The 72,089-nt window shown below is 34.6% G+C and overlaps 2 protein-coding genes and 1 long non-coding RNA gene across 3 annotated transcripts; all 3 read left to right on the top strand.

The window, feature by feature from the left end:
* Positions 1-38,762: 38,762 nt before the first annotated feature.
* On the top strand, positions 38,763-39,522 carry LOC7468821 (transcriptional regulator TAC1). The gene has a single exon (XM_002323483.3). The coding sequence runs from the start codon at positions 38,923-38,925 to the stop codon at positions 39,406-39,408; it is 486 nt and encodes a 161-aa protein (XP_002323519.1). The 5' UTR covers positions 38,763-38,922; the 3' UTR covers positions 39,409-39,522.
* Positions 39,523-41,379: 1,857 nt separating this feature from the next.
* Positions 41,380-45,080, top strand: LOC112324510 (uncharacterized). Its single transcript, XR_002978397.2, has 2 exons — positions 41,380-41,544; positions 43,083-45,080. It is a non-coding gene; the product is annotated as an uncharacterized LOC112324510 (long non-coding RNA).
* A 20,778-nt stretch (positions 45,081-65,858) lies between these two features.
* On the top strand, positions 65,859-68,663 carry LOC7468819 (uncharacterized). The gene is made up of 3 exons (XM_002323481.3): positions 65,859-66,961; positions 67,200-67,745; positions 68,376-68,663. Exons 1-3 carry the CDS (start codon positions 66,107-66,109, stop codon positions 68,484-68,486), a joined length of 1,512 nt encoding a protein of 503 aa, XP_002323517.1. The 5' UTR covers positions 65,859-66,106; the 3' UTR covers positions 68,487-68,663.
* The last annotated feature ends 3,426 nt before the right edge of the window (positions 68,664-72,089 follow it).

The raw sequence follows: 72,089 nt of genomic DNA, 5'->3' as shown, positions 1-72,089 counted from the left end.
GCAAATGATTATATAATATGCATTTAAGTATTGCAAATCATGCATTTATATAATATTGCAAATGATTATATAATATGCCTTTACTTGATCACAGAGAGAATATTATCACGTCATGGTTTTTAGCCACTAACTACGCTTCTTTTGTTTCTTCTTTTGTTTGTGCATAATCCATAATTAGTTATGCATCTTTTCGTTAGCATAAGCCATATGCCAAAATAATTATAGAGTAAAATAATTAAATTAGTAAAAACAACCACCATCAAAACCCTAGCTAACCCTAGGTTTGTGTTCAAAGTGGAAAACCAAGCAAGATCAAGAATCACAATAAAGGATTAGCTAGTGGGCGTTTTGTTTTTCTTCTTTTTTTACAGAAATATCTAGGGAAATCCATAGAACCTCCCTTTGACTTTAAGGACATTTCAGAGGAAACTGAGAGGTCAGAGGTATCATAAAGGAGGAATTCAAGTCATACATACCCAACTAATATTTTCCTCAGAAGGCATAGAAATGAAGAGACGCTTTAATGATTCGAGGTCTGTTTTCATGTGCGTTTTGGTTTCATATGACGCATGTCATGTCATAATAGTTGCAGTAGTTCCCTATAGAGAATGGGGCTGTAGAGTAGAAAGAGTGATTGTATGCCTAGGTCTCAACGACGTGCTACTTGTGTGAAAGAGGGCTTGTAGTTAATTTGTTGGAGTTCGTCTGCATTAAGGTTATGAGTTGGATAGGTTTATTTTGGTAGCAACTAGCGAGGTCTTAAGAAGTGCGCACAGAGAGAGGTCTCAAAGGAGTCAAGTTGGAAGTGGCAGGAAGTGCACATGGGCATGATATGTCTTTTTTCTGTTTCTTTAAAGAGTTATCATAGGATTAAGTGAGGGAATGAGAAGTTATTCTCAGCTTGCGTGGGTTTCTCTGTCAAGGGCATTTTGCAATTCCAAATTATTGTTCAAAGAATGAGAATTTTTTATAATAATACCTTGTTTATAATCTTTTTTTCTTTTTTTTTTGGTAGAAAGCAGTTGTTTATTTGTTTATAATTGTTTTGACAACTAAGGGTATATTTGCATGGGAGGAAGTTCCCCTCTCACAGTCACGAGCTCACTTCACACTGGCGACATACTGTTCAGCTACTGCAGTTTGTATATTCAATGTTTTACTCAATTCAGTATCATCGTGGAATCAACCAAGGATTGAATATTAATGCGTTTCCTTGTCTTTAAGGGTAATTCGTCTCTAAGACTTGAAGCCATTTCATTTCAGAGATTTCATGTTCTACCTCTGCTCTCTCTCTCTATAAAAGCCTGGCCATTTTGCAGACACATCACCAAGGAAGCAAAATAACTTGTTACTTTCTGCTTTCTTTAAACCTGACTTCTACTCCAAAATACCATTCTTGTCATTCAGTAGATTCACACCAGAGATAAGGAAAAATTTGATCAAGATCATTGGACGAGTAATAAATATCCAGCACGATTGAATTGGAGAATCATATATTTCTAAAATTGTAAGGAGGTTTTGAAACAAATCCAAGCCAAATATAGGTGATTTCTTGTGACTGTACATATAACATGATAAATCAAAATCCCTCTCTTCTGACTTTGAGCTTCGGTCCAGGTAACGGGCGGTGAAATGAGACCTGGATGAAGCATTAAACAAGTTCACTGTATCTTGAGGAAATTCTGCTCCACAGAACGATTTCATATATAATCTATTTTCTCAATAAAAAATATTTCAAATACTAATAAAAAGAACTTTTAAACAAAAAAGAAATTAAGAATACAGGAACGTACGGCATCATTAGTTAAACACATTGAATTTATAATACATGCCTTCAAACTATGGATTATTGAGAATATTTACTTCGAATTATTATACGAGACATGGTCCACCAATAAAGGCATGGACGAGACATGGTTCACCAATAAAGGCATGGACCAAACCCAACAAAACATGAAAATACAAGTGAATCCACGTCATCAACCCTAGAAAACCCAAGCCATGGTTATCTAAAAGAAAAAGGAGAGACGCTTTTTACTAAATAAACTATTATAATACCATTAAGTAATGGCCATGCGGTATCATTTAATTTTCATATTGTAATTGTCTTTTCAAAACAAGATCCTTATGTTACATTCCTAGGACTCCTCGATAAGAAAAAAAAAAAAACGAGGCAGATGTCGGTCGTCAAGCGTCAAACTTGTAGCAGTGTATAGGCAGCAAGTCGGGGGCGACCAAAACAGAAGCCTTTTGAGGTTCAGATGACTCTTTTTTTTTTTTTTTCCCTTTTGGAGGTGTAAAGGGTATCATATGGTTTGTTTGAAATTATCATACTGGTTATAATTTAAATTTTTTTTATTTAAAAATATATTAAAATAATGTTTTTTATTTTTTTAAATTATTTTTTTTAATTGTACTTTTTTAATATTGAACTGGTTAAAAATTCTGTTTTGTAATTTTTTTCTTTAAAATATTGTGGATTGCTACGATGTTTTTCCCACATGGTTTTTCTATTTGATTTTTTTATTTTTTTAAATTATATTTGCCGATTTTTTTTTTAATATTGAGCTGATTGAGAATTTAGTTTTGTAATATTTTTTTCCAAAATTATCTTTGTCAATTTTATTTTTTTAATATTGAGCTGATTAGAATGTAATTTTGTAATAAAACTTAATCATGTGGGGAAAACACTGTAGCTTTACTCACAAAATATTGTGGATTGCTACAGTGTCTCTCTACATGGTTTTTTTTTCTTATGATTTTTTCAAAATTATCTTTGTCAATTTTATTTTTTAATATTGAGCTGGTTGAGAATTACAATTATAAATCATTACAAATAAGGCTGAATCATGTGGGGAAGCACTGTAGCTTTCATCACAGAACACTGTGAATTGATACAGTGTTTCCAACATGAGTTTTTTTCCCTATTTTTTGTGTGTTTTTTTTTGTTATATTTTTTTTCTAAAATTATCTCTGTCGATTTTATTTTTTTAATATTGAGAATTTAGCTTTGTAATTTTTTTCTTTAAAACACTGTGAATTACTGCAGTGTTTTCCCACATGATTTTTTAAGATTTTTTCCAAAATTATCTTTGTCGATTTTTTTTTTAATATTGAGTTGGTTAAGAATTATAATTACAATAAAACTAAATCATATGGGGAAAGCATTGTTGTTTTCCTCACAAAACATCATGGATTGCTACAGTATTTCTCTAAATGGTTTTTTTTATGATTTTTTCTAAAATTATCTTTGTCGATTTTATTGAGGAAAACACTGTAGTTTTCCTCACAAAACATTGTCAATTGCTACAACGTTTTTCCTCATGGGGTTTTTTCCTTCCAAAATTATCTTTGTTATTTTTTTTTAATATTAAGTTGGTAGAGAATTTAGCTTTGTAATTTTTTTTTTAACTTTTTATTAATAGAAAAGCTAAATAATGTGGTAAAAGCACTGTATCTTTCCTCACAAAACACTATGGATTGCTACAAATCATTTTGTTCAGTCTCTAACTTTTTGATCACCAACACAACTTTTTTTTCCATCGTGAAATATTGGCTCCATCATACTTTTAGTTTCTATTACTTATCTAGTGCTAGTTCACAATTATAACAATATCAAGTACATTTGTTTTATAAACCCGCGGCAGTGCGCATCCATGCCATCTCGTATTCTTTATAAAAGGCCAAACTCTCAGCCAGCATGAGTACGAAAATTTCAATACAAAAATTGAATTTCTAATCTCTCTTTCTAAACCTAAAACCATCCAAGTGCTACAAAATATTGAACCATGATGTAACTAAGCTGTACTGGAAAAGCAATCGAGGCAGCATAAAGCTTAATTTGTTCACATAAAAAGCCAACTGAGTGAGATTAAAGACAATGTAAAACAACAATCAAAATGGAGTGATTTAAAATTCGAAGAGCTGAATAGAAAGCTAGACAAACTTTTACATAAGAAAGGACCTCGAATGATGGAGTTTGGTACATGATTTAATCCTAATGACCCAAGGAACTTACCCTTAACAAAAGCTAGAGGGTTTGTGTGGGAATCAAGTTACTTTTGTCGTACCAAACATTGTGGTGACTTGCCCTCTTTCTTTAAATCTTAGGAAAGGAGTTCTTTTTTATATTTTAAGAGGGCGAAAGGTCTAATCTTTGTAAATGAGTTTTTACCTAGTATTATGGTCAGTAGAAATCCTAATTGATCAGCAAAGATCTATGATAAGAAACTGGTTTTGCTAAAGGGAAGATACTATCACCCTAAAACATCCTACATGAGATAAGTTGCATTGATAGTTTTTTTTTAAATTGGTAATAATCTGTTATTCCTGTTCTACCAAAGATCTATCTACAAGGTGATAATGGATTTACTACGGTTGGTTAAACCTTTATTAGTGGTTCAAACATCATAGTCGTCGTAAGGAAGGTACATGGAAAGAGCCTTATTAAGGTTTATTTTTCTTATGGTACTTTAATGCCCTTGATTTTAGCATTCATGAATATTTAACTGAAAATAATATCTTTAATTCTGACATTAGTGAATATTGTACTGAAAAGGCTTAATATCCCTGACTTTGTCATCAATGAATATTAGATTAGAAATAATACTCCTAATTTTGGCTTTGGTGAGTATTATGTATAGAAAATATGATATTCTTGACAATAGCGTCTATGAACATTGATTTGAAAGATAATATCTCCAATTATAGTATTGTGAATATTACATAGTAAAACTTTAATACTCCTAACTTCGGTATTAGTGAATATTAAACTAAAAAAATTATTATATAAAAAATTTGAGGAATATGCTACTCCTTTAATACCTAAGGCAACATTTAATTGTGAGTCCATCTACCTTAAATATTAAAAGTAAATAGCAAAAAAAAAATTTAATTGGATTTTGGGAAAACCAAGTTGATTTTTTTAAAAGGTTTTGGGTATGTCGGTATAATGGGCCTTTCAATATAAGTCATGTTCCAATGAATTTTATAAACTTGTTATTAAGTCCACAAATACCTGCAACAAATTTGGAAAAAAAATTTCATACCAAAATATTTGGTTTTTTGTAAATTACCGACACATGTGAAAAAATGCCATCTTTTTGTTTTCTTTAATGTATTTTTAATATGGTAAACTTGGCCATTATAAAATTAAAAGAGAATGGAAAGAGATTTTTATTTTTTTGTAATGACTATGGTAAGACAATAATCATACTAAGTTACATAAAATATCATGCATGTAAAGATCATAATAATTTTAAATGACCTAGAGTTCACTGTCTTCCCCCTGAAAAACAAAACACTACTCTCATATCAAGCTTCTTTCCATCACACCACTATATTTAAAAAATAAAAAAAACCCCTTCCTCATCTCACTGCCCTAGCTCATGCATGTTAGCACAAATGAAAGCTAAAAAATTGTGGTTGCTATATGTGCTCAGATGACAAAGGGATAGATATTTGGTTTAGAAAATAAAGCAAACATCTCGGTTGACTTTATAACCACATTTCATGTTATTAGAAAGAGAAGAAAGAGTTTTATCTAAAAGAATAACTCAAGTTACTTTCGAAATTAAAAAGGTATAAAAGCTCCTTTCTTGTATCTACGAGTTCCCACCACACCTTACACCTAACACCTAGCTTTCATAGGTTCTACAACTCATGCCACCAAGAAAATCTAAAATTAGCCTTCTATATCTTTAACCTATGACTAGTAAACTATGCTAATAAACCTAGAAAGCTAAAACATGGAACCGTGATTTTAGAAGAAAGAAAAACTCGAACACTGAATAAGAGAAGGAAATAAATTGCTTCTATTTCTCCTCTCATACAAACCAAAGCAACATCCCTAAGACAAGACTTAAAACCATTAGATATGAGATCTACTAGACACAATTACCTATTTACACACCATGTTCACGAAAAAAAAAAAGGAATTATATCACATGTTGAAACAAAAGAAAAAAAAAGACATAAACCTCATGCATAGAATAAAATAGGGTTATTAGAGTGATACTTGTGGTTGTGGTAGTATAGGATTTATTTTGTACTCACAAAGGTACTAGGTATTCTTTTTTATTTCTATGAAAGATGAGGACCTGTAACAACTTACAACCTTGCTATCATCAAAATCATTGTATTTAGAGCCTAATTTTGAAAGTTATAATGTAATTTCTCTCCCATTCCCTAAATAATCCCTTGATCTCTCCTTTTTTCCTTTCTTTTTTCTTTTTGCTTACTCTTATTTTTTCAATTTTTTTTCTTCTCCCTTCCTTTTCTCTATTTGTAATTGCCATGCTGCCTTACTATTTTTTTCTTTCACCCTTCTTTTTCTTCCTTGTTATAGTTACCTCCTTTTTCTCTTATTGTTTATGACCTTTTTCTTCCCTTTTCTTTTTCTCTGTCTTTACTTTTTTCTTTCTCTTCCAAACCTCGTTGTATGATCTCCTCTCTATTTCTCTCTTGTTTCTTCTTTTCTCCTTTTCTTCATATTTTTTTTCTATTGATTACCCCCTGTAAAGAATGTCTTAAGGATCCTTTTTATAGGCCATGAAGAAGGATTTTAGAGTCATTATATTGGCAAGGTCAACACCTTTATCTTTGGAAAGATATCTCAGACCTTTATCTCTCTTAAACTTGTCTTATTTTCTATTACAAGGCTAGCTTGACAATATAGTAGGTTTTCTTCCCACTTTACAGGTTTGGTTACAGCCTTGATATTATTCTTCAACTGGCTTCATAAGGTATTTATAAGTTTAAAAAGGCTACAAGGAAGAGGTATGAGGTCAGTTTATGGGAAAATGTATGTTGTCATTTAAGAAAAAAAAGGTCAAAGGAAAATGGGTTGGCATACATGAAAAAAATGCATGTCTTTTAAAAGTGATGAGTTGGCTTAAATGAAGCATCGTTCTTAGGGTTTTAATAAGATTTAAAGGTTATGTCATCTTATAGGAATTAGGTTATGGTCAGACAACATGTCATTTGTAATTAAGATTTATGAGCTGGGTAACAGGTCATCTATATTTCCTGTAATTAGAGTTTTCTGATGTAATTGAATGACATGCCATTTGATAGGCTAAATGACATGTCGTCTAAGAAAGGTACATTTTACGGTTCCACCCAAATGGTCCCTAAACTATTACCTCTTGTTGTAGTTGACATCGTGGTGACTCATCCTCTTTTCTCAAAACTATTAGAAATAAGTCTTTTCTATATGTTTGAGAAAGATGAAATGTCTAATCTTAGTAAAGCAATCACTACCTAATATTATGATCACTAAAAACTCTAACTAGTTTTTAGAGATCTATAATAAGAGACTGATTATGCTAAAAAAAAAAACTATCACCCCTAAACATTCTACCTAATATAGGCTACATTGGTTGTCTTGTCCTAAATTGTTAAGGTCTTGTTATGTTTAAACTTCCATTGTTCCATCTATAAGGTGCATGTAGATTTATTGTGATAAATTAAACCTTAGTAAAAAACTCAAGACCTATCCATTTTAAAAATCTACTTAGTTTTTACGACTCCTAGTTGTTTTAGTGAGTTAACAACTATAATGTGGTGATCACATATCACAACTCAAGTTATGTCCATAAATGTACTAATATGGCTATGTTAGGTCTATAGACCCAACCTAAATACTAGAGAAAGCCCATGGAAGAAACCTTGATGAAGTTCACTTGTCCTATGACATTTGAGTTTCATTCCCAATGTTTGTTGAATGATATTTTTGTACCTTAGTCCTAAAATATCTAAGTAGCACTTATTTTAGGTGATCTACTTGGAAGTAGGATCTAGTGATATTGATGTTAATACTCTTGATTTTTTTATTAATGAATATTAGATTTTTTTTAATCATCGAGAGTATATTGAAAAGGCTATAAAACTAATAGCCAAAGCAAAATACAGGGACTTGGCAAAAAAGAAAGAAAAAAGGAACAGACTTAGAGAAACAGAAAAAAAAAACTAATATGCTACAACAGAAACAAAGAGACTACCTAAGATTTCTTATTACACCATAATTTGATGCTATCAGAAGATCTTAAGAGGTCATTTTTTGTATAAGTGAAGTTTGAATCCAGAGTATGCAGCCAAATAGCAACCTGATGAAGGATGGTGGAAAAATAATCAAACAAGCTTATAGTTCCCTTCTCAAAAACAATATAGTTTCTCAACAATCAAATACCCCAAATAGTACTACTAGAGATTAGTCTCCAAGCTAACCTTTAGAATTTGCCTTGCACCATTCCGGACCACTGTAGAAGCAACGAGTCTAATGTGCTAGGTAAACAACATTGGATACCCTACCAATCCAAAACTTTAATCCAAACACTCCTAGAAAAGTTATAGTGTATCAAAAGGTGCTTTGAAATTTCCAAATCTGAGCTGCAAAAGATACAAGAAGCTTGAGTGGCGGGCAAAACATTCTAGTGATGGAGAAAAGCTCTTGTACTAACTTAGTCCAGAACTGCCAACAAAAAGAACACTTGAACTTTTAAAGGGGCCTTTTTAATCCAGATGTTGGCTCTAAAAACTCTATCATTAGTAGAAGATGTAATATCAATTAGGGTGCAACATGACTTAATTGAGAAGCTTCCATCACAATTATACGACCATATGATTTTGTCATCTTTTCCGTACTGAATTATCATTCGCTCCAGCATTGAAAGCAATTGATGATATTGATGCTCTTCATAAGATAAGAGATTCCTACGCTAAACCAAATTCCATCGCCAATGATCATTCACCCATTGACTCATCTCATGAACCAAACCATTCTGAATAGCAGAAACTTTGTAAAGCCTGGGGAAAATGCTACGCAAATCATTTGATCATATCCACACATCAGACCAAAAGAGAATGAAGGACCCATCACCATTCATGAATTTAATGTTTTTGACGCAATACTGAGCCGATAACACAGTTTTGATCCAAGATTGACAAAATATCTTTCCAAAATAGGGAAATATTACCATGTAATTTTAGGGTTCCATTCTTGAAAGTTGGGGAGTAAAAATGGGATGTTACTTGTTTTCATAAGGTATGGCCTGACGAGTTTAGCCTTCATATCCATTTGAAAAGCATGGATATATTTTTAGACATTAAAGAACCCAACCCAAGGTCTCCTCTTTTTCTAGCTTTCACCACAATACACAACTGCACCTTACAAATTTTCTTCTATTTCACCACCCTAGGCCACAAGAATCTTCACCAAATAGAGGTCAAGATATTACAGACACCCTTCAACATAAGAAAAGAGGACATATAATAGATTGGCAATAAGCTTAGGACATTTTTTATTAGGCAAATACGCCCTGCCATACTAAGCATACAACCTCTCCACATGCTCATTTTTCTTCTAAAATTCTCAATAATAGGTTTCTATGTAAACAACCTTTTATGATTGGATCCCAAAGGCGTGGCCAAGTAAGAGGAAGGCAAGGAACCAAATCTGTAAAAGACTGAAGATGCCATACTTGCACAACTATCTTCCCCAACATTTATGCCAATTAAAGAGCTTCTGTGGAAGTTAATGTGCAAACCTGAACAAATAGTGAACTACAACAGAATTCTTTTAACTATTTTGATCATGTGAAGATTACTAGGCATGAAAATCAAAGTGTCATCTACACATTGCAGATGAGTGACATCTACACATTGCAGATGAGTAAGGTAAAAGCTATCTCCAAAAGGGATACGTTTGAAAAGATCAGTTGTAGATGCTCTTTAAAACAAAACAGATAACCCCTCTACTACAATTAGAAAAAGGAACGAAGAAATAGAGTAACCTTGGTGAATCCCACGACCCATTAAGAATTCCTTAGAAGGAGATCCATTAATCAACATAGAAAATTTAACGCTCCTAATTTCATTATTAGTGAATATTAGACTTCAAATTTTATTCTTTGAAAAAAAAATCAAAAGGATATATTAATCCCCATCAATCTTCAAAATAAAATCTCGTTATGAGTCTATTATATCAAATATTACAAGTTACTAGCAAGATTTTTAGTTTTATTTTTAATGGATAATATTTTTTAAGGATTTTAAAATGGGCGTTAGGTCCATGTGGATGGCAAAAAATGAGCTTTGACCTACTTTATTTAACATGTCCTGAAAGGTGTCATTTGTGTTCAATGGATACAAGGTCATGTTGACCTGACCCAGATCCTCTCATAACAAAAGAAATAATAGTAACCATCTAGGTGGTGGCTCAGTGGTAAGAGCTTGGGACCAAGAGGTTTGCTCCCTCTGTGGTCTCAGGTTCGAGCCCTGTGGTTGCTCATATGATGGCCACTAGAGGCTTACATGGTCGTTAACTTCAGGGCCCGTGGGATTAGTCGAGGTGCGCGCAAGCTGGTCCGGACACCCACGTTAAACTAAAAAAAAAAGAAATAATAGTATAATGCACAAAAAAATCAGGAAAACACAAATAAAGACAATGAAAAAAGAATGTGACATTTTTTTATTCATAGTTGTTTTATGTTTTTGGTGGATTTTTTATATGTGAAAATATTTCTACCATACACACATAAAATTTAAAAATGTCTAACATTAAAATTGACAATTTTAAAACTACATAAACACATTAAAATTCACAATCAACAAATTAAAATTCATAATTATAAAAAACATCAATGCATAAATTTCACAATTCAAAGACAACATCAATGCACATCAAATTTCACAAATTGCAAACACACATTAAAAATTCACACCTTCATAAATTACAAACATCAACACACATTAAAAATTCACACTAAAATTCACACCCAGATACACCTGTTGCTACCCATCCTCCCATCCTCATCGTATGGTATTGATTTTCATCATTATTTCACCATAAAAATAAATTCATCAGTAGCATCATACTCTTGAGGTTATCACGTAACAGGCACGAACCCACAACACTTCAAATATCGCTATCAAACTCATAAAATTTCCAATGTTGCAATACAAATACATATTTGAGAAAACATAAAAATTACCATAAATATTTGCAATCATGTTATAAATCAACAAAAAAATCATTTCAGTTTAGGAATTGACCTTCTAAAGTTGTTAGAATTGTCCAAGCGTTGCCAGAGTGTTTAGGAGAGCACTAGATCTTTTTTGGGATAGTGGTGATGGCATTACGTGTCACCGCTACTGCCAGCACATGTAACAACATGCTACCACTTTTAAGGGACATCACCTGGTGGATCAAAATTTCTTTTATCTCTCTAGGAAAGGGACTCATCCATCTTGGCAAGCTTCATGGCTCACATAAAATCAAATTCATCATCATGGAGTTGATTCCCTTGTGTTCGCTGGTAGCTTATTGTGTTTGATCTTCTCTCGGTTTTCTTTTTCCCTTGTCTTGGCTTTCAAGTTCTCTCTCGGTTTCCCCTTCTTTCTCCGTTTCCCGCCCGTTCTTCATGTCAAATGGCCAGAAATAAAAGAAAGGCTCCTTCTACAGTACCACGTAGACAAGACAACCTGCATGCCCCTGTTGCTACTCCCGATGCCGAATCTGGGGTTGTTCCTCGGGTGTCAACCTCATATATTTCTTCCTCTATATCAATCCCCCATAAAGGTGTTTGTCCCAACATTGTTGGTCTAGTTGCAGATCCGCTGATTGCTACAAGATCTTAACCTCACGAAGCTGTCGTTGTCGACGATGTCTTTGAAGATGTAGATCTAAAAGAGGAACAACTGGATTTCACCTTCTCTGAGGATGAAGGTGATGTACCTCCTAACCCTTCCCCTCCGCCTTCCACCTTCCGCCACACATATGTCTCATGTCCGTACTCCAGGTGGAGGTATGTATCCAAGTAACTCTATACCAGAGAGTACCCCTCCTCCTCTGTATGATGGCAAGTGGAGGGATCTTTTCTCTTCTAATAGAAACTCTGACGCTTGTACTAAGCTTAGTAACTTCTCCCTTTTTCACACTACCAAATCTTGTTCTATCTCCTCTGAAGATTTTCACCCTAACTTTGATGTTTAGAAGTGGTGTGTCGTGGGTTACGTCTCTGGTAAATACCCTGGCTTTAAGGCTTTGAACAACCTTATTTCCACTGTTTGGAAATGTGAAGCCACCCTCTCTACCCATGAATCGGGTTGGCTGGTGTACAGATTCAATAGTGAGGATAAGCTTGCAGTTCTACAAGGGGGCCCTTATCTTGTTTATAGACGACCACTTATTCTAAGGCCAATGATGCAATTCTTTGATTTCTCTAGTGAAGAGATGACCAGAGTCCCCGCCTAGGTTAAGCTTCCAAATCTTCCTCTATTATGTTGCTCATCGATATGCTTATCCAAGATTGCTAGTATTCTTGGCAAGCCAATCTAATGCGATAAGTTGACTTCTAATCTTGTAAGACTCTCTTATGCCCGTGTTCTAGTTGAAATTGATTTGCTAGAGGAATTGCTTCATTATATAGATGTTCTTTTACCAAATGGCTCTACTCTTCATCAAAAGGCTATCTATAAAACCCTACCGAAATTTTGTAAGCACTGTCATGTTCTTGGCCATTCCAATCTCCTTTGTCCTAAGGTAGCTGCTGTTGCAAACAAAGAGAATGGCAATGCTGCAAAGGGTAATTTGCCTATGGAGAGTCAAGCTACTGCTCATGAGAAGAACCCTACTCAGGGGAATGTCTTTAGCCGCCCGGGCCCATAATTCAACAAGAGTCTTCCCCTTCAAGAGAAGTCTTCGCCTGAGGTTCATAATTAATCTCCAGTCCAGAATGTTTTTAGAGTGATTTTTGATGGTTGGGTAACTGTTAAGCCAAGAAAGAATGCCAACAAGTAACCCCATCCATGAAGCACAACAACGGTTGTCGGAAAACCTTCTACTTCTTCTAATTGTAAGGAGGTTGTTTAGCCTATTGAACTGGGTCAGGCTAATATTGGTAATGTCTCTGTTGCAAGATAGATCACCAGGAGGTCTGCAAGGAGACTTGTTCCTCTTCCAACTGGAAGTGGTGGGGACAACACCCTTACCACTCATAATTCATGTTAATACATTGTTGGGACATCAGGGGGCTTAATAGTTCCTTGAAACAACATGGGGTAATTAGCCTCATGAAAAGAAACAGGGTTGATGTTTGTTGTTTGTTAGAGACTAACGCATCCTTTTCTAAAGTTGGTCTCATGCATAACTTTTTGTTAAAGTCTTGGAAATATCTCAGTAATAGTGTGGCTGCCTCCTATGCCCGGATTGTTATTTTTTAGAATCCTAGCACTGTCAATATTGATTTATTTGACTTTTCTACTCAGGCTATTAATGTTCTTATTTCTAGCCTGGAAACTCACTCCACTTTCTTTGCTACTTTTGTCTCTAGGTTCAACACTATTCTTGCTCGACGATCCTTCTGGGAGGATTTATGTAGGTGGTGCCGAAGATCTCATTGGATTGTCTTTGGCGACTTTAATTCCATTCTTTCTCAGGAAGACAAACATAATGGAGCTCATATCACTAGCTATGAAGTTTCTAATTTTAGAGAGTGTTGTATTAATTTGGGTATTGCTGATTTAAATTCTACTAGTTGCTTCTTCACCTGGTCTAATGGTCATTTTTGGAGCAAGCTTGACAGGGTCATTGTGAATCCCCTTTGGTCTTTTTTGCCTCAACAAGCCCATGTTCACTTTGACACCCCTGGTGTTTTCTCTGATAACTCTCCAACCTTTGTTCAGATTGGTCAGCACCAGCCTAGAGATTACTTTGCATGTGGGCTGATCACCCTCAATTCTTGGAGGTTACTTTGCATTGTTGGAACAATCTAGTCAGCGACTCCTATATGGTTACTCTTTGTAGGAAATTAAAGAGCTTGAAGAGACCATTGAAGGAGCTCAACAAACTCCATTTTAGTCATATCTCTAAGCGTGTTGCCCATGCTGAAAATGATCTTACTACTCATCAATCTCTTCTTCATCAGAATCTTGATAATGACCAACTTTTACTTCAAGAAAGGCACCTCAGGTCCTCGCTGTTGAACTTAAAGCAGGCAGATTTGTTGTACTTTAGGCAAAAGCTTAAGTGTAATTTTCTTAAGGAGGCTTACAAAGGCTCTCATTTCTTCCATGCCCTGATGGGTTAGAAACATCGTCGAAATCACATTCAAGCTCTTAAAACACCTTCTGGTGCTATGACTTCTTTAGGTGCTGAGGTGGGGCAAGAGTTCGTTAGATTATTTTCTGATCTTTTGGGCAGCACTAAGCAGATCATTCCCATCAATGTCAATGTCATTCACTATGGTCCTTGTCTTGAAATTTTTTCCTATGACATTTTGTTGGCCCTGGTCACTAATGAGCTCATTCATCAAACCCTTTTCAGCATTGATAATGAGAAGGCGCTTGGTCCAGATGGTTTCTCTTCCCTTTTCTTAAAGAGAGCTTGGGGTATTGTTGGAGGAGATTTGTGTGCCTGCCATTAAAGATTTATTTGCTTCTAGGAAAATGCTTAAGTAAGTCAATCATTCCATCATCTCTTTGGTTCCTAAATTTACCACCACCAACTCTGCAGCTGATTTCCGCTCTATCTCTTGCTGCAATGTGATTTATAAGGTCATCTCTAAGATTCTTGCAGGTCGTATGGCTCATGTTATAGGTGACATCATCAATCCTACTCAGAATGCATTTCTTGGTGGTAGAAAGATGGCTGATAACATCCATCTCATACAAGAGCTTCTTCGTCATTATGGGCACAAGCGATCCTCCCCCATATGTATTATCAAGATTGATTTCAGAAAAGCTTTTGACACTATCCAGTGGTCTTTCCTGCGCACTGTTCTTCTTTTATTGGGCTTCCCTGATTGTTTTATCTTCCTTATTATGTAGTGTGTGGAGACTGCCTCCTATTCTGTTTCAGGCAATGGAGATTTATTTGGTTTTTTCAATGGTAAATACGGTGTTTGTCAAGAGGATCCTCTCTCTTCCTATCTTTTCTTAGCTTGTATGGAATATTTTTCCAGAATGCTTACTCTTAGCACTCAACAGACTACTTTCAATTTCCACCTAAAATGCAGAGCCTTTGGCATAAGTTATTTAGCTTTTGCCGATAACATCCTTTTTCTCTACAGTTGTGATGTTCTGTTTGTTAGCATCCTTCATCAACAACTCCTTTTTTTTGGTCTCATATATGGCCTTGATGCTATGCCACTAAATCTTCTATCTTTTTTAGTGGTATCGGTGAAGCCAACAAACTTTCTTTCCTTCAGCTCACCGGGTTCTCTAAAGGTCAGTTTCCATTTAAATACCTCGGTGTGCCTCTCAGTCCCCATCGCCTGTTAACCAGTCAGTATTTCCCCCTCCTTCATAAACTGGAATCTTTCAATCCAGAGTTGGATGGGGAAACATTTATCCTATGTTGGTTGGCTTGAGCTCATCAAATATGTCTTGCAAGGCATGGTTCAATTCTGGTTTGCTATTTTCCCTATCCTTACTCTGGTTATCAATAAGATCAATAGCCTTTGTCGCAGGTTTCTCTACTCCGGTAAGACCTTCTCTAATCACTCTACTCTTGTTGCCTGTAATAAGGTTTGTTTGCCCTGATCAGAAGGAGGTATAGGGTTGGATATTAAGGCCAAGAATAAATGTTTCCTAGCTAAGCAGTTGTGGAACATTCATCTTAAGTTTGATTCTCTTTGAATTTGCTGGGTTGATTACTTTTACCTTCCACATAACTCTTTATGATCTTCAGAGAGGCTGCACTCTTCCTCCCTACTATGGAAATCCTTGTGCTCTCTTAAAGACTAGCTTGTAGTCCAACTTGGAGGCATTTCTGAGACTATCGCTACTCTTCATGATTGGTATCAGGGGCCTAGTTCCTTTATTGCTAATGCTCATGAGTTCTTTCGTCTTAAAGGTTCTACTGTCAGCTGGCACAATGTTGTCTGGGAGCAGTGGTCTTTACCTCGGTACATGTTTATCCTTTGGCTTGTTGTTCTTAGTAAGCTCAGAATTTATGATTACGTCAGCTTCCTCTCCACTGATATTATTTGTGTCCTCTGTAACCAAGAAGATGAATCCCATGATCACTTGTTTTTCAGTTATGATTGGTCTTCTCTCTTATGGAGTCATATCAAGCACTGGCTTCGTCTGAATCACTCTATATCCTTACTTTCTTCTACTGTTAGAGGTTTGTCTAGCCGGAGTAAAAGGTTGCATTATAGAATGTGACGAGTTTCTCTTGCTCTTCTTGTGCATTTAATTTGGAATGAAAGAAACAGGAGAATATTCGAGCATGTGTCCTAGTCGATTGATTCTATCTTCCGCAAGTTCCAAATCTTGTCCTTCATGGTTCTTCATTTCCACTAAAATCATACTCCTCCATTACTGTGACTACATGCTTCTGTATTGGCCATGCAAGAAGTATGTGTTGGGTTGTTTATTGTTGCCAAACAATTTGGCGTTAGACTTTTTATCCCTTTTGGTTTGGATTTATGTCCTTCTTTGTTATACTTTTATGGATCTTGTTTGTTTGGTTAGTTTGGGCACCCTATCTAGGATTTGATTCTTTTTCTAACCGTTATTTTAGGAAGCTTTTGATTTTCTATTTTTATGGTTTTCTCTGGTTCTTCAGAGTTGTATTTTATTCTGGGTTTCTCTGGATTCTCAGAGCTGTATATTTTTTTGATCTTTAATATATATTCTTACATTTGATAAAAAAATCTCCTTTATCTCTTCTTTTATCATTTACTTATCGTGCAGCAAATGAACATCTATAGAGGGAGATCTGGTTAGTTGAAGGTTTGTTCCTCTCTTTGTCTCTCTCTCTCTCTCTTCTTCATCTTCTCTCCATTATGAGAGTTGTTGTTGTTGTTGTGGTTTTGTACTATTGTGGTGCAATTATAAGTTCTGTTAGTGACAGTGAGGGAGAGGTTTGATAGATGGTGGTTGGATCCACAACTGAGAAGAGGGGTTATTATCAATGTGAGAAATGGAGTCGGGTTTGTGATGGTTCACTACTATTGTGTTACCTTAGGAAGGAGCTTAATGATAGTGGGAGCTAAAGAGAGAGGAGTTATTGGTTGCGAGTATGGATGAAGTTGACAATAAGATCTATGAGATGAGTCACAGTGGCTACTGTTGGCATTGATGGTGATCATTGTGATTGTTGTTTTAAAGTGGTCAGTGGCGGGAGAAATTGGAAAGATAGGGCTATGGGTGTGGGCTGTTTTGGCTAGCTATTATGTTAGTTTTGAGGATATAGAGGTTATCATTTAGTTTTTGATAGGAGAGGGTGACAATTGCGTTAGTGGTTAAGAGAGATAGATATTTTGAGGGGATGTCTACACTGGTGGTTTAAAAGGTTATAATAGGTCATCAACTAGAGGAGGTTGTTGCTAGCATCAATAGAGGGGTGTTGGCTATATTGGTAATAGATAGGCTGAGTTGATAGTAGAGAAGGTTGATAGAGGTGAGGAAAATGGGTGTGTGATGGAGAAGATGATTGTTGGACAAAACAAAATAGAGAGTAGCTTTGTTTGGGTTCCTTTTTGTATGTCTTGAAGTGTGTGAGACAGAGCCAAATGTGTGGTGTTCGTTTTTTTTTTTGTCCCCAAATATTTTTACCTAAGAGAGACTAATATGAAGGCTGGTGATTTTATTTGATTTTTATTGAAATGCTGGCTGATTATGGAAGAGATCGAGGCTTGATTTTCTGGATCAAAATCTAGACTTTAAAGGCCTAATTTATAACTACAAATTTGAATTATTTTGAATAAATTTGGTTGGTGTTTCAGGAAACAATAGCTGGAATTGAGAGATTGCAATAAAGTTAAATTGCTCGAGTCAATTTAACTCCAATCGAAATACGATCATGAATTGATTTAGGATTAAATTAAATCAAATTAATTCAATTAGACTCAATTATAATTAATTGGATTGGATTGACTAAATTAAAAAAAAAAGACTTAAAAAAGTTACATAAAAAAATCAATTAGTCCTTGAAATATCTTTACCTTTTTAATTGTAGTCCCTAACTTTTGGATTTTTTCAATTTCATTCAATTAAAATCAAAGTCTTGCCAAGGCTTTATGTAATAATCTTGTAAACAAAATGATGTTTTGAAATGGCCGAATTGTTTAGGTGACCAACCTGGATGTGAAAAAAACTATATTTTTTTAAATGGTCCAATTGTTTCAAGTGACCTACCTGTGTGTGAAAAATTTGAAATTTTTTGTGATGTCTCATTGTAACCGGTGACATACCTAATTGTGAAAAATATAGAAATTTTTCACAATGATCTCATTGTAACGAGTGACCTGTTTAGTTATGAAATTTTCAAAATCTTTCAAAATGATCTCATTATAATGGGTGACCTACCTAGTTGTCAAAAATTTAAAGATTTTTCATGATAGTCTCATTGTACTTAGTGATCTACTTGGCTATGAAAAAATTAAAAATCTTTCAAAATAGTGTCATTGTAATGGATGATCAACCTGGTGGAAAATGTTTTTTGAAATTTTATTATTTAGAGAGGTGACCTGCTTCATGGTTTAAAAATGACTTATCTGACCATGAGATTCGACTAATGTTGTCTTAGTTGTATGGTTGAGTCTGAAACTCCATGATGGCAGACATTTTTTTTTTCTTGATTGCAGGGTTAGAACTTTCATTGGTATCATGGCTTAAAGATAACTTCTTTGTTGACTTGGTTACATTGGAGCATTGTTGGACTCCATTGATGATTTTTCCTAGAAAATTTCTACAAAAATATTGTGCAATTATTTAGAGTTAGATGGTTGCATGCATCATTACCTGGTTCTACAACCCTCTCTTTTCTTCATAATCTCTCTTTTGCTTGAGGATAAGGTTTGAAATTTCTGAGACGAGTCTTTTTAATCTCTAGACTCTTCAACTCTCAAGAGTTTTGCCCATGTTATTAACATGTCTAGATGCTTTTTTTTTCTTCATACAACCTAGATCTTATGCCATAAATATTATCCCTTTATTGGATGATGCCTTTCAAGTGTGGTATTTTTGCACCATTGCCCATTCATTATCTATTTTAATAGAGAAACGATGCTTTGGTAATCTTATTTTCTGAAGCAGCTCATCAAATCCTCTACTACCAAGGACCATTTCAAATTGATTGTAGCTGATCTGATTAAGTGCATCCTTTCAGCATTCATCAAAACACACTCATGGTGTAAACCATATTTCAACCATAAAGATGTACTCCAAGTGTGGTGTTACTCTTTATTACTAATGGAGTTCGACAAATCCTCCACCATCATGTACTATTTTAAGTGTCATTGCCCTTAACTAATCTAGTTGTGCTCATTATTTTAGCTATCATTAAAAGACACTCTTCATTATCAAATGTCATTCATGGTTTTGATAGAGTAATCATCATTTGACTGTTATTGTTCATTATGCTTTTTCAAACTGGATTGCCTCTGCTGACCTAGATGTGCTCGTTTTTCTAAAGGACTTGAAAAAGAAATGCATGAATCATCATTTTTGGTTAATAACTTTGCAAAATTATTCAATAAATATTTTTTAAGAAATCATTTTTCATGTTTTGAGACCACTTCACCAATTTTAATGATTGTGTCTTTATATGTCTCAAGGTTGGCATGAAATCACTGAGATATAACATGGAAAATATTTCTTTGGTCTAAACCCTAAGACACATCTTTGATATATTTTGTTGATGATTGACAATGTAACATCTAAGAAAAAAATGTTAGCTTAAAATTTCATATATGGCTTAAATGAATTTTCCAAAATTTATTGTCTGGGATTTTGAAAAAATAAATATACCCGATGTACGCTTGAAACAATTTTGTTTTTAATTTCTCATAATTCCCAGGATAAAAATCTTTCTTTAGAAAAAGGTGATTTGGTCTCTTATGCAAGTTAGATTTGTAATTAGTCAAGGTATGTGATGAGGTAACCTTATGTTTTTTTATTGGTTTCAAAGCCAAAGGCTCGAGTGAAAGCTTAAGGTTTTGATGAGAAAACATTGTCTCTTCTTGAACATTTATTTCATTAGCATGAATAACAATGATTAACTTGTTCACGACTCTTATGAAAAAGTTCTTTGCATTTTAAGAGTGTCATTTATTTATCTAAATTGTTTGCTTGATTAGAAATTACTTTTAAAGACACATACTATAGGTTGAGGATTTTGGCTATTAAATAAAAGAATTTATAAGATCAAAGAGTGTTTTAAAGTTCCAAAGACTTAGGATCTACGTGCATTATTGTGTTTTTTAGTCTTCTTTTTCTTTGTCATATTTTTTTATTTACCCTTTTTGATCGTTTTAGTGGGGTATACTCATTTCATTTTTACTTTGTTATTTTTTATTGTTAAGTTGGGCTTGCCCCCTAACATTTTGATTTTTTTTTTGTGCTTTTTGTTGCTTTTAGAACTCTCATGACTTTTCTCAAATGTTAATTTCTTAAGATTGTTTTGGCAAAGGATTTTTTTTATAAAACTGGTTTGGTCATAATATTTTGGATCATAATATTTTGAACAAAGTCATGAGATCAATTTTAAGGGTCAATCTTATGAGTCTCAAAAGGGTAGGGATTGCCCCCTCATATCTTGCATAACACACCTTGAAGTTTTTGACTATTTTTTGCCATTATATTTATCCATACATTGATGAAAATTAAATGTCAAATTCCATTTTCATAAAAACTCTCTTTATTGTGAATAACATGATTTTAAAGCAATCATGAGACAAAAACTACCTACTCCATTAAAAGATGAGATGTAGTCTCAAAACACATGAAAAACAAATTTAGAAAAAAAAAGGTTTAATTACAAAAAAAATTTCAATGACAAAATGGTTGACAATGCAACACTTTTTTCTTAGGTCAGCTTCCCTAGCAACATCTATATTTCATCAACATTCAAATCTGAAAGATGTGTAGGGAAATGAGATTTTAATGATTTTCCATTTGTCCTCAAATTTAGTGTAAAGAAGGTGAAAAGAGTTGCTTTTATAATTGCAACTGGAGCAAATGTTCTTTCTTTAAGTTTGGACCTCTAGACTTGTTCAAATTAATTGGTGAGCCTAGCAATATCACTTTTCATGTTTTCTATCTCCTTTTTTTAGGCTTTTAAATATGACCTTTTTTGGTTCTTCATGAGTCTTTTTCTAAGTCAATTGTTTATGGATTTGAAGGGATTGACTTGTAGGGGTGGGCCTATATTTCCCTTGAAAATTAAAACCGAGCAGTTTTTAAAGCAAATAAATATGAGATGATGTTAGCAAAAAGAAAGGGCTATATGGATTCGCACTTTAGAGATGACACACAGTTGTTATTCTTGCTTGATGAATAAGAATTTTAATGTCATTATAACTATTATTCTTACCTAAACTCTAAAATGAAAACTTTTAAGCAGCGACCATTATGTCACCCACAAACCCTGAATTTAGGATTCCACATGTGATGCAAATCTTTTGATCATGTGGTCAAGCAACTCCCAATGAAATTGAAATACAACCCAAAAAGCCAAAAACCAAGTTTGATAAAACCCTAACCTAGAAGTAACCCCATACCTAAGAACCAAAGGTATTGAAAAGAAGAACTTGGACCCAGAGATAACTTTATACCTAAGAACCTGAAATATATTAATGACACCACAGAGCTAGTTAATCTTTGATAAGTCAATGTATACTCTTTTTCCCTATAAGAAAGGTTGTTTGCAACACGTAAAACAAAGGAAAAAGTTATGTTCATTCAAATCATCATAGCTGTCAAAACTTGCAACTGTAAAAGCAATATATAGTTCCCTCTGTTAACCCTAATGAACTCTTTTTAGGTTGCAAGCCAATGAGTATATCTAGTAATCAACTAACACATGTCTAATACTAAAACAAACCCTCAAACCATATGTAATGGGCCAAAACAAACCCAATTTAGAATAAAATTCAAAGCTAATAATATTAAAAAAAAACATCATAATAAAAAATCATCTTCTTTTAAATCCCAATGCATGGCTAAAACTCTCCCTTTTTTTTCCTTAGAGGCTTTTCCCAAACTTCATACTCCAAATTAGCTAAAAAACTTTGTTTTTTATTGCTGTAATTTTTTCACTTAAATTGCCTCCCCTTAGTTTCCTTGATATGATAGGAAAAGAAGAACAAAAGAATCCCAAGTCTTCATGCCACAACATACATTCCATAATGAATATGAAATCATTGCAAAATATGGATAATAATTGATGCCATTAATGTCTTATTGTTTGACATGGAATCTTTATAGAATAGGAAAGTCAATAGCTACCACACATGTTTCCTTGTAAACTCCCAGCTAAATATTTCTTTAAATATTAAAATTTTAACCTAGAGATAAAATGGGTTAAATAAATATTAAGAAAATTAAAACTTAATATTAAGGGCAAAATTTTTTTTTTAAAAAAGAAAGATAGGATGTTGTGACACTAAATAAAAGGAAGGAAATAAATTAGAAACTTTGGGACAAATTAGGATTATATATAAAGGAAAGGCTAAAATGTAAATAAAAAAGAAAAAAACATATAAAAGCCATCTCTCTCTCCCTCCCTCTCTCTCTCATCAAGGCCAGCAATAGCTGGAACAAAACAGGAGGATAAATATTGAGTTTTTCTTCAAAAATATTCATAGATAAAGCACATAATAATTTAGGAAATTAAAGAAGAATTTGAGAGAAACACCCATCACTACATCTTTGAGTACCTAAACAAGATAGAAAAGTAAAGGAAATCAAGGTGAGATAAATGCACAGTCACGACAACAAGGGTTTTTAAAAGGGGATCTAAAATTTTTTAACTAATTGAGATTCAAAGACTAGATTAACGTTTGGTGTTTTGGATTTTAATTATGTATAATATGATCATGATTAGTATAATTAGGTTTGGATTATAACCATTCAAGTTGAGTGTTGATGTATAAATTCTTGTTGGTATGTTTGGGAGGATGTGTATGTGAAATTCCTATGAAATTGATGAGTTGAATTATTGCTCATAAAGTGTTTGATAAAAGACTAGACATAAAACATTGTTGATAAAATATTAGACATTAAAAATTGTTAATGAAAAATTAGAGATTAGAATTGTTGACCAAAAGCTTAGGACCTTAAAATAAATGTGTGGGAAGCCAAAGTGGCATAATATATATGTATTAATATGAAATAAAAGTTTGGGTTGGAAGGAAATGAATGTCTGAGAAGGTACAAATAGAGAAATAGATGTAAGTGAATCAAAATAATTGAAAAACTATTTGGATTTAATACATACCATGTAATTGAGAAATATAAGTTAGAAGCAAAATGACAGTAAGAAAATTGAAATTGAATGTTAAATACAAGTTGAAAATATGATTTAAACAAGAATTTAATTGAAAATAAGAGTTAATTGATGAAAGTAAATTTAAAATAATATTACGTAGAATGAGTAGGCAATGGAAGAATAATGTGGTATATTTGTTGATACATGAGAGGCCAATTCATAAGAGGCCATAGGAGCTGTGCAGCAGTAGAGAGATACTACTCAAGTTCTAACAACATATAAGTGTCATACACCTTGTTATTTTCTTCCCTAGTGTATCATTGTATCACGTCATAAATGTTTTGATATATCGTACTTAAATTGTAGTTTATGACAAAGAAATTAGTTACATGCTGATAGGGCTAATACTTGGTAATAAACGAATGATTTATTTTCTCAGTGATGAGACTAATGCCCGGTAATTAGTGAAGAATTGTTTTTGAAAGAAGTCAATATATTGAAAGGGCTAACTAGAAGGTAGCTAAAAACAAGATACATGTAAGAAAAGCAAAAAAGAAAAGAAAAGAGAATCATAAAAATAGAAAGCAAACACAAAAAAAAAGACAGCAAATACATAACCGAAAAAGATCATATCAGGATTGAAGGAGCTGATACATCACGCTTAAAGCCTTGATTTGGTGTGAGACCAATCTATAATACCTTCAGGCCCCATAATTAAAGCAATGCCAGTAGTCATGAAGAACTTATCTGCAAACTTGAGCCAATTCGAGAGGCGATAAAGAATTAAGGAGAAACTGTATTCGAAGGTCGTAGTTCCGTCATTGAAGATGACCTTGTTCCTCATAAGCCATATACTTCAGTTAACACAACAAGAAAGCATAGACCAAGCCTTATGCTGGAATTTTTCAAACACTAGGTTGGGCCACTAATATAATAGATCATCCACACAGCAAGGAAGACAACCACTAATACCCTACCAATCTAAGAATTTCATCTATAATTTCCACACTGGTCTACAATAGAGGAAAAGATGATTTGAAGTTTCAATCTCATTTTCACAAAAAATACAAAAGGCTTGATCAACTGGGATTATATTACGGCAAACTAAGAAATCCTTAATGCATAATCTATTCTGAACATCTAGCCAAAAAAAAAAAGATTGAACCTTAGGAGGGATCCCTTTTTGCCATATCAAAGCCTTAAAAGTTTTAAGCCCTGGATTCAAAATTCTGTCAATAAGTAAAGAACAAGTTTTAATTATATAATCTCCATCTATTGATGAAGACCAAACTTTCTTATCTAAAGTTATTGCCTTTAGCCGAAAGCTTTCTAGAGATGGGAAAAGGTAGACGACATGTTTAGTTTCAAAGATGAACAATTGTCTCCTTCAAGCTATCTCCCACTTCCATTGCCCTTGCTCCCAATTTCCCATATCAACAATTGTGGCATTCGGTTTAGTGGAGAGAATATAGAGTCGTGGGTAAATGACTTTCAATGGAGAGCTATAAACCAAACATCAGACTAAAACCGAGTTAGAGAGCCATTTCGCACTACAAATCTGTAGTTATTGGCTAAAGCTGAAGAAATAGAGTTTGTTGAAGTCATAAGGGATGTGGTGTCCCTCTAGATACAAGACAATCTTCTACTAAAAATAAGGAGACCATTTTCAAACACTGGCTTGAATTTATTGAGTATCATCTTCTTCCATAGCTCATTACCAAGAAGAGAGAGCCTCTAAATCCATTTGAAAAGCATTGCTTTATTCTTGGCTATCAATGACCTAATCCTAATGTCACCCCTATCCTTATCTTTAACAACCACACTCCATTGGACTTTGCAAATTTTTCTCATTCTGACAGTTCCCTACTATAAGAATTTGTGTTGGAGGGAAGTAAATAAACGTCACACACCTTTTGGCATAAGAAAGATGCACATGAAGTACAAAGGAAGGGAGTTCAACACACTTTTGATAAGGAAAATGCGACCGGCCATACTTGACATTCTCCCTTTCCATGAAGTGAGGTTTTTTCAAAACTTATCAATGACGAGTTTCCATGTTGAAATCCTTCTAGGATTAGACCCCAAAGGCATCCCCAAGTAGTTATATGGAAGAGAATAATGCCTACACTAAATTGATTTTGCAAAATCATCCAAGCAAGAGTCATCAACATTGATTCCTATAAGAGAGCTCTAAAAACAATTAATGTGCGAGCCTGAGCATAGGTCAAACCACCTTAAGACTATTGTAACTGTCTAGAGGGCATGTAAACTAGCTGGCATAAAGACAAGAGTGTCATCTGGATATTGTAGGTGACTTAAGAAGTTATTAGAGCCAAAATCAATACCTCGAAAGATGTTTAAAGCTTTCGCACGTTGAAAGAGAACAAATAGACCTTTAGCAGCAATATTAAAAAGAAAGGGCAATAGGGGGATCACTTTTCCTAATACTGCACCCCACTTTAAACTCTGGGAAAGGAGAGCCATTGACTAAGACTGATACCTGACTAGTAGACAAGCAAGAGGAAATCTACCCTCTCCATTTAGCACCAAAACCCATGTAAGTCATCACCTCTTCAATGTAATCACATAGAACTGAATCAAAAGCTTTCTAGAAATCAACCTTGAAGATGAGACCTGATCTTCGACTTCTTTTTAGATCATAAACCATTTTATTAGCTATCATAAAACCATTAACAATTTATTTGTCTGCTATAAAAGCAATATGATTGTCACTAATCAAGCTGCCTATTACTTCATTTAGTCTACTGGACAAAATCTTCGCAATAATCTTGTAAATACAATGGATCAAACTAATGGGGCGATACTCTTTGAATTCTAAAGTAACCTTCTTTTTCAGCACTAATGTGATATAAGAGAGGTTAACCCCTTTCAGCATAGACCTTGTTATAAAAAATTCAGTGATCAGGTCCAATAAGTCTTCTGCAATAAAATCCTAAGCGAGCTTATAGAATTTAAAATTCAAACCGTCTGGACCAGGACTCTTAGAACCATCACAATCCCACATGCATCTTTTAATTTCATCCAAGGTCACATCTCTTCACTCAAAGAGACAACTTTGATTTAACCTTTTAAAACCTATAGGACCTATCTCTGCTTTCTTCCCAATTGGAGCTTTATACAAATTATAAAAATAATCAACTGCATCGGATTTGATTTCTGGTAAAGACCAAAGTTTAGCCCCCTTATGATTGATCATTATAATTTGAGATTTGGCTCTTCTGAAGTTAGCTATCAAATGAAAAAACCTAGTATTACGGTCCCCTAGCTTGCTCCACAATTGTCTAGATCTCTTCCTCCACTTACATTCAACTCTGTTACTGTAGGCCCATTTATCCCTTATAAGAGATTCAAGCTTGAGGTAATTTGAGGGACATAGAGGATCAACCTCTTGTTTTCTCTCTAGATCATCAATTTGGGAAATCACAATATAAAGTTTGTGCTCCTGAACACCAAAATCATCTTTGTTCCATCGCTGAAGTTGAGCTGCTACAAAGCTAAGCTTTTTAATGAATCTGAAGTGACTTGGGAATGTAGTACACCTATCAAACTAAAAGCCTCTAATAATGTTTTTAAAGTTAGGAAATTGAAGCCTTTTCCAAAAATTTAAAAGGACAATAACCACTTTCTAGGAGGCAATCAGACACTAGCAATGGGCAATGATCTAACATTTCTCTAGGTAATCGATGGAGCATTACATTGGAGAACTGAAGAAGAAAGGAGTCATCTGAGAAAGCATGGTCTAGTTTGCTCATCAATCAATTCCTGAACCAAGTGTAATAACCTCCAGCTAGTTGATCTAAATAAGGTGACAAGAATCTAGAAAATTCTTAAAAGCTGAAAAGCCTTGATGTGAAGATAACCACTACTTCTATCAATCTGATTTAAAGTCTTATTAAAATCTCCTACCATCAACCACGAAATAGGAAAGGCATGTCTAAGGATACACAAGTTGTTCCAAAGATCCTATTTTTTGGACATAGAACAAGGGGTATAAACACCAACAATAGCACAAATAAAACCACTTTGCATATGCTGACCATACAGACCAATCCACCTATAACCATGTTCAACAGATAAAACCTAAAATTTTGTATCATCCCAAAGAGCTATCATACCCCCTCTACTTCCTTTAGCCTCGTTACAAGCTCAATTAACATTGCTATTGTTCCAACCACGTAGATGAAAGAGTCTGTGTAAATCTTAATTTTTGTTTCTAGAAGAAAGCACACATCAATATTATAAATAGCAATAAGCCTATCCACAACCCATAATTTTCCAGCCCTACCTAGTCCATATAAGAAAGGGCCTTCATAAAGAAAAAATCCTAACCAAAGCAAAGGAAACAAAGCCAATAATATCTCTTGTAGATCTGAGAAGAGTTGTCAGACATTTTCTGTTCCATCCAACCATTGGCAATCCTTGTATGGAGATCCATGCTAACCTATCAATAGCACAATCCATAGAAAGCCATGGCTTTATATCATCAACATATTTGTCCCAATAAGGAAAGTCAGCCTCAAAAGCATGCATCATGAAGGGATGATCTTCAAATAGGATCAGAACCTTTGAAGCACCGAGAAATCTCATTCCTGTTGATTGAATATCACAACTAATAAGGTCATATTGAATCTTTCCATAGTCTGCACCTGCAGATATGGATGCAAGCAAACAATTATTCAATCATGGTGGTTTTGAAGAGTAAATGACAGTTTCTTTCATCGAATCAAGTTTAGATGGCTTTTGAGGAAGAAAAGTTTCTTGCACAGACATTAGATGGTGTGGGGTATCCATGGTTTGCAGAACTGTTGCATAGGTCTGGTGGTCTCTTGTTCTAAAAGGTGGGCTTTTCAGTCTAACTACAAGTTTAAGGGGATTTTGTTGGATTTTGCCTTGGGTGTGTGTCTTTGTTTCAAATCTTGCTAAGTTGACCCGCAACCTGTAACAGTCAAACCAAATATTATTTAAGCTACGAAGTAGATCATCAGTTAAGTCTTTAGAGTAAAGGGTACAAAACCCAAATCGTTTTCCAGCATTGTTTGGTTTTCTTGCAAAAAAAAGGCTTTGGACAGTTACAAATTTGGAGAAGGTGAGCTCGAAGATCATGGTAGGAAAGGTAACTTGGATATCTCTCCAAGTAGAACTTATGTGGTTGAGGGTGGTGTGTGTAGGACAAAGAACGTGGAGGTGGAAGGATTTGGGTGTTTTGGTTGTGTGAGGGATTTCCATATTAATTTTGGTTGGCCATGGTTTTTGAAGAGGTTTTTAGGTTTGTTGTTTCTAGTTTGTGAACTGTGGGATCTTACGTCTCGAAATCCTGAGGTCAATAGGATGTTAAAAAAACTAATTAGTGAAGAAATTAGTTTCCCGGTATTGGGACTAATGCCTAATAATGGGAGAAGAAATTAGTTTCTTAACAATGGAACAAATGTCAGTAAAAGGTATAAGGGGTTAGTTTTTTCTGGTATTGGAACTAATAGGGGGCGTTTGTTTGATAGAAAGTGGTTTCCTGGAAACCACTTTCCAAACTTTCATGTGTTTGTTTGTCATTAGAAAAGTTGGTCAACGGAAAATACTTTCCAGTCAAAGAAAAATTTGGTCAGGTTTCTAGGAAAGTGTTTTCCTTTTATTTTGGGCGGAAAACACTTTCCGGAAGTTATGAAAAAAATTAGAAATGTTATATTATTTGCTGATTATATCAAATTTGGTATTCAAACTTTTGATTGCTATATATATTTTGTTTTGAATATTTTTTTTTCAATTTCATCCCTTAGAATTTAATTTTTATATTAACTTTGGTCCTCATTTTTATAATTGTTATTTGCTTTTTCCTTATTAGTTTTTAATTGAAATTTTGTATCTATCAAATTTGATTCTCATTCTTTTGATTGTTACTTATTTTATTTGAAATAATTAATCAAATGATAATTATTATTATTTTAATTTCTTCATCTTTTAATTTTTTTATTTGTTAGATTTTATCTCTATTATTTTGATTATTATTTATTTTATTTGAGATAATTTAAGAAATTATATATTTTTTTCAATTTCATTCTCATTCAACTTTTTAATTTGTAAGATTTGTTCCTCATTATTTTAATAAACTTAAAAAAAAAACATTAATAAGTTATTTTCCAACTTATTCTCCATGACGACACAACCAAATACTGGAAAGTGTTTTCCAATTTATTTTTCATCACATTACCAAATATAAAAAAATAATTCACTTTCCTGAAATTTATTTTCTCGGAATTCACTTAAAAAAAACTATTTTCCAACGGACCTAATACCCGGTTTATAAAAATTAGCCTATTATGGTGTGAAGAAGAGTGTTAAGTAAACAAACAGGGCATGCAGTAGCTAGGTTCATGAAATTGAAGTTTAATTCTTTCCTGCTGATCATTAAACATATTTTCTACTCTTACCCTGTAAATCATAAACGTACAGCGGCTAAATCGAACACATAATTCATAAACTATCAAATTGCTAATAAATTGTCATGGTTGACAACTTCTTCGCGTTTTCTGCAAGCACATGCTAGTTATTTCCCTAATTGTTTTCCCCCTTATCTATAGTTTGTTCAAACTTAAATCAGGGAAATTATGGCCCACATCAACATACAGTTTTCCCATAAATAGAAATAGAAATACAAATAAAACACTTGAAAGTTGACAAAGATTAAGTAATTAAGAAAAGGATCGCAATTCACATGCAAAGAGCTTTAATTAATCAAGTTGTAATTTACTTTTGAAGCAGTCGAAGTGGTTGAGATTAGAGGGAGCGAGTAGGGGTTAGGATTTTTTATCACTGAGCAAAGCAGCTGAGATGAAAGAAGAAAATAAGGGGAAAGGTGAAGAGGAATAGGGGAAGAAGGGGAAAGTGAGTTTTTTCTCGACAGAAAAGAAGGTGAAAAGACTGTTGTTGAAGAAATAGGGGAAGAAGGTGAAGAGAAATGGTGTTTTCTTTAATCACATATAAATTGAGTCTCATCTACATTGTATTGAGTCATATGGTTCCGAGTTTACTGATGATCACCCGAGTTTAACCGAATTAATTATAACTCTAATTTTTTACTTTACAAAATCCATTCAAGTCCTTTATCAACATATTAGACCGGACTGAATTTTATAAATATAATAATATAAAACTCCAACTGGGGAAGGTTGCTCCGGAGGAGCATCCACCCACCGTGACTTATAGCTTGTTGTCCTAAAAAAAACTAATGCCGGTTGGTGAGGCACATAATTTTCTCCACGTGTCTTAAACTTATGATTTTCTAATTTAGATTTTCCAGAAAAATGAACAATTAATATGTTCGTAAAAACATCTTTATTCAAAGTGATGATGAGATAGTCGGTTAACACATCAATGTATGGAGGTCCTCACCTCTTCAGTATGGCCAAATGAATATTGATCATGATCACGGGTTCATACAGATTTTGGACGGTGATGGCTAGCTGCAAGCGTAATTGCATAAGCAACCATTCATAAACTGAAACGACTTCTTTTATTTAATATTTACTGACACACGACATTAATTATATGCTTAGTTGATGAGGGACGCAAAGTGTCCATATCAGACATATGTCGTCACATCATCATGCCAATTGCTTAGTTGGATCAGAGGTCACCATCATCATGGGAGCTCTTACGAGAGTTTTTTTTTTTTTTTTTTTTTACTCTTAACACATTTTCTTTTGTAAAAACATAATACAATTTCAAAAATATTTTTTAAAATATATATTTTAAAAAGCCATAAGTATTATTAGTAACTCTTTCAAATTATAAGATGACATGATACGATTTAAAATAAAAAAGAAGAGAGAGTGGAGAGAACAAATAAAAAATACTCTATAAACTAACATAAACTTTGATAACACACCATTGATATAGTCAAAAAGATTTCGATGAAAAGAATTTAACAACTTAAAGTAAAGTCATTAATGGTAAATGGATTGGGCTACACAAATTGCCAAGATAATAGGGTTCACTTATCTTTGGAGAGATGGTGTGGCTCACTCCAATCACCATTAATTACCTTTCTTGATGTCATTTGATTCCTAGCATTGAGATCTTTCTAATGATAATAGTGGTGTCATTATTCAAGCTTCGGTGTGCATCGGAGTTTTATTTCTTTTTTTTCTCACTCTCTTCTCTCTTCACAAATTACAAGGAGGAGAGAAGAGAAAATAACAAAGAAAAAAAGATCCTAGAGGCACACTGAAACTCTAATGATAACAACAACAGTACTATCATAAAAATCTCGATGGGAAGAATCCAGTAACACAAAGGAAAGTCATCAACGGTGACCGGAATGGACAACATGATCCATCCAAAGGCAAGTGAGCCCTGCCATCTTTGAGCAACTCGTGTGATTCACTCCATTCACTGTTGGTGATCTTTTTTGGTGTCGTTGCAATTCTCTCGTTGAGATCTTTCTAACGAAACCAGTGATATCATCATTAGAGTTTCGACATGTCTTCTAACCATTGAGGTGGTCCAATAACAATTTCCAGGTCTAATGACCTTCAATTAAGAATATTTACCTACTTTTTTTTGTTTATGTGACAAAAAAGGGCCTAAGCACAGTATCAAAGAACCATCTCAACTCAATAGATTAAGCTATTATGTGAGATTTCAAGATATGATTTATATTATTCTCTAACACACCCCCTCAAGTGAAAGCTCTTTGGGCTTGAAACTTGCACATACCTATATTATATTGTGCTTAATTTTTATCATATAAATGAGGATGATGAGATTCGAACTCATGACCGTTTGGTCATTAAGGCTCTGATACCATGTCAAAGAATTATCTTAACCCAATAACTTAAGCTATTATGTAATGTCCCAAAATATGATTTATATTATTCTTTAACACCCAGCAAACACAACACCCAACGTGCAACTGGAACCATTATTTGTTTGCCACTTGGCACATTGATTTCTTTCATGATAAATATGTTGAACTTGCAATTGCCAATTACAGCCAATGCAAAAGCTTCAGCAGAAGAGTTATCCCTGGTGGTGGACTTATTTGAACCCGTAATACAAAAGACCACTATCTATAATATGTAGGTGAAAGTATTCCTAATACCATTATTTTTTTATTTTTGGCATTTTTCTAGACTCGAAATAATGAGGCACAAAATAGCTGTAGGTGAAATTATCAAATTTTATAGATAAACAAGGAACCCAATCTCGTTTACACATAGCATGCCTATTAATTATTGAAGGAATAATTTATCAATAATAATAATAATAAAAAGGAACAATCATAGGCTAATCTATATATATTACCATAGAAGCACTTCATTTAGATAATTAAAACACCAATAATATCAAAAAACAAGCTAATAAAGTTGAAAATATAAAAACTCAATAAATAAATAAAATTACATCCGAACTTAGTAAATAACACCATTAATGGAAGTATTGTTTTGTGCCGGGTCACAAGCACGCACTCAATGTCAAAATTGTAAAGAGATCGGGGAAAAAATCAAGCCAAGTTGCGTCCAAATTAACTTTTAAGTTGTGGAGTGCAAAATTACGTAGGGCTAGATGTGACTTTGATATTGAATTAGTTGGAATGAATAATTAATTATACTACGAACTTTAGAGTTTCTGAAGGATCGATCAGCATGGCCGTACTGGAAGCTGTATCGCCTCCGTCTTGGTCAAAGCTTCGTCCTAGTTGAAACCGTCTGTTGACATTTCTCCTTTTTTAAATTAGTTGTTTTTGCAAAAAAGACAGACAGATAGCGAGAATGAGAGACAAAGGATAGGCATGTACTCAAATACTGTCTACAAGGCGGCCAAAATGGTTTAATAAAGGCTTGGAGGTATTTGATATGAAATTTTAGTAAATTAATTCCTATGGTTTATAATGTTATGTTGATTTACTAACTCCTAGAAAAGAGTATTGTTATTATTTTTCTTCTGATTCCAAATTAACACTAAGATGAAGCCAAATCACATATTCTTCTCACATCTTGTTTGCACAGTTATCAATCATACGATCAGCCTCGTACAAAATATGATAAAATAAAATAAGATTACTTGTTGGTATTAAGGTAAATTATAATGATAGTAGTTTTTTAAGGGTATAATAGTTTATCAATTTTTTTTTTAAATTGCACTTTTATATATAGTTATTGATCGATGGCTGATTAATGAGTACTAGATCATCACTCATGCTATATTACGGGTCAAATTATTTTTTTAACATAAAAAAATATTCAGATGTTGTTAATGTATTTGTTTTAAAAAAAACTATATAAGGATTGACCTCATGTGACATGCTCAACTTAACAGATTCAAAAACAACTCAAACAATCGATAAAAATGTAGTTTAACTTGGAAAAAAATTAGAACAATTTTTTCAAAAAAATATTGAAATGATAACACATTAGATTGACTCAGATCAATTCGAGTTAACATGTCAAAACCACTATAGTTGAGAATAATTAGGAGGCTTGACCTATTGATTAGCCAACCTTTTCTCTATATGTGTGTGTGTGTGTGTAGGGCAATATACAATAGTAATGGTAAAAATTACAATATAAGAGTATGCCTATAATATTTTCTATATAGGTATATTCTATAATAATTATCTATGTCATGAGACTCTAATAACTCTATAGAAAGAAAATAATAAAAAAAATATTAGTAAACCCAATTATCAATCAACCTAATGCTAAATGATGAAATTGAAAATAAAATTCAACTAAAAAAATAAGTCAAGTTAACTCGGATTAACCTTCTAAACATGGATCATAAGACAGGGATAACCCCATAAAAAGCAAATAAAAAACAATTACGAAACTCAATCACTAATCAACCCAATGTTGAAGGGTGAAATTAAAAAAAATCAATTATAAAAAGGACACAAGAAACCACCAAAATCAACTGATAAATCTTGTGATTGGAGTTATAAGACTAGGATAATCTTATAAATGTAAATCGAAAATATTTATGAAGCTTAATTCTCAGTCAACATAATATTAAAGGATAAAATGAAAAAAAATAGACTAAGAAAGGAAAAAAAAATGTAAAACCCCTAACTAAAAAAAAGAAGAGAAAACTAAATAAAAAAAGGGGGGGTGAAATTGTATAAAAAAAGGGGATTAGGGTTGAACACTAAGATTGACCTAAGAGGGGAGTGCCATAATTGGGAAATAGGAAACTTAAGTACTAAAAAAAATAAGCTCTCTTTTAAAAACAAAGAGAGGAGGCCAGAGGTTTTTAAGAGGGCTGAGAGAGAAGTTTTAAACTTGTAGCTTCTATTCTCACATCTAGAGAACACTATTGTCAAGAGCGATTGAAAGAAGAGTATAGAGGGTATTGTGGGAGTGAAAGCTTTCGTTGTTTTTTTATATAAAAAAGAAGAAGAAAGGAAACATGTCTAATAAGGAACACAACAGAGAAAAACAAAAACTTAAAAAATATCAAGAACTTAAGAACTTGTTTAAGGGAGTGTTCAATTCTTGTGCAAACTAGGGTTTATGAGAAATTAGGAAAAATGTGTTCTTTGCAAATATTACATAGTATAACCTCGAGATAAGGATTAATTGGTATAACTAAGCAAGAATCTTGAAGAAAAATTTTGGATAAAAACCCTAGAGAGGTTCGACGAAGACAAGGATTTTTTTGTGTGTATTCTTTTTGAAATTTATGCATGACTAATATTAAGGGAACATCATTGATGAAATATATGTAGTTATATGCATGAAATCTTGATGAAAGATTGAGTTTATTAAATTTTTTATTTTTAGAGATTTGGATGTTAGTATTTTGAAAACCTTGTTTCTTGTTAAATGCATGAAAGTAGATGAGGATGAATTATGATCAAATGGTTCTATGCTTAAAATAAAATGAAAACCACTAAGAATTATAGGGGTAAAGGATTCAGCCAAGAAGAAATATTTAGGGGGAAAGTGTTTTCTTGAAAATCTTGATGAATTAATGATGTTAATACAACTTAAAAGGTGTAGGATCAAATAATTTCCATTACATGGAAACATATTGAAAAAATCCTAATTTTAATTTTAGGATTCATGTTGGGAATTTGGGGAAACTGTAAAGTAATGACAAAACTGGTTAATAGGCATAACAAGGGAGTAGTATTAAGTAAGGAGTTGTTTAAGATTAAAGAAAAATCTTTAGAAAGAGAGGGAGATAGGTTCAACCAATTAGGGTTATGCATGGGTAACGACTATTTATTTGAATTTGTGAACAATTATTGTTGAATGAACCTCATTAGTGTGATAAACATGACTTATTGCATGAAGTTTAAAGAATTCTTGAATTTCTTGATTTTTTTATTTTTAAAGTTAGGTAGATTGAGGAGAAAAGGTATCTCATTAGGAATTAACAATCTTTACAAATGTGTGTGATGCTTTAATGAATTCTTGTCATAAATTTTAAAAGGAAATCCCTTGGGCAAAGAGGGAGGGGGGTTTGGCCAAAATGTCCACCTATGAGAGTGTATTATTGTATTGGATTTCTTGATTTTTAATGTTTAATAATAGCTAATTATGGAGAATTTGATTCTCGCATGTAATGTAGAAGAAAGAACTAAGTTCTTGGATTCTTGAATTTCATAATCTTGAATGGCTTTTAAAAAAATTAATATACATGTAAATTGATTAATCAATGTGTTGTAGAGCTTAATTATTTGTAAATAGCAAAGGGAATTGAAGAAAAATATTGGAAAAAAAACCAATGGATTAATTTTGGCCTAGATGATCATGATCATTGGATGTATTATTTTGTATATGATTGGATGATATTGTTTATTGGACTTGAAGTTGTACGTTTCAAAAACAATGTGTAAGGTGTACTGTGAGATTTGGGGGTTGAGATAGTAATCCATTTTCGGCGAACCATAGCTACAAATATAGCTATAATATGTGTGTTAATAGTTGATTCAACACTTCAACAAAGGAAAAGATAGGGGTTTTCACGACAACCCTAAATTTGAGAGAAAGGAGGGTTGAATAAGGGGTTTTTAGGTGCAAAACTTGGGGATGTTGTAGCAACCCTAAAATTGATTAATTAGGGGTTGTTCTGGCACCATAAGAAGGTGAAAATAATGGTTGAAGTAGTAAGCCTGATTTTGAAAAGGTTAGAAACTCTTTGATGGCTAAAAGTATCTAAAATAGGGCTGCCATGAAAGCCCTATTGCAGGATGTAAAGGGGCTAATTTGGGCAGCCCCAAAACTTAATTAACATGGGAAAGTTGGGTGATTAAAATGTGGAAAGGAAAACATAATGCATGTGTGCATGTAACTAGCTTGCAGAAAGATATTGTTATTATTGGAAAAGTTTGAGTGTTGGAAACCTTATGCGTAAGGTGTGAAAATGTAAGGGATAGAATTTATGTGCACTAAGTACTTAGATTATTGAAAGTTTTAAGAAGAAAACACTTAATATTTAAGGAGTGTACTTGATGCACAAATTTGTGTGATGTAGGAGAGGCATCAGGTGTGGAACCCCGACCGAGCGGGGTCGGACTAGTGAGGGAATTAGGTAGGTGCTCGTCACCTCACCCTTTTTAATTTTTCAATATTATATACAATTCTTAATTTTTTAAGTAGTATATTGATGATGAGTTACACGTTGCGTGGTAATGCATTGGTAAAAAGACTGATGAAATGTTATTGTGATATTTATCATGAGAATTGTGTTGCGATATGGTAGCTAGCCACATGAGAGGGGGGTAGGATTGATATCTAATAATAGTCACGTTGAATGAAATGTTGTATGGAAACTAACCCCAATGAGAGGTTTAACTTGTAAATAGGTATTAAAGGTAAGTACGTATGAGTTATAATCATGGAAGTCAGCCACATGAGTGGGGCTAGAATTGAGGTTTCTAAAAAGACATGTTGGATGCGTATTTTACTTATAAGAGTGAGACTCTAAATGGTTATTTTAGATCGGCCATAAAGAATAGGGGGTTGATTTCATTTTTCTTGTACCAGACACAGGTTTGGAGGTAGTTGTTGAATAATAGTTGGTCGTATAAACAAAGACTAGAAAGATGTTTGGGTATACATCTTTGACATAGATGTGGGTGGACAATGATTACTTGTTGATTATGTTATCATATCTCTAAATGGTGATTAAAAAGGGTCTCGAAGTGAAGACCTTTATGCTTAGGGCTACTTATTGGTCTTAGTGTAAGAAATATCATTATGGGCTTATGCCTTATAAAAGGGTCAACTAAAAGATTAGGGACTATGTATTAACTGAGGGTGGATATGTATTAACTAGGCTTCAAAAACAATTTCACGCTATTATAGTGGTGTTCCATTGATTTTAATATGTGACCACATATTATCTATTTGGGGTGTTATAGCTGAGTCAATTGGCTTAACCCGTGATCCGGGTTATAAAACAGTAATAACCATATAAAAAACAAATATAAAGAAATTATAAATTCTAATTTCCAATCAATGCAATTTTGAAGAATTAAATTCAAAAAATAAATAAATAAGGGATAAAAAATAAGCTAAGTCAACTTGGGTTAACCTGTCAAACCCGGGTCAGAAGACCTAGATAACTCCATAAAAAATGAATTGAAAAAAATTATAAAGTCTGATTCCCAATCAACCCTTTGTTGGACCAAAAAAGATTACTAGAGTCTATACGGCTAACCTGTAAAACTTGCAACTCAGGTCATAAAACTGAGATAACTTCATAAAAAATAAATCAAAATAAATTATAAAATTCAATACTAAGTGAATTCAATATTAAAAAATAAAATTAAAGTTAAAAAAAAAACCTCAAAACTTTTAAGGATAAAAGTGACGAATTACATGGCTTTTCATTGGTCATTGCTGCTACAGTAAAGCCAAGCCATTTGATTATATGTTAAATAATAAAGTAATTAAACTCATTTATGTAAAATCACGAAGCCAAGAGTCGATCTAATTCCCTGGGTAACTTATGAACATATGAGGCATCCCCTTTTTTATTATTATTACTATGAAACAAGATAGTAGCATATATATATATATATATATACATTTTATTGATGTAATTAAAAATTATCTCACAGGGTATAGAAAGTCTCTATGCATTCCGATGGATATTCAACAAAACCTAATACGAAAGAGACATGTCCGATTCCTCTCTCTCCATCCATCCGGTTCTTCCCCTTTCGTTTATGTGTAAACGTCACCGTTCTTTGAAGCTATGCACTTGCAGACTACCTAGGCTTTTGACCAGCACATGAGAGGAGTTCAAACGTCCACATCAAAAGATTGATAGTGGAAAGTCTGCAATTTCTATAGAATACAAATATCCTTTCACAAGCTCTAAAAGTTGGAATATGAGTTTCTTAGAACCTTTCCTCCACGTATCTAATTTGTATTAAATATAGAACAGAAGGGAACTTCGGACAAGTAAAATGGCTGCTATTATTAAACTCGGTAAAAAAAAAAATTCTGACCAGTTTTGAAGGACAATTTGGTCATTAAAAGTGAGTTGATAAAATCAAATTTGTTGTTCATGCATCTAAGCTACCTAGCAAGAAGAAAATTATCCTGGCCAGATATACTTCCTCTAAATGATCCAAGCCTCTCTTGCAACTGATCATTTGACCCGTATAATATTGCCTCCATCCTTTTGTCTCCCTCTATTTTCTCAATTTCTCTCTCTTTCCTCTCAGGCTTGAAATAATGGATATTAGTCTCACGACCACCGGAAAGTCCGACCAGAAGGCATGCAGTTCAGATGACCTGCAGGGTTCAAGTCATGTAAGGTCTTATACTTGTTCTTTCTGCAAGAGAGGCTTCACAAATGCACAAGCATTAGGAGGCCACATGAATATCCATAGAAGAGATAGGGCAAAACTCAAACAAGCTTTGGACGAAAACTTTCTTTCTTTGAACATCACAAAGTCGACTGAGGAAACAAGCAGTGCGCCTGAAACCCCATGTGCTCCATCTATTGAAGATGATTGTGCTACTCCTAGAAATAAGGCTAGCGAAGAATTTCAGCAGCTACCCTTTATCGTTGATGCGAAGGTAGGCACTGATGGCAGTGAAGAAAACAAGATGGAGTTCAATCAAGCTACCTCGCAAGCAGGATTGGACCTTGAACTTCGATTAGGGTCCGAGCCACACGAATCATCTACAAGATCGAGTACCAGAAAGTTCTCTTGATCGTAGTGATCGAGCAGCAAGATGTTTGGGATCTAGTAAAGAGGTTTTTTTTCCTCATCTTTTCTTCATATTTTATAAGAAATCTTATCAAGAAGTCCACTTTTTATCATAAAACCAAGGGTGGTTATGTTGCTTCTTCCTTTCCCATCAATTTCCACTTTTGTGTTGTTTGACAAAGACTTTATTATAGTTCTTCTAAAGTTGTTTACTCAGGGCTTCATCCATTTGAAAAATCAAACGTTCAGTAGATTCCACTTTGCAAAGTGCTTTTTCTATAACGAACTTACTGGTGCTTATAAAAAAAATTTAATAATAATAATTAAAAAAAAAAGAGCTGTTAACTTAATTTGTTGATTTTATATTCAAATCATGGGCAGTACTGTGAAATTTGTAGGTTATTGTGACCAAAACAAAAAGGATCTCAAAATAATATGACAATTATTTGGACTTTGAAAGTTGTTCACTCAAGACAATTAAAGCATGTAGTCATTTTACACGCTCCACGAGCTCCAATCTTCCCTATCATATACAGAATTTTCAATCTTTTTTTCTTCTTCTTCTGGTTTCTATGTTTGTTAGTGAAATAGATGAGGCATTTTGCATCTTAAACATGGAATGAGTTTCTCAAATTAATAAATATATTTCTCAAATTGTACAAAATACATTGAAAATACTGCATTATTATATCTAACGCCTTTACTAGAAAAGAAATGATCGATGCTAAGTAATAGACTATAAATATCATGATATAAAAGAACGCCGTTGGAGGACAATATAAATTTCCCTCTGCATTTTATTAAGAATATGTAGTTAAAATTAAATATTAAAAGGACATTACACAGAAAAAGATTGTTTGAATAAAATTATTAACAAAATCTCTTAATAAAAATAAAAATCACTTGTAATGAATTGAATTTCATTTTCTTTTCCATTGCTTATATAATTTTGCTTTTTTTCTCTAAATGATTTAATTTCTAGCCTTAATTTTCTTTTAATGAGAATTTTTATACAAGTCATATGTACTCTTAACATCGTGTTAACTAAATTGATGGAATATAAATGAAATTCAATTGATGAACGTTGAACCACATCTAATCAGTACTTCTCTAGATAGTAATGCCATTATACTAATGAAATCCTTTAACAAATTGTGGTATTATTGATCTATTTGGATTATTCATAACAAATTAGTTTTGATCATGATTAAGATAAAGTTTATGATTTAATTTTGTATTGTTTAATTTAATGGCTTCATATTAGATTTGAGAATTTTATATATATAGGTATTGATCTAGCTAGATGTTTAGATTGTGTGTTAAGGTGGTCTAATGCTCAGGATTAATATTTTTTTGTTATTTCTTTGTATTTTTCATTATAAGTTTTTCTTTTAGTTCATTTGTCATTTTTTTAATAGCATTGGCTAAATCTTAATAATATTCTTCCTCGATTACTATATATATAAAAAAACACTTAAAATCATACACTGATATAATGCGCATTTGATGATACCATATATATATATATATATATATAAGTGGTATTAAAAGGTTGTGCAAGCCCTGATGAACCTTGTGGCAAGTTCTACCTTATAAAATCAACAATAAGATTAATAGCATATTTCGTACTTTTATTATTTATATATTTTAATGTGGTTCCTTTAAAAAAAAAATGATTAAGTTCTTTTGTTGAATTTGTTTTTTATATGATCCATAAACTATGATTTTGTTCATTTGTTTTTATTAAACATGGACAGAAGAAAATATAGAATTTCTTACTCGGAAATTTTAAAAAATATAAACAAATTTGAAAAACAAATTGAGAAATATTCGAGAAATACCAAAATCAAAATTTTGAAAATTGCCAACAAATTTGAAAACAAGATATTAGATTCAAAAATCAATTTGTTGCTTACATAAGCTAGATTCTCACAAAACTCTTAACTCGATCTTATGTAAATATTGCACAAGGTTATGCTTGCTATAGGGCTGGGAGTTTATGGCGAATACCAATGTATATTGAAATCAAAAGTTTCAGTTTTGAGAAGTAGCTCTCCGAGCAAGAAATTCTCTCAAAGTAAGGTCCCAAGATAAGGCCGGGACCTATTGTCTCATCTTCTCTTCAACCTTGTTTCTGAAGGTATGAATTAATTATTCTCGAGAGAATAATGAAATTATTCGTGATGGTCTGAATCTTTAACGTTGATAAATGCGTCTGATTGAAGGCATTCAATAAGTATGGATCAACTAGAAAACAAATTACTCCAAATTTGCAAGTGACACTCTCGTTTTTTTGCAAAATTAACATTAGTAGTATCTTGTTGTGCTATGATCTGAAGTACTTGGGAAAAGGAATTGTTTTTGAACAGCAGAGTTAAACATCAATACTGTACACATAATGCTCTTTAGTGTGGATCAATCAGTTCAAAATATTTAAGAACGAGAAAATATTCAATTTCAATTGGGATTTGGGTGGATGATGCTCTATTGTTCAAGGCAGCCTTGTGTATTTTATGTAAAACATGAAAGTTAAATGTGAAGCAAATGGAATAAAATCATGGAATCCAACATAGAAAGAAATGTACATTTCGTTTTAATGAATTCTATCCGTCTAATTTTTTTATATATCAGATGTCATATGACAAAAATCTACTTGTCAAGGAATATAAATGTAATACATGAAAAAATTTAACAAAATGGTCAAATATTTTCATTTCATTTCATTTAAATAGCCCTATTTAAGAAAGAAAGATACTTTGATTGATAAATTTCATTTCATTTCTTTAATATTTAATTAATTCATAATTTTATAAAACCATGTCCTCTACAATTAGAGGAATATGGGTAATAATTTACCCTATGCATTTAATTTAATATCTTTGATATATTTACGATTTTGAAAATACCCTATTTACCCTATTCATAATTTTATAAAACCATGTCCTCTACAATTCTGCCTTCAATGTGCTACCTCGTTATATTATTAATTTTTTTCTCATTAATGCCTCGCATATAAAGCCTAACAATATAAGATAGCTCAAGCTTATATATGATGCATTCTTAGGCAAATGATTAAGAAAATAGACATCAACTTGGATATTGAGCCTTTATCAGTTCTTGGAGACTTTCTAAGTGAGGTATTAACTCTTTACACTAGATGTTAACATATGTTGATGAAGGTCATTTCATAACTATTAAAGCTGAAGAACGTAAAATAAAAAAAAAAATAAGAAAGTAGTTGGACGTAGGTGTTCAATATTTTCATAATAGAGAAGAAAGATAAGAGAATTTGAATATGTGTGGACTTTCACAACCAAAATCACGTTGTCATATGATTTCTCGTTGTCAAATGATCTAAAATATGATTTCTCGTTGTCATATATAGACATATTGGTAGATAATGCAACAGTAAATGTTAGATGGATTAATTATATTCAATTTTTTTTTTTAATTTCATCCTTCATATTAAGTTTACTGTGCATTAGACTTTAAAATTTATTTCGATTTGTTTTCTATAGTGTTATCCAAGTCTTATTACCCATGTCGCGGGTTTTCGTGGGTTAGACTCGGGTTTTTTTTCATGTTTTTAATTTTTTTTCTAAATTTCATCTTTCAACATTGAGTTAATTGGGAATTAGATTTCATAATAATTATTATTTTTTAATTTTCTTTTTATAGGGTTATCATGGTCTCATGACCTGGATTACGAGTTTTGCGGGTTAGCCAAGTTGACTCGATTGGTTTTCCTTTATTTAATTGGATTTTGTTTCAGTTTCATACTTCAACATTGGATTAATTGATAATTAGACTTTATAATTATTTTTTTATTTGCTTTTTATGGAGTTATCCTATTCTCCTCACCCGGGTTTGACAGGTTAAGTCGAGTCATTGTTTTTGTCCTTTTTTATTTGATTTTATCCTTCAACATTGGGTTGATTGAGAATTGAGTTAAATAATTTTTTTTATTTGTTTTCTATAGGGTTATCAAGGTCTCATAACATGGGTAGTAGATTTGACAAGCTAACCTAAGTTAATCCGAGTCAATCTAATATGTTGTTGTTTCAATACTTAAAAAAAAATATATCGTCTTTATTTTTTTTAGTTTAACTACATTTTTCTTTGTCATCTAGGTTGTTTTTGGACATGTCGAGTTGACTAGGTCATATCAAGTCAATTGTTATATAATTTTAATTGGTTTCAACTAAAAAACACATTATCGACACCTAGATATTTTTTTATGTCTAGAAAAAGTTTAATTTGACCCATAGAGTAGCGTGAGAAATTATCAGTTAATATACTAAAACAACTTGGAATTTCATTGTAACAGTGAACAATGAGATGCCAGGGCATTGTACACTTTAGTCCTCAAAAATAAAAAATTGTGAGAATTTTTTTTTTGTTTTCAACTTTTTTTTTTCAATTTCATCATCCATGTTGGTTAAAATAAAAAATCAGGAAAAATAAAAATGGAGAGAAAATACAAAAAAAATTGAAAAAATGTTGGAAGAAAACAAAAAATATATCAGTGAGCAGAATATACCAAAATGCCTAGAAAATTGTTGAAGACTTGTTGAGGAAGATAAAAATATACAAGATTGAAAAATTTGATAGTGTATTTTCGATTGATAAAGGCCTTATTGACAAAGAAAAAATCAATTTCAAGAAGGAAATTCAAAATTTCATGTTGAAGGACTCAATTGGAATTTTTTAATGTGTAATTGAATTTATTGAGGGCTTAATTGCAATAAAAATTGATTTTTTGAAGTCAATTTAGACTTTGATTGGAAGCAGTTAAAGTCTGGGGGTTGAATTGCAATTGTTAAGAGTTAATTTGGTCAAATTAAGGCTTAATTACATAAATATTGAAGTTTGATTGGCAATTAATGGCTTAATTGAAGAAATCCAAAACCAATGACCAAATTAAAAAAGGTGAGTGAATGTAATGGCTGAATTGACCAAATTAAGGGCCAAATTGAAAGAATTAAAAGTTTGTTGGTCAATTGAGGGTCGAAATGCATAAATTTAGAACCATGGACTAAAATGAAAATAGTGGTCAACTTTAGGGCTGACAATTAAGTTTGGCAATGGTGAAATTGTATGAAATTAAAAGTCTTAAGGCAATTACAAGTATAATTAAAAGCAATTGGAAGAGTAGGGACTCAATTGAAATTTTTTAAATTCCAAATTAAGAACCTTAAATGACGTGTCGTTCAGACTTAAAGAAGAAAAGATGAATGACATGTTATTTGTCAGCTTGCACGTACGTTTTGAAAGTTTTGGTTGATCAAGTTGACAACTTCAAATGCATAAATGTGGAGTTATAAACCTATAAATTGAGCAAAATTGGATCTAAATAAAAGGCGTGCACCCCGTCTACCGAATTCAGGTAGTTTCAAATGATGATGATGTCGGAATTGCACCGACAAGACCTCAAAAGTGGGTAGTTCAGTCAACCCAACTAGTGCAATTATCATACAAAAAACTTATTTGGTTTTCCCATGTTCACATATAAAGGCTCCTCAATGGATTCTTTTCAAGGGTTTACAACATTTCCCTTAAGATCAAGAGGTCAGAAATGGATTCAAAATCTCTCAAAACCCTAGCAAAACCTTATAAATAACCTCTTCAAGATCAAGAAAAAGGGGTTGAAAAAAAATAGAAAAAAAGAAAAACAAATTGATAAGTAAACTAAGTGTGAATGTTTGAGAGGCTAACACAATTTTTTTAAGTTTTTGTTTTAAGCTTAGCAAATTTGTAGAGTTTGGATAATCAAAATTTTTATCCACCATGCAAGAGTTATGAATGTGTGTCATCCTATGAAGGGCAAGCTCATCATTTTGAATACATGCTCATACATTTAGCGATTTGCCCTATGATTATTGGTTAGGGTTCAGGCGCGTGAAACACCCAACTCATATCTAAGTGCTTGCTTGGTAATGGTAGGTATGCATACCTTAATCATTCCTTATAACACCCATATACTATCTTTACAAAGACCATCACTACGCAGATCTGAGACCGTTTTGAAGACCAAGTAGTAAACCTACCCCGTCTCACAAAGAAGAATTAGAACAAACCCTTAGATTGTATGCTCCCTACACATGTTTTTCATCAAGGAAAGCCTTTTATGAAGCATCTTAAGTTCAAGACTTACAAGTGACACAATGGTTGTCACTCAAGAAATTTTCATTGTAGAGTTTGGACAATCAAAATTTTTGTCCACCATGCAAGAGTTATGAATGTATGTCATCCTATGAAAGGCAAGCTCATCATTTTGAATACATGCTCATACATTTAGCATGCATGTTCACAGTTTGAAACGTAAGTCTCCTACCAAAGGTCTGCTACATATGACTAAAAGAAATGATGAAAACAAAGAAATGGCTTAGATATAGGCTCATTGTCAAAACGAAATTGAGAGCATTAAAGGTGAAGTAGCTAGACTAAAAAATTTGCTCGAACAAGCGCTGAGTTTCAAGAGTAGAAATGGAAAATTTGCACAACTTCTTATGGAGGCACCAATAGCTCATGTCCCTTATGCACCTCAAAACTTAGGGGTAGATTCAGCAACCGAGTAGCATTTTATCCCCATTGCCCTTATCTAGCCAGCTCAAACTCTAGTTACTGTGGATTTGACAGCTAAAGGAACCTCTAATGATTGATTTGTTGGTCCCATGAACCATGGTAAATGGACTCCTCTAAAAGAGAAATTTAGAGCTGCTTAAGGTGCTTTTTTTTTTTTGCTTTTTTTTTGTTTGTTTCATATTTATGTTTACAAGTATAAAAAAGAGGTTTGGATTGTTTAACAAATGATGTTGCATTCACCTTTGTATTGGTGTGATTTTTATTTAATAAAGTTATTTTGGAGTTATTTTGATGTTTTTTATGCATTAAAGTTGTTGTTTAAGTTTGTTTTGGATATACAATGTTGTTTTTGTTTTTGTTTTTGTTTTTGTTTAACTTGAGTTATACATGTTAAAGCAAAGGTGTTTACCTTGGGTTTGTTAGGCATGTTCATGCACAAAATAGGTTTTTAAAATTAATTTTGAATCCATGTTGCATGAACATGTAGGTTGTTTTAAGTTGATAGTTTTTTTTAATTTGGTATCTCATACTTGATTTTGATGCTTTTATGTTTTTTTGTTCAAACTTGTTGAGATAAAAGAGCATGTTTTAGAAGCCAATAATGTCCATTTCTAGGCTTGGTAGTGGCTGGGCATGGCTGGGTTTTTTCCAGGTTTATGGGCAATGTTCTTCGTGTTCTTGGGAAGAACATTGTCGTAACCCCTTAATTTGAATCAATTTTGGTCTATTTCTTTGTACATAACCTTTCTTTATACATGATTAATAAAAAAATCTAGTGTTTATTTGCATTGATAACATGATTTTTATGGTTTTTAATCATAAGGTTTCGGTTTAGAACCAAAACCTATTTTGACAAAATTATGATGTTTAATTAATAATTGAAGTGAATGGATGCTATATTATTAATCCTTGCATGATATTCAACATGTATGTGCCTTTGTTTTTAGTGCTACCCAATGTTTTACACCATTTTAAAAAAAATATTGTGAAAAAAACAACAAATAGCAAAAAAAACAAAAACAAAAACTCGAAAAATATGATTTAGACGTATTTGCATCACTTTTAACATCTTTTCCAATGAATTTAAAATTAAAAGAAAAATCTACTTTCAACGCGTTCAGTTATTAACATGCTTCTTGACTCGATGTTGATGTTGCTCTTTTAAAAAAAATACAAAAAAAATAAGAAAAATCAAAATATAAATGGACAAAGGACCAAAAGTGAAAATGAAGAAAATGAGGGACCAAAAAAAAATTTAGATTGCTTGGGGACCTAGCAATTAAGGGGAAGAAAAAAAAACTTTTACCTATAATTATGTGGTTATACACACACAAAAATGAGGGGAGAGAATTAGTGATAGAAAAAAATCACACACACAAAAACACTCTCCCAAAAGATACTCATGCAATACAAAAAAAAAAAAAAAACCCTAGACCTATTATTCAAAAAGACCATCCGCCAGCCATGAAAAAGACCCCAAAAGAAAACCCAAAATCCCATTTCCTCCAGCTCACCACTGATCTCGCCACCAGTAGCCACCACTCACCCAGCCACCATCAAAGCTCGGCAACCCATCTTCATCCTTTTTCCACACTGATATTTGAAGATAGAGGAAAAAAACAAAAGCAAAAAGCCATCTCCCTTCCTTATTGTTGAAAACCATCCTCCCCTTTCCTCCACAGGTGACGATCCATCCTTCTCTAGTCAGCTCCTCCACTGTCAGCCAACTAGCACTATGCCAGCAACGACATCTCTCCCATCAGTGACTGTTGTCCAAACTATCACAGTCGTGATCATCCTCATCACTGACAACAAAACAACACTAACACAACCATTGAGGCAGGTTTTCCCCTAGAATCATAGGCCCCATCTCCAAAACACCTATAAGACAACCTCATACAAATCATCCATATATCCCCTTCATTCAAGTCATGAACCTCTACGTTAGCCTCTAGCCAATGGTAGTGACGTCCCTCGCCAATGACAACTTCCCTTTTCCTCCAGTCCTTGTTCTTCTTTCTTCCTTGAAAAAAGAAATGACAACACTTCTTCCTTTCAAATCGATGGCCAATAATGCACCACAACTGACGAGCACCTTTCCCTCCATTATTGATTATTGAGGTAACTAGTAAGGAGAAGAAAAATCATGAGGCAATAGATAGAAAACAAACCAATAAAAAAGAAAGGAAGAAGAAAAAAGAGAAGGTTAAGGCTTGATATGCCTCGATCTCCTTCCTCAGAGAGTGTGGAAGAGTATTGTTGATAGGGAAAGGAAGAGATGAAGGGACCACTTCAAATCCACCAATTTTCACAATTCAATCAGTGACGACATGTGGATTCACGCGCTGCTAGTGGCGGTGATGTGTGTTACAATGCCACCGCTGTTCCAGTAGCCTTTTTACCTGATTTTAGTTAATTCTGAAAGGAAGAGTTGTCAATGTTTGATGGTGTTAGGTGTCGCAACGTGCTCGATGTCGAATGACGAGTCTATCTCTTGAGTGATGGTGAAAAGAGGGTTTTGGGTTTAATTATAAAATTATGATTATGAAGTTCGGGATTCACTACCTAGTATTATGGTTACTAGGAAACCTATGGTCTACATAGGCCGGGTAATGGACTGATTGTGCAAAGGGAAGATGCATCATCCCTGGTGCACCCTTCCTAAGGTAAACTGCATTGTTGTTTGATTGTTTTTCTAGGTCATGTTTCTATCTATTGATCTTGTCTAAGGCTCGAGGAAGATCTCCCTTCGTGAGGAAGTCTCTATCTTATTGGGTTAAATTCTAACCATTATAAGGGCTAGACTTATTTATTTCTTGAATATAATTAAGTCCTAACATTCCGAATAACAAACTAATTATAACAAGTGTATTTTGGTCAAACCCCAATGGATAATCATAAACTGATTATGTTATCTATTTTTGCATTTTTTTTTTAAACATGATAAAAATGGGATTTTATCTTTTAGAAAATATGCTTGAAAAACCTTTAGGATTTGGTCGTATGCACAATGACAAAACATATTTTTTGTGTTTTTGGAAACAAAATTTTTTTTTTTTATTTTCTTGAAATTTAGAATTTTTTTAAAACAAAAGTTTTGGAGAAAATCGAGTATTTTTAATAATTGGTCATATCTTACAATGTAAGTCTACAACCTGATATTATGCAAAATAGTTGGATAAACATGCAAGAGATCCACAAATATTTTTAAAATGCCATTTAGAAAATTTGATTTTTTTTAAATATATTTTTTAAATATTATTATATTATTTTATTTATTAAATGGCCTGGAAATGACCCAAGCATCTAGGTTGGGTTGAAACGAGTCCAGCCCGACTCAGTCGGGGTGGCCAACTTGCAACCTAACAACCTTCTCTTTTTTTGTTTTCGGCTGGGTTGGACCCGACCCAATGACCATATTAATTAAATTTGTCGGTGCATGCAAAATGAATTGTGCATGCAACGATTATAGAAGGGAGGATGAGGGGAAGAAGAAGAAAAGGAAAAAAAAGGCTGGCCTGGCTGGAGAAAGAGAGTTGCTAGTGGCTAGAAGGTTTGACTGGTGGCTGGTGGAGGCGCTGGTGGCTCACGATGGGGCTATGTGGTTTCTTGAGGAAAAGTTTGTTGTAAAAAGGAAGAAGTTTGTAATAGCTACTCTTAATGTGAGGGTGGATGGCTAGTGATTGTATTGGTGGCTCGCAATGGAGATGTTGGTGGAGAGGCTGGTGTCGAGGTCTTTAGGCGGATGTACAAGTCAAAGTTGTGGCGGAGAGAGAATGAAACTGGTGGTAATGGCATAAATAAAATTTAAGGTGGGGGGGGCTTGTAACACCCCACCTCACTAGCAAGATATTGTCCACTTTGGGCCTCCTGGTCCACCCAAATCCATGGCTTTCACCCAGGTCCCCCTCACGGTTTTGTTCTTGGCAGCCACGCATGACCCCAAAACACGTCTTACTAGTTAAGGTGAGCATGCATTTATAAGGCCCTGGCTCTGGACGCTCGCTTCCGATGTGGGATCTTACAATCCCCCCACCTTAAGACGAGTCGTCCTCGGCTCTGATACCAAATGCAACACCCCACCTCACTAGCAAGATATTGTCCGCTTTGAGCCTCCCAGTCCACCCAAATCTAGGGCTTCCACCCAGGTCCCCCTCACGGTTTTGTTCTTGGCAGCCACGCATGACCCCAAAATGTGTCCTACTAGTTAAGGTGAGCATGCACTTATAAGGCCCTGGCTCTGGACGCTCACTTCCGATGTGGGATCTTACAGGGCTAGTTCGTTTTTCAACTTTGCACCCAAATTTCTTCTCCCTCAATGCATGGAATTCACCTTTATTTATGGGAGGTGGAAGAGGGACATTTTATCTTTATTAGGGAAACATATTGGCCCTTAATTCTTAACCGTTGGCTCAAAGTGCTCAAAGGGACATTTTATCTATGAGCCAATGTCGTAGCTGCTGTGGTGTCAATCAGCAGGAAAGAACCATACCAGGGATGGTCAAATGTTAAGCTATCATAATGGTATATGTTTTGTCAAATATGGTGAAGAGATGAAGCATTAAATGCTCTGAAAAGGTAGCCACTCAAGCAACTTTTTCGAGTTAATGACAAGTCATTTGGTTTTTCTTCAACACTAGATCTCCTTCTTGGAACACGCGAGGTCTAACCTTCTTGTCATATGCCTTGGCCATCCTTTTCTGGTAAAGTTGTTGATGTCAGGCCATCAGAGCGGTGTACTAGATGACAAGTCATTTGGTTTTTCTTCAACACTAGATCTCCTTCTTGGAACACGCGAGGTCTAACCTTCTTGTCATATGCCTTGGCCATCCTTTTCTGGTAAAGTTGTTGATGACAGATTGCAGCTATCCTCTTTGCACTAATTAGGTTTAACTGTTCATATCTCATTTTGGCTCATTCAGCCTCTTCTAATTCTAAATCCATCAACACCTTTAACGAAGGGATTTCTACTTCCAAAAGCATCACTGCCTCCATTCCATATCCCAAAGAATACGGAGTAGTTCCTGTCGAGGTCCTTACTACAGTGCGATATGCATGGAGAGCGAACGACAACATCTCATGCCAATCCTTGTAAATGACTACAATTTTCTGAATAATTTTATTGATGTTTTTGTTGGATGCTTCTACGACACCATTCATCTCCAACCTGTATGGTGAGGAATTTGAATGCTTGATTTTCCATTTGGTACAGAGCTCTACTATCATTTTACCATTGAAATTATATGCATTATCGGTCACTATCTTTTCGGGCAGACTATAGCGACAAATCAAATCTTTTTCTATAAACCTCTTCACCACTTTTTATGTTACATGGGCATTTGAACTGGCTTCTACCCATTTCAAGAAGTAGTCAATAGCTACAAGGATGAATCTATGCTCATTGCTGGCTTTTGGGTTAACAGGCTCAATCACATCAATTCCCCACATCGAAAATGGCCAGGGAGATGCCAGATTAAACAGAGGAGTCGGAGGTGCATTGACCTTATCACTATGCACTTGACACTTATGATATTTCTTGACATAGTCAACGCAGTCTTTCTCTAATGTCAGCTAGAAATAACTGACCCTTTGTATTCTCCTTGCTATCATATGCCTATTAGCATGAGTTGAGCAAATCCCTTCATGGACCTCTCGTACAACATTTCTAGCATCTATCTCATTCAAACACCTTAGCAAGGTTCCGTCAAATGATCTTTTATATAGAATCTCTCCGTCTAGATAGAAATCCATGGCCAATCTTCTTAAGGTTTTCTTATCCATCTTCGAAGCTTCCACCGGATATTCCTAATTTTGCATAAAATTCTTAATATCGAAGTACCAAGGCTTTCCATCTATCTCTCCTTCAACTGAGCAATAGTGAGCTGGGTTATTTCTGATGTCAATGTGTATAGGTTGTACCTTATGCCCGAGATCAATCGTAGCCATAGCAGCTAACGTGGCCAAAGCAACCACAAAATGGTTCCCTTCTTTTCCTAGATGGTTGAATTTTATCTCTTTGAATTCTTCCAACAGTGTGGATAAATATTCTTGGTACGGCCTCAACTTTTCTTTCTTGGTTTGTCATTCTCCTTTCACCTGACAGATAATCAACATTAAGTCACCATATACATCCATCTTTCTGATCTTCAACTCTAATGCAGCTTCTAAGCCGAGGATACAAGCTTCATATTCAGTTGTATTGTTGGTGCATTCAAAATGCAATTTAAATAAAACCGGATACGGTTTCTGGTCAAGAGAGATTATCACTGCGCTGGCCCCATTACCATATACATTCACTACCCCATCAAAAAATATGGTCCACCAATCTGTCTTCTCTTCTTCTTCCTCTAATGATAGTACATAATCTTCAACAACGTTATCAGCTAGGTGGTCAGCAATCACGCTTCCCTTCACAGCTTTCCTTATCATATACAATATGTCATATTCTGACAACAAAACCTGCCACCTTGCAATTCGGCTTGAGAGGTAGGGCTTATTACATATATATCTTAATGGATCCACTTTTGAAATCAACCAAGTGGTGTGATACAACATATAATGTCGTAATCTTTTTGTCGCCCATCCCAATGCACAATATAGCTTCTTTATCATCATGTATCTAGACTCATATTCAGTGAACTTCTTACTTAGGTAATAAATAACCCTTTCTTTCCTCTCGGTTTCATCATGCTGACCCAGTACACATTCCATAGTTATTTCAGTCACTGTCAGATACAGTATTAAAGGTCTTCCTGATACAGAAGGAACAAGCAAAGGTGGACTCTGTAAATAATGCTTGATTTTGTTGAATGCCTCCTCAAACTCCTCATTCCATGTCCCATTACTCTTTTTCCTCAGTTACCGGAAGATAGGTTCACATGTTGTGGTTAGTTGAGCTATAAATCGGGCAATATAGTTCAATATTCCTAAGAATCCCCTCACCTCCTTCTCTGTCTTTGGGGTTGGCATGGATTGGATGGCTTTCACTTTATCAGGATCCATCTCTATACCTTTGCTACTAACCACAAATCCTAGCAGCTTGCTGGACTTAACTCCAAACGAACATTTTGCAGGGTTGAGCTTTAGTTCATACTTTCTTAATCTTTTAAATAACTTCCTCAAAATATTTACATGATCTTCTCCCCTTCTAGACTTGGCAATTATATCATCTACATACACCTCAATTTCCTTGTGCATCATATCATGGAACAGAGTCACATTGGCTCTTTGATAGGTAGCCCCTGCATTCTTTAGACCAAATGGCATAACCTTGTAGCAGTATGTTCCCTAAGGGGTGATAAAAGTTGTTTTCACCTTATTTTCTGGAGCCATTTTTATCTGGTTGTATCCTGAGAAACCATCCATAAAGGAATATGTGGAACTACGGGCAGCGTTGTCAACTAAAATATCTATGTGTGGTAGTGGAAAATCATCTTTGGGGCCAGCTTTGTTCAAGTTATGGAAGTCCACGCAAACTCTAATCTTTCCTCCCTTCTTTGGCACGACAACAATGTTGGACACCCATTGTGGATATTTAACTACTTCTAGGAAACCCGTATTCCACTGTTTCTCGAGTTCTGCCTTGACTTTGATCCAGATATCCAGGTGGGCTCTCCTTAATTTTTGTTTGACTGCTTTACAACCTTCCTTTAATGGGATCTTTTGTACCACAATATTTGTATCCAAACCAAGCATATCCTCGTAAGACCAAGCAAAAACATCTGCATATTCTTGTAGTAGGGAAATTACCTCCGTTATTTGCTCCGACGTGATTAAAGTCCCTATTTTCAACTCTTTTTTAAACTGATCATTACCCACATTTATGGTTTCGAGTTCTTCTTCAGTAGGTTTCCAGGTTTGTTCATGTTGCTCCACTAGCTTTATGAATTCCCCGATATTGCTTTAATCCCATTCTTCTTCTTCCATAGTGATCACATGTTCGTTAAAGTTTGGCCATTCATTATTGATGTTAAATGTATGTGATGTTATAGAAGATCCGCTTTCAGGATTCTTGAAAGCGAAAAGTGTTTGGTGTAAAAGCACGAATAAAGAGACAAACTTAGAAAACATATGATCTCATTATTTTAAAACAAAGGTGGGCTTAATGACAAAGACAAAATCTAGCTGACATCATGAGCCTTGATTTTCAACCAAAAAAATAAAAGAAAACAAAAGGCAATGACAAAAGCATGCGAAGGTAAACAAGGTTGGTTTACATTTTAAAAAATACTGGAGCTTCTTGGGTCACCCAGTTTTGAAACTTCTCATCCTTTGCCAGCTTTCACACAAAGGTCTTGGCGGAGACTTCTTCTAGAATATGGACAGTCAGTTGTGGCAGTGCTTCGTCTTCCTTTCCCGCTACCATCTTCGTTCCACCTTCTTCTACCTTATCTTCCTCCAAGGTGTTTATGCTCATAGTTGACAGTTCTTGAACAAGGCTTTCCGATCTTTTATCAGGTTGCATTACATATGCAGCCTTTGGGAACGACACTATAAAAGGATGGATTTCTAGCTCTTCTTCTTCAAGCTGATCTTCTTTTTTAGGCATTCTATTTTCCCTTATCCTAATAGCAGCCCATAGATGATCTTCTTTTTTAGGCTTATACCCCAATCCAAATCTTTGATCATCACATTTTATCTTTATCAGATTAACCCTTTCTGGCACTCTGGTGATAGGGTTGTACTGAAATGGAACCCCTCATTCTAAAAGGCATTTAGCCACTATCCTAGTTGCTTCTAAAATCCTTGGACTTTTTAACATTGTGTTCTCAGGCACCCAGTCAGTGTTCAGAATCTCAAAAGCATGGATATTCTCATCCTTGCAATCCTCTGTCTCGATGAATGGTATAGCCATGTTCTTTATCATAGATACTATCTCCTCAGCTTTGACAGTTACCAGTATCCCGTTCATGATATATGTCAAGCATTGGTGTAATGATGAAGTTACCGCCCCGGCTGTATGAATCCAAGGTCTTCCCAACAACATACTATAGGAAGGGTGGATATCCATAACTTAAAGTGTCACCAAGAACATTGTGGTCCCACATATAGCTTCACTTCCAAAGTTCTAATTATCTGTCTAGGTGAGCCATCATACGCTCTTGCCATCATGGTACTATACTTCATATGAGATTCATCGACCTGCATTTCTTTTAACATGTGTTTCGACAACACGTGAGAGTCAAGCCATTATCGACGATCACCTTTCCTATGAGGCAATCCTTGCACCTAATAGTGATGTACAAGGGTTTGTTATGTCTGGTTCCTTCAGCATCTAACTCATCAGCCGTGAAGTACAGGTAATTAGTTGCATGGATCCTCCCCATCAGATGCTCCATGGTTTTTTGTTCAATGTCGTGGGGTACATACGCCTCTTTCAATACCTTTTACAAGACAATTCGGTGTGGCTCAGAACTGAGTATCAAGGACATAAGAGAGATCCTGGCTGAATTTTTTTTAGTTGATCTACTATGTAGTATTTGTTGTGCTTTATCGACTTTAGAAATTCATTTGACTCCTCTTCAGTTACTTGCTTATTAACCTCTAGTGTTTTGTCAAGATCTACCACTTCTTTGCCTTTTGCTTTCCTTAACTCCTCGAGCGTGAAGTATCGACCACTCCGAGTCAGCCCACTGATCTTAGTTTGGAATAAAGAAAGAGGGGCTTGAATGTTGGAGGCATAGCCATAATTATAAGGCATTGTATTGTGATCTTTTTTTGTAAAGGAAGGCTTAGTCAGGATCAACTTCAGTGGCCCATTAGTTGTCGGTTGGACTATACATACTTCTGACAGTTTATGTTGACCTCCTATCATACTCACCTCACAGTTGCCATCCATGGTTTCAATCCTCAACTCCCCTATGATTAACATCTTTGCAACTTTTTAGCGAAACTCGATACAATCATCGATATGATGTCCCTCTTTCCCGTGGAACTCATAATAGTCACCTATTTCTAGATGATATTCAGTGTTCATTTTCAAGAATCCTGACTGTACCAATATGTCGTACAACTTCTTCATGGATAGCTTCAACGCCTTGCTTTGATTCCCACCTTCTATCATGCCCACTCCACTATTACTTAGTGCGACATGATTAGGCAACGGATTTGAATTGATGTTAGGCGCGTCTTCAAAAGACACCCACCCGCTCTTAATAAGCTCAAACAACCTCCTTTTAAAGGCGTAACAGGTTTCAATTCCATACCCAGGGTTACTAGCATGGTATTCGCAAGTTAATTCTGGCTTGTACTATATGGGAAAGGGTGGTTGGATTGGCGGTAGAAGGATTGGAGCTATGTGTCCAATACTCAGCAGTTTAGCGTACAAGTCTTTTAAAGGCATGGGTAGTGGAGGCAACTGCTCGAAGTATATCCTGTATATGACCTTTGGTGGCTGTATTGGTTGTTTGGCTGGTGATTTGTTTGATTGGTGTTAAAAGGTTTGGTAAAGTTCATATTGGTGAATTGAGGGGAAGGCATTTGTAGGTTTTGGTAATTTACTTTCTTGCCTTTGTACCCGCCTTCCAAGTTGTTAACGTCACCTTCCTTTTTTCTTCCAGTAAAACATTTCTTCTTTAAAGGCTCTACTATGTACCCAACTTTAATGCCTTACTCTATCCTTTCTGCTACGCGTACAACATCATAGAAATGCTGGGATGAGCTACTCATTAGATGCTGATAATAAGGTGCCTTAAAGGTATTGGCAAATAGAGTCACCATCTTCGTCTCTATCAAAGAGGGTTGGACATGTGTTGCCTCATCCCTCCATCTTTGCGCATAAGCCCTTATTGACTCATGGCTTCTTTTCTCCATTAACATAAGGCTCGTTCGATCCGGAGTAATTTCTAAATTGAACTTGTACTGCTTAAGGAAAGCCTCCACCAAATCTTTCCATTTCTTGACATTGGCATTGTCCAACCTCATATACTAGTTTAGCGCAGACCCTACTAGACTGTCTTGGAAAAAATAAATCAGCAACTTATCGTCATGGATCACCTCAGCCATTTTGTTGCAGTAGGATCGAAGATGAGTGTTTGGGCATTCCAACTCAGTGTATTTAATAAATTCTGGTATCCTAAAATCTTTTGGTACCGTGATGTTTGGTACCAAACATACTTCAGATGCCTGCATGGGGTCAAACCAATCATTTCCCTCGACTGCTTTCAGTCGTTCTTCCAAGGTGGATATCTTATCGAGGTTTATGAAACCAGTGGAGCTATTATTGGAAGGCCCATCCGCTATTAAATCTACAGTGATCGGAGCTTGAGTTAGCTGGATAGGGAGGACAGGTGTAAAGTGTGCTTCGTTACTGAATCTGCCCCCAAGTTTTGAGATGCTACGGGGACATGAGTTGTTGGTGCTCCTATAAGTGGTTGGACAGAAGTTCCCTCCCTATTTTTGACTCCTAGAAGTTGTTCAAGTAGATTAGTCATCCGGGCAACTTCATTTTTCATGGATTCTAATTCGCTCTGGTAACGGGATTCTAGAAGTGCCCTCTCTTCGTTTTCCATTCTTGTTCTTAGCCTGGTGTAGTGGACCTTGGATGAGGGACCTATATTTCATGATTTGGTGGTGCAAATGATAAGTTATAAACAAATGCATGATGAAAATGAGATGCATATGCGATGTATATTTTAAAACTGATTCATGAATTTTGTAATCCTTTAGGCAAGATTTCTAAGTTGAACTGATTGCTGTAAAAGAGTGTTTGCCAAGTTCTTATCAAGATTGATTACCATAACACATTTGGAAAGAAAGATAGGTCAATGTCTTTTTATAACTAACCGTAGCTCATTAAAAGTTTTAAAACAAAAGGCCCTATACATCGCTAACCTTAAAAGGCATTTCCTCTATTAGCTAAGTCCCCAATAAAGGAGGTGATGGTCCCCATGTATTCGCGATACTTTGCGGCATTATTCCTAACTTGGGTGGCTTGTTGTTGCAACCTTTCCGTATAACGAGCCACTTGCTCGACTTGTCTTGTCATATGTCTTATCTTGTCCTGGAACAAGGTGTTATCTGCGATTATTACTTTGTTGATGGCTCCTAAAGCTTCATTACTTCTTTCCAATACTTGGACCATAGCCTCCAGCCGTGCTAACTTAGCCTTTGCCCTTTGTAGCTCTTCTCTCTCGATATCTAGCTCGACTATTTTGGAGTTAATTTGAACTACAAAATTGTCAATATAGTCTTGACATTCTTAACGCTCTTGCTGAATCTTATTCAATTCTTCCTCCATCTCGAAGTAATGGCTTCTCCACTTCCTCGACTCTTCTTCTTGTATTTCTAGCTAGGGTTGTAGAGCTGTTATCCATCCCTTTGAAGACTCGGCTCTTTTCTAGTAATCTCTCATATCAGACTCAGCAGCTATTCTCATATTTCTCTCTTCCTCTGATTGCACCATATATTGGGAACGAAGTCTTCCTTCTTCTTCTATATCAATGTGGGCCAGCCGATTCTTCTCTTTTTCAGCTTCCAACTTCTTTAAGAGACTGCCCTTTTCTTTCAAGGAATCCAACACCTCCCTATCTGCATTTATCTTGCCTTTTACTGATCTCTTGATCCTGGCCAACTCTCTTTCTGTGAGCCCATTCTTGTTAGACAGCTCATCATGTTCAGTTATTTGATTCCTTAACTCATCCTAGAACCTTTTTGCTATTTCTTCAGCTATCTCGACCCTTTTATGCCATTTTTTTAAAGATGTTAAATGCTCATCTTTATTTTCCAACTGCTGGTTCAAGTAATTCCTCATTGTATTTTCTTCCTCCAGTTGCTTTTCCAAGAGTTGTTGTTGCCCTTTGCTTTTGTTGAGATCAACTCTACATCTCTCCAGCTGTTTTCTTAATTCTTCCTTATTATTAGTCCTTTTTTCTTTTCGATAACTCCATTATTGATTCTGGCTGTGTAGGTGTTGAGGATTCTAACACTCCAGGAAGCTTTTCATTTCTCTAAACGGTATAATTCTAACTGAATGATGATTCAAATATGCTTCATTCTTCCCTTTTTACCAACAAGGGCCTTTCCCAATCTTGTCGAATAAGTCTCATCTCTTTAAGGAATGGCTGATGCTTGAATAAACCAGTTAACTATAATTAGTCGGTTACTGTGCTGTGCACAGTAACCGGCTAATTATAATTTCATTTGTTGCAGAACGTGAATTGCTCATGCTCTGCATGCAAATGAAACCAACCAGGAAGACAGATCAGAGAAGGAGAGAAGATTATCTGGAGTGAAGGAGTGTATTCGCTGTCATTTGTGGTGGAAAAGGTGGTGGCTGGGAAGCTCGGTGGTGGCCGCTACAATGCTTCTTCTTTTTCCGTGTATAGAAACCAGTCCTTGCGTCTTCTCCTTCTTCTTTTTTTCTGTTTTCACTCTCTCGGTTCTTTCCTCTCTATCTCTATTCTTCTCCTCTCCTATTTCTTTCTATTCCTCTGTTATTTTTTTCTTTCTCTCTCTGTTTTCTTTCTCTTCTTTTTTTTCTCTTCTTCTGCTCTCCTTTTTCTCTCGTTTCTGCCCTCCTCTTCTGCTCTCTCTACCCCTGTCCAGTCATGGCACAAGGGTAAGGTGGCCGAGGCGGCTCCTGTGCAGCCACCCCAGGACCACCTGAGGGGCATATCCCCTCTGTTTTCACCCCGTGGTAAGCCACGGGTCAAAGCTTAGGCAAGTGGGGGTCTTTGTCGGCGTCTTTTTAGGGTTTTCGGAGAAAAAAAAAGAGGTGAAAAGCAGGGGAACGAAAGCTTCTTCTTCCCCTGCCTCGCGTGTCCAGGGGAAGAAGAAGACCCACAGTGCCATTCAAAACGACACCGTTTGGGGATTTTCTCTTCTTTTTTTTTTTTTTGAAACGGCATCGTTTTACCCAAAACATGTCGTTTCATTTAAAAGAAAATGGCGCCAAAAACGTGTCAAAATCCAAATCAATCCTTAATTTGTGATTTGTTCAATCAAGTCCTCAATTGCAATTTTGATTTTAAAAATCAATTCAATTGCATCCCTAACAAATTCAATCATCGGCCCTGAAGTTTCAAATTGGTCTTCGGTCTCGAATATATGCAATTGGACCCTCAATTGATCAATAAACTTTTAATTTCTTCAATTCAGTCCCTGATTCGGTTAATTCCAGTCCTTCTATTTACGCGCCTTTTCCAGTTTGGTCCTTGATTTCAGATTTCTTCAATTAAGTCTCTAATTGGCCATCAAACTTCAATATTTATGCAATTAAACCCCCGATTTGACCAAATTAACTCTAAAAATTATAATTTGACCCCAGAACTTTAATTTCTTCAAATTAAAGCCCAAATTGACTTCAAAATCAATTTTTCTTGTAATCAAACTCTTTATAAACTCAATTAAACCCTTAATAAATTTAATTGAGTCTAGTAAACATCTGATTTGGACATTTCTTCCTTAAATTGAATTTTCTTTGTCAGTCGGGTTCTCATAAGTCAACGATATACTGTCAAATTTCAATCTTTGTATTTGTGAACCTTTTTGATCAATTTTTAGCCATTTTCTGGGCGCTCTAGCACCCTCTTTTCACTGTTATTATCTTCTTATTTTTTTAATTTCTTCCAAATATATTTTTTTATTTGATTTTTTTTGTATTTTCTCCCTTTTGTGCGAGGATCCAAAAATGGGTTACAACACTCCATAATCATCCTTGAAAAGTTGAGCAGCCGGGCGCAATGCAGTGCACCCTAAGAAGGAAAACAAACAATATTCAAATTAGCTGGCAGGCAATATCAAATGATGATTTAGTGAAATCCATCAAAGCTATGATTAGTTTTGGCAATGACAAATGCCTATTAATGATAGAAAGAAGAATAAGTATGACCAGATTAGCTAAGGGCAATATTACTCAAAGACAGTCTATGATTTAGTGAAATCCAATAGGTAGTTGAGAGTAACGTTGCTCTTGATGGACATCTTCATGTCTGAAATCTTGGTTTACCATCTGAAATATGATTATGACTCCAGAAAGATGTTGTTGTCACATGGATACATTTGGATAAATGTTGGAAATATGCACGTTACCTAGACTGATCGTGGAACAATCAATGTTGAAGCCCATCGATTCAAAATGCACTTCACCAAATGAATGTGAGTCATAAAAGAAATATCATTGATGATGACAATGCATTTCTTTTCATTATCTGATTAGACGGGCTGAGAGGAATTTATTGAGAAGAATATTGAGCATACAACAATGAGCCTTTGTTACATGTATAGATGACTTAACAGTTCTATGGAGGTTGATGATAACATATGTTTGAAGAGTATAGTTCAACTGAAGGCAACTTTGTGGCTGATTGAAAATTTAAGATGAGATCGGTACTAGAAAACCTTTTGAATTGTTGATAGGATGCACACAGCTAATCACAGGGCAGTTCTTGAGAGAATCCAAGAAGTGAATGATTTGTTAAACTCTTTCATAATAAAGCAAGCAATACCACACTTGGGGGCATCGTCAGGTTTAATAAACAATGAGAGTAGTAATCATCGCATACAACTAGGATGGGCACTACACTTATATTTTAGTGGTAAACTCAAATGAGCTAGTGAATTAGAAAAACTGAAAAGGCTTTAGATAGCAAACAAAGGCACCCTATGACAATGAAGCATCAAAGAGAGGGAGCCTATTTTGAAACCAGATAAAGATGCATGCATGTCATTTAACCTCAAAGCATTGTGTATATGTTTTTGAATTTTTTAGGAAGATCCTTAATGAAATCTAGCAAGATTTTGATGAATTTGAGTTGACAAAGAAAGAATCCTTGAGTTATGATAACAAGGAAACTCAGTTTTTAAACCCTGTAATCAAGAAGAAAAGTGAGAAGAATCCTACTATTAAAAAATTCTCAAGAAAAGAAGAAGATCAACTCTGTCATCAAGAAGAGTCCTCAGGTCAACCCTACAATCAAGAAGCATCAAGTTTAAACCCCATGATCGAGAAATATCAGGTCAATCCCGCAATCAGGAAGTACCAAGTTTTGAAACCCCGTTATTAGGAAGTATCAGGTCAACCTTGTAATTAGGAGGTGCCAAGTTTTTGAACTCTATAATCGGGAAGTATCAGGTTAACCTTGTAATTAGGAAGCACCAAGTCTTCAAACCCCGTGATCGGGAAGTAACAAAGACCAAGGTTCTAATTAAAAACTCAAGGTTGAGATTTCAGGTTAACCAAGCTAAAGGCAAAATTTTAGTTCTTGTTAAAAGGAATCGCCAAATTGAGATTTCAGGTTAACCGATCTGAAGACACAAACCAAGGTTCTAGTTAAAGGAAATCATCAGATTATAATTTCAGGTTGACCGAAATGAAGGTAAAATTTAGGTTCAAGTTAAAGAGAATCGCTAGATTGGGATTTCAGGTTAAACTAGTTGAAGACAAAGACCAAGGTTATGGTTGAAAGGAGTCTCTAAATTGGGATTTCAAGTTAATTGAGTTGAAGACAAAAGTTTGGTTCTAGTTAAAGGGGATTGCCAAATTGGGATTTCAGGTTGACCGAGTTGAAGAAAAAGATCAAGGTTCTGGTTAAAAGAAATCAACAGATTGAGATTTCAAGTTGATCAAGCTAAAGGTAAAAACCAAGGTTGTGGTTAAATGGAGTCTCTAGGTTGAGATTTCAGGTTGACAAAGTTGAAGGCAAAATTTTGGTTCTAGTTAAAGGGAATCACCCGATTGGGATTTAATGTTAATCGAGCTATTTATAGAAATTTTGGTTCTGATTAAAGGGAATTGACATATTGAAATTTTAGATTAATCGAGCTATAACATGAAATTTTGGTTCAAAGGAACCACGAAGATGCGCAATTCCAGGTCAACCCTGCAATTAGAAAACACAAAGAATTTCAACTTTACAATAAAGAAGCACCATGTTTTTAAACCTCGTAATCAAAAGGTATCAGAGATCAAGGTTATGGTTGAAGGGAACCGGTAGATTGAGATTTCAAGTTAACCAAGTTGTAAACAATTTGATCATAGTTCTGGTTGAAGAGGATTCTTGTGAAGATAAAGTTTCAGGTAAACCAAACTAAAAGTTTTGAAAAAATTTGTTTTGGAAGAACAGTTTATTTGTCTTTATATACGTACTATGCCAAGGACTTAATAAGTCTTTGTTTCCTAAGTATTGTAAAGAGAAGGCATTTGTTGCTACACATTTTTTACCCCATTTTTTAAAAAAGAATTGTGAAAAAAAACAACAAATAGAATAAAACAACAAAAAGCCCAAAAAATATGATCTTGATGTATTTGCATCACTTTCAACATATTTTCTAAACAATTTAAAATTAAAAAAAATCTACTTTCAACGCGTTCAATTGTTAACGTGCTTATTGAGTCATCGACGTTGATGTTGCTTTTTTTAAAAAAAATATCAAAATACAAAAAATAAGAAAAAATCAAAATATAAATGGACAAAGGGACCAAAAGTGAAAAGGAAGAAAATGATGGACCAAAAAATATTTAAATTGCTTGGGGACCAAGCAATTAAAAGGAAGATGACAAAATTATTTTACCTATAAATAGGTGGTTATACCACACAAAAATAAAGGGAGAGATTTTAGGGGAGAGAATTAGTGAGAGCAAAAAATCACACACACAAAAACACTCTCCTAAAAAACACCCATACTATACCCAAAAAAAAAAAAAAAAAAAAAAAACCCTCTAGACCCATTATTCAAAAGACCAGCCGCTAGCCATGAAAAAGACCCAAAAAAAAAAAAAAAACCCAAAATCCCATCTCCTCTAACTCATCACTGGTCTCACACTAGTAGACACCACTAACCCAGCCACCATCGAAGTTCGGTAACCCATCTCAATCCTCTTCCCACACAAACATTTGAAGAAAGAGCAAATAAAAAACAAAGGCAAAAAGGCCATCTCATTTCCTCACTGTTAAAAACCATCTTCCCTTTTACTCCATAGCTGACCGTCCCATGTGCCTGGAGGCTAGGCCCTCATACATGGTCTTGCTTTAATTCATGCACCTCTTATTTTCTTGAAAACAAATTAGATGACAACACATCGTTTGTTGTGATAGATGACTCCTATTTTAGCCTAGTTTTTGGTAGCTAAAATGGCCAGAAACTAAGCAAAAAAGCGAGCTTTTTTTCTTTTTACCCAGCAAAAAAGCGAGCTGTTTTTTTTTTTTTACCACCCAACCTATTTTTCAACCAATTTCTGACTTGAAAATATCTATGAAACACCTAACAAACCTCAATAAACCCACTTAAGCCTTTAAAGTAGCAAAAAATCGATTAAAACAAAAACAAAAAACCTAACTGAGACCACAAATCTTACCAAACCTTGATTTTTGTTTTTGGCAAAATAAGGACCAAAAACCACCACCATCAAACTCTTCTCGTCAAATGGAACATTTTGACATTAAACTTGATCATTTTTGTTGTCGGAATCACGATAATCAAATACTTTTTCTCTCTATAATTATTTTTCAACAAGTCTCTCAAAGAACTGAAAATTAATAAAAATAAATTTTATGATCAAAGTATAAATTGGTAAAATTTGATATTAAGTAAAAACCTTTTTTTTCTTTTGTACTTATTCTTATTTTCTTCTTCTCTGATTATTAATTTAAATATCTATACGACATGATATATAAATATAACACGATAATTTATTATAACGACATTATAGTGACATAGGAGTGTATTATAAGACATCCATGCAATCCAATGCATCTCATGAATTGAGATGTAATAAATTGATGTGCATTAGTTTTTATAACATTTAATAAATCTATTATTTTTATATTATATATGATCATTAACGTTTTGTTATATATTAAGTGAATTATTTTATACGGAAGGGCGGAAGGGCCGAAAAGCCTCTGTTCTTGTTCGATGGTATTCAAGATGCAGTGCATTAAGTGGATCGTGCATGTGTGACTTACGCGTCTTATAAAAATGAGCCATTTTAAGAAATAAGTTTTTAATTTTGCTAATTTAAGTATATTTTTTAGTTAATTCTAAATAAGTTTTTAATTTTGCTAATTTAAGTTTATTTTTTAGTTAATTCTTTTTTCTCCTTTTTTTTTTAAAGAAAAATACATAGTGATAGACCCGCCCATGTTTACAGCGTAACCTCGAAGATCTGCTATCATAATTTTTAAATTCAGCCCGGTGGCTGACCGGATCCAAGATCCGGATTCCGGGTTTTGACCGGGTCATCAGGTCGGCCGGATCAATCCCTATTTTTTAAAAAAAATTCAAAATGGTGTCGTTTTAGTAAAAAAAACAAAAATCAACGAGTTGTAACTGAGTTTTTGACTAGGTTTTGTCAGGTCAATCCGCCGGGTCTGTGTATTTTTTTATTAACAGATTTACATTCATATTGACAACAGTGTATCAAATAAATATAATCCAATCTAGGTAATTAGATCTTATCTGTAGATTTATTTATATCTATTCCAGTGGTTTGGTTTTTTTTTTTTTTCTTCATTCAAATGAAATGATAGGTTTATTGGATTTGCTGTGATACAAAAGTTTTTATTTGATTGAAAAAAAAAATGGAAATGTATTGAATGTATTGTTATATTAGAAAAATGTATAAAAATGAATATTTCCATTTTTTAAATTATTTTCAATTAAATTTTTTTTATTTTTTTCAACCCGGTCTGGTTCCAGCTCTGAATCGAACGGATCCCGAATCAACCTGTCAAACCGGACCGGATTTCAAAACTATGACTGCTGCAACTCTGTCAAATATCCGATTTGAATTAGCGAATTAACCCTCCCACAAATAGTTGTGCCTGTCACTTCTCCGTTGCCAAATACCTATATGATTCGAATTGACGAATTAACCATCCCAAACACTGTTATGCCTATCACTTCTTTGGTTGAAGAGATAATTAAATAAAGACAGCTTTGTGGTCATTATCTCCTCTTTGTTATTACCTTGACCAGAATCTTTCCTTTCTCTCGTCCTTCTGGCCAATTCATAGATTTTTGCTTCAAAATATCCCCTTTAAAAAGGAAACCTTCAAGCGACAAAAACTAAAGTGGTCATCAACTTCGCTAAGAATTCTTCCTTATTTCCTTCTTTATTAAAGAAAGAAAGAAAAAAACCCGCTATCCCCTGAAACTCTTATCTTTTAGGGGAAAAGATGCCATCTCCAATCGATCAAGACCCCTTCAAAGCCTGGAAATTCCTGGTTTTGCCAACACTAAAAGTCAGTGATATCTTCTCTTTATTCCTAAAAGCAACTATAGCTATTTGTACCGTCGTTTCAATCTCCCTCGTCTTCTACTCCTTCCTTAATCCATCTCAACGGCTACCTTGCCCTGAATGCAATAAGATATTAGTCTCTGATCACCGGAAGATAACAAACGGTGAGGTTTCTGGTTATAGCTATGAGAAGACAAATATTTCCCACATTTTATTCGGCATTGGTGGCTCTGCAAAGACGTGGAATAAGCGCAGACACTACACTGAGGTATGGTGGATGCCTAACATCACCCGTGGCTATGTTTGGCTCGACCAGAACCCTCCGGGGAATGACACGTGGCCATTAACCTCACCGCCGTACAAAGTCTCTGCCGATACGTCGCGGTTCAAGTACACCTGCTCGTATGGCTCTCGGTCAGCGCTACGAATTGCGAGGATAGTCAAGGAGAGCTTTGAGTTAGGACTGGAAAATGTGAGATGGTTGGTCTTGGGAGATGATGATACAGTGTTCTTCATAGAGAATTTGGTAACGGTATTAACAAAGTACGATCATAATCAGATGTATTACATTGGCGGCAATTCAGAGAGTGTTGAGCAAGATGCCATACATTCATATACCATGGCCTACGGTGGCGGCGGCTTTGCTATTAGTTATCCTCTAGCGAAAGAGCTCGTTAGGGTTTTGGATGGCTGCCTTGATCGATATGCATCGTTTTACGGTTCCGATCAGAAAGTTCAGGGTTGCATAAGTGAGATTGGGGTTCCTCTTACTAAAGAGCTTGGATTCCATCAGGTTATTTTCTTGCTTTTTCCAAAATGATATGATTAATCCCGTGATAATTTTTACTTTCGTTACAGCTACTTTTTTTTTTAACTAACATGTGTAAGGCTAAAAAAGACAAAAAAAAAAAAAAAAACAATCAACATTGATCACATAGGAAAAATATGGAAAGTACAGTATGCTATGCTGTAGTGTAAGATTTCCATTACGATTTAGTTGATTAATTAAAAAGGATGATGATTAATTACAGGTTGATATAAGAGGAGATCCATATGGTTTACTAGCAGCGCACCCATTGGCGCCATTGGTGTCCTTGCACCATCTAGACTACGTCCAGTCAATATTTCCAGGGCTGAGCCGCTTTGACTCTGTCAACAAGTTAATCACAGCTTATAAAACGGATCCGGGTCGGACTTTACAATATAGTTTCTGCTACGATTTGACGCGTAATTGGTCTGTTTCAGCATCTTGGGGTTACACCATACAGTTGTATCCTGCTCTACTGACGGCAATGCAGCTACAAACAGTGTTTAGAACGTTTCAAACATGGAGGAGATGGGGCGAAGGGCCGTTCACATTTAACACCCGACCCATGAATCAACACCCGTGTCTAAGACCGGTTGTTTATTTCTTGGATCGGGTTGAAAGAGTCGGGGATGGCACCTTGACAACGTATAAAAGGTCCGAGGATGAGTTAGATAAAGTTTGCGATCGGCCTGATTATGCTCCCGTTTATGCCGTCCAGTTAGTCAATGTCATAACATCCACATCATTGAAACCTGACATTTGGAATATGGTGAGCTACTCTTCTCTTAATCTGTTAGCCTCGCTTTCAGCGTTCTTTGAAAAAGTTTAAGAACATTGAAGATGAAAATCAATGTGCTTTCAATTTGGTGGATCTGTTAGGACAGGACAACATTGTCTAGCTCTATCCTTAATTCAAGGTAGGAAAAGTGGTGCCGTTAATTTGGTAGACCGTCATCCTTACAATGCCCGTATTAGTTGCCAAGTGGCATTGAAAGGGCAAAATGCTTGATAGTTAATTCCAGAAATCAAGAAAGAAAGGTCCAATTACTCAGTCAGGAGAGATTCGGTGGGTCTGTTAGGTCAAGATTCTGACGTAATTAGCATGCTATGTTGCGTATGGATTGGGTGGCTCACTATTTCTTCAACTAGTTCTGAATTTTCAATAGGGTTTAAAACGGGGACCCACACTAAGGAATGTACATTGCATGAACAAAACGCATCTCCAATTTTTTTTCTTTTTCTATTTGGTATTGTGTGCCACTACAATTTATGCGCAATTGGTGCTAGAAACATGAAAAGATGGCACTGAATATTTGATTTGCTGAATGGAAAACATTGGTTGTCTGATATTTTATCTCATAAGTGTCTAACACGTTTCCATAAATAATTGAACTATCAGGCACCACGTAGACAGTGCTGTGAGGTAATCAATGGAGAAAACAGGATGAGCAGCATGGTGCAGGTCAACATCAGAGGGTGCAATGAGATGGAGAGCGTCACTCCTCCATAAAACCCAACAACCATGTAGTGTTTTGGATCATTGATCATATAGGAGAGAAACACAGAATAGTTTACCATTATTATCTCCTCTCCATGTAAATTATTCAGTTCCTACTTTCTTTCTTATCTTTTTTTTTTCTCATGCTTCTGCTATCCACTATTCTATATATTGGCACACGTTTTACCACCGACTAGGCTAATTTTTTTATAAAAAAAAAATTACTGAGAGTGGAGATTTTATGGCAATCCTATTAAATCCGGGCAAGCAGGTAAATCTTGAAATTTCTTGACCTGACTCCTTGCATGGCGTGAATTTTCAACTAAACCATGTATATAAGAGTTAACCCGATATGAATTGGTTGATGTAATAGGTTCAAAGAAAATCCGGATGACCAGCAAAAGCACAAATCAACTTATAAAAGAAACCAAGACTTTTAAAAAACGTATTGAGACGATGATATATTTGATGAACCTTGTCACACGCAACTCGGTTCATGAATTTAACTGGGTTTAATAATTTTTTAAAATAATTTTTACTTACTTAAATGATAGGAATTAGATGCTCAAAAAATCGAGCATCAATTATAAAATAAATATTTGTTTGAAATTATGATAACCCTAATTAAAACAATAAAAAATCATTCATGAAGTCTATTTCTCAACCATTTAAACATTGATGGATGAAACCAGGAAAAAAAAATTAATTATTATTGACATTAAGCAAAAGATGAAATTGCCTCTAAAATGATGATTAAGCACTTCAAGTCAAGTTTTTCTTCATGAGGTTTATTTGTCAACCAATTAAAAATGATTTGTTTTCAAAAAAAAACCCTTAAACCCAAGCTAAGTGTTCACTACCAGAAATTCGTTAAATACCAACGAATTTACCGACGGAATATTTTCTGTCGGTATTTTGAGGTCGAAATTACCGACGGCCACTTTCCGTCCGTAATTCAGTCGGTAAAAACCGACGCAAACTTTTCCGTCCGTAATTCAGTCGGTAAATACCGACGGAAATTTTCCGTCGGTATTTACCGACTGAATTACGGACGGAAAAGTTTCCGAATTTAAAAAAAAGGCGGGTCGCTGACGTGGAGGTTTTGGCGGGTTATTTTTTTCCGACGGATTCAAAACGACTGCCCGTACAGTGCCCGTAAAGTGATGTGACCGGTTCGCCGTTTACATTTCCGATGGACTCACCGAGGGATTTGAAATGGCAAATCCGTACGGTGACATGTCTATGTTTCCGTCAGAATCACCGACGTAATAACCGACGGAGTGTCCGTCGGTAAAACCGTCGGAAAAAGTTGATATATGACAGCTCTGCCGACCCTCTCATCCCCTATTTCTCCTTCTTCTTCCTCATCCCAACTCTCCCCATCTGCAAACAACCAGCCCCCCCTCCCCCCCCCCCAAAAAAAAAAAATCTTCTTCATATCAGCACAACAAGTTATATTTCTTGAAGTTTTGTGGTCACAGCATCCGCGCGTGTTCTGATTTACCGACGGATTTTATCAATTTTTGTAAGTAATTATATCTTTTTAAATTTTAACATTTAATTAAATGTCAATTTTATTGTTTTTTTAGTATATGTATTTTGTTAGTAGATGTACATGTTTTATTGTTATTTCTCAAACAAACTTGTAGTATATGAATGTATAATTTTGTACCTGTTATGGTTTGTTTTAGATTTTGTAAGATTGTATTTGTTTGTAAATTGTTATTTCTTTATGGAATTACCGAATTACATGTGCTATTTTGAAATAATTAATAGCTTGCTTAATGGGCCCGTTTAAAGTTTTATCAATGGTATTGCGGAGTGGTAATTTCTGTAAATTTATATATTTTAATTCGTATGGACGTTGATAAATGATAATGAATATTTAATATTTATGAGAAGTTGTGATTGGTTTGTTGGATAATCTCGAGTTAAAGTAATAATTTTACAAGTTTATTTACCTAACTTACTTAATTAATACATGATGTCATCATAATTTTATAGAGGTTCGATATAAGTCATGGATGATCGTTCATGGATGTATCGAGATTCACCCCAAGGATTGCGGAGGATGGATTATTGTAATGGGGTTCAGGGTTTTATTAATTCCGTAACATCTATTCCCAGAAATTTTACTGGAGGCGGTATTAGGTGTCCATGCAGGAAGTGTGAAAATAAAAAGTATTTGCATCCAGATGTTGTAATGATGCATCATCTACACAAAGGGTTTATGGAGAATTACCAGTGTTGGTATGCACATGGAGAAGTATTTGTTAGCGAGAGTGAGAGGAGAATGGAAGAAACGGTGGTTGGGTCTACTTCTAGTGCTAGCAACGTGCATGAAACGGCAAATGACAACACTAATCCTTACAGAAATATGGTTATGAATGCAATGAGAATGAATCAAGGTAATGGCAGTCAATGTCCAATCGTAGAACTACAATATCATAACGAGCAGAATATAGTGTTTTTATTCAAATGCTATTGGTATGACACGACCGACAGAGGAATCAGAGCTGATCCGCACTATGGTCTGGTCGAAATCAACTCAAAAGCTAGACTCCGCAACATAAACGATGTCTTTGTTTTCGCAAAGCAATGTCAACAAGTTTATTACACATACACCCCTTCATTTAAAAAGGATCGATCAAGAGTGGATTGGTTGTCCGTTTTAAAAACGAAACCCCGGGGTCGTGTCGAGGTTGTTCAGGATGAGAACGAAGACACAAGTATGCGAGATGAAGTCTTTCAAGTTAGTGAGGTGGTTGAACCATATCGAGTTGCTCATTCGATTGAATTGGAAGAAAATTCAAATTTTCGTGTTTTCGATGATAGTCTTGTTGATGTTGACTCAGATGAGTTAAATTTTGTTTTGAGCTCTAGCGGACAACCAAATATCGATGAAGAAGATGATATTCATATTGAAGATTGCGACGAAGGTGATGACAATTCAATTGATGACGAAGAAGAAGAAAATTCTGACTAACTACCAAAATGAAGCCCTATGTAAAACCCTTTTTTTCATGTAATTTAGATTATGAATGATATATATATTTTGAAACACAAAATATTTATTACTTGAAATAATTAGTTGAAATGCCACAATTATGATGGATGATATATTTTGTGACATGAAATAATTACTTGAAATGCCACCCTATCACCGACGGCCACACCGACGGACTTAGTCCGTCGGCATTTCACAGAGAGTTCGAAAATAATTACTTGAAATGCCACCCGATCACCGACGGACGTAAGTCCGTCGGCATTTCACAGAGAGTTCGAAAATAATTACTTGAAATGCCACCCTATCACCGACGGCATTAGTCCGTAGGCATTTCACAGAGAGTTCGAAAATAATTACTTGAAATGCCACCCTATCACCGACGACCTTAGTCCGTCGGCATTTCACAGAGAGTTTGAAAATAATTACTTGAAATGCCACCCAATCACCGACGGCCACACCGACGAATTTAAATACGTTGGTAAGTTGTCGGCGGTTCAATTTTACCGACAACATTACCGACGGACCGCGCGAATTTCAAAGGGTTGCACATTAAATGCGCCTCTGACCGCGTAATATTGCCGACGGAATTACCGACGGACCACGAAAAA

The sequence above is a fragment of the Populus trichocarpa genome, chromosome 16 (assembly GCF_000002775.5).
Source record: "Populus trichocarpa isolate Nisqually-1 chromosome 16, P.trichocarpa_v4.1, whole genome shotgun sequence".
Classification (NCBI taxonomy): Eukaryota; Viridiplantae; Streptophyta; class Magnoliopsida; order Malpighiales; family Salicaceae; genus Populus; species Populus trichocarpa.
Note: the sequence above shows the minus strand (reverse complement) of the source record. Positions and strands in the feature narration are given on the sequence as shown.

Bases quoted from the DNA above. Each gene is read 5' to 3' on its own strand.
- LOC7468821 (XM_002323483.3), top strand. From the start codon at position 38,923: ATGGATATTAGTCTCACGACCACCGGAAAGTCCGACCAGAAGGCATGC.
- LOC7468819 (XM_002323481.3), top strand. From the start codon at position 66,107: ATGCCATCTCCAATCGATCAAGACCCCTTCAAAGCCTGGAAATTCCTG. The intron at 66,962-67,199 runs GTTATTTTCTTG...GATTAATTACAG, and splicing joins AAGAGCTTGGATTCCATCAG to GTTGATATAAGAGGAGATCC. The intron at 67,746-68,375 runs GTGAGCTACTCT...TTGAACTATCAG, and splicing joins AACCTGACATTTGGAATATG to GCACCACGTAGACAGTGCTG.